The sequence below is a fragment of the Eutrema salsugineum genome, unplaced genomic scaffold, assembly GCF_000478725.1.
Source record: "Eutrema salsugineum unplaced genomic scaffold, Eutsalg1_0 scaffold_15, whole genome shotgun sequence".
In the NCBI taxonomy this organism is placed as follows: Eukaryota; Viridiplantae; Streptophyta; class Magnoliopsida; order Brassicales; family Brassicaceae; genus Eutrema; species Eutrema salsugineum.
In genome coordinates, this window is record NW_006256867.1 from 3,481,021 (window position 1) to 3,553,109 (window position 72,089).

The 72,089-nt window shown below is 34.4% G+C and overlaps 4 protein-coding genes across 4 annotated transcripts; 1 reads left to right on the forward strand and 3 right to left on the reverse strand.

Annotated features, from left to right (window-relative positions):
• Window positions 1-7,921: 7,921 nt before the first annotated feature.
• Window positions 7,922-9,600, reverse strand: LOC112088028 (ATP-dependent DNA helicase PIF1-like). Its single transcript, XM_024158177.1, has 6 exons — window positions 9,423-9,600; window positions 9,247-9,362; window positions 8,972-9,046; window positions 8,634-8,691; window positions 8,502-8,554; window positions 7,922-8,365 (listed from the first exon to the last, which is right to left on the reverse strand). The coding sequence occupies exons 1-6, from the start codon at window positions 9,598-9,600 to the stop codon at window positions 7,922-7,924; spliced, it is 924 nt and encodes a 307-aa protein (XP_024013945.1).
• Window positions 9,601-35,093: 25,493 nt separating this feature from the next.
• Window positions 35,094-36,288, reverse strand: LOC112088029 (ATP-dependent DNA helicase PIF1-like). Its single transcript, XM_024158178.1, has 3 exons — window positions 36,138-36,288; window positions 35,808-36,041; window positions 35,094-35,728 (listed from the first exon to the last, which is right to left on the reverse strand). The coding sequence occupies exons 1-3, from the start codon at window positions 36,286-36,288 to the stop codon at window positions 35,094-35,096; spliced, it is 1,020 nt and encodes a 339-aa protein (XP_024013946.1).
• Window positions 36,289-57,200: 20,912 nt separating this feature from the next.
• On the forward strand, window positions 57,201-57,788 carry LOC112088030. The gene has a single exon (XM_024158179.1). The coding sequence runs from the start codon at window positions 57,201-57,203 to the stop codon at window positions 57,786-57,788; it is 588 nt and encodes a 195-aa protein (XP_024013947.1).
• Window positions 57,789-65,899: 8,111 nt separating this feature from the next.
• On the reverse strand, window positions 65,900-67,735 carry LOC112088031 (uncharacterized protein At3g43530-like). Its single transcript, XM_024158180.1, has 3 exons — window positions 67,553-67,735; window positions 66,185-66,820; window positions 65,900-66,127 (listed from the first exon to the last, which is right to left on the reverse strand). Exons 1-3 carry the CDS (start codon window positions 67,733-67,735, stop codon window positions 65,900-65,902), a joined length of 1,047 nt encoding a protein of 348 aa, XP_024013948.1.
• Window positions 67,736-72,089: the final 4,354 nt, after the last annotated feature.

Genomic DNA, 72,089 nt, shown 5'->3' on the forward strand with positions numbered 1-72,089 from the left:
AAAAATCAGCTGCAGGTGTAGTGGGTATTTAATTGTGAAACCGAGAAAAGGAGTGAAACAGCAGTAATGTTAAAAAATTGGGAAAAGGAAGAAGACAAAGAAGAAGAAAGACTGGGCTGAGAGGTTTTAAGTGCGCTTCGTCCATTTTCCAGCCTACGCGGGTTTACAATTTAGTCTTCTTCAGTTATAAGTTATAACAATGAGATCCACATTACAATTTTATCCATGTTATTAAAAAGTCTTCTTAAGTTATATGTGGTGCTGACATGGTAGTTTTTTAGAGAAGTTTTTTTTGGCTGAAGTGGACAGGGTGAAGAACCTCAAATAGCTACTTTTATTAGAGTAGATTTTATATATTCTTCAGTGAACGCTCCTAAACCAAAATTTAACATTGGTGAGAACACGAAAAGAGTGGTGGCTTATTAATCTCACCTCCAAAGGTGTACAACTTGAAGCTGTCTCTGTTATCCATCCTCCATTGGGATTAAAAATGTCCCAGGAATCAGAGAAAGTAGAGGCTAAGGCCAGCACTAACACCTCCTTTAATGTAAAACCGGATGTTCCAAGTCACGCTGTCGCTGATGACCACCCTGAGTTGGAATTAAAAATGCCCAGGAATCAGACGAGGCGAGAGATTCGGAAGAGAAGGAAGCTGATGATGTTGACGATGACGCACACGGCTCTGATGATGATTATGATCCGGATTATGATTTTGACTGGTGGAATGATTACGTTCTAGCAGATGGAAAGGGTTTCCATTCTAAACCTGGATTTGATGAGGATAAGGATGACTCTGGTAGTTCAGGCGGTTGTGGAAGTACTCGCGGAAGTGAGCCGAGTGATTCAAACCATATGGACAATTTCATTGTCTTAACGGAGAGTCATATTCATTTTCCTGGAAGAAAGAGGACTGTATATGAGAATGTTCTGGCTCCCCATGGAGATGATGATGATTTTGTGCAGACTCCGACAGGTGATGTCAGTTGGGGGCGTAAGAATGGCAGTGCAGAGCTGAAGAAAGCAATTAAACGTACAAAACTATATGGATTTCCGGATGTGGCACCAGTCTCTGATGAAATGGGAGGGGATTTCGATGAACTTGATTTGTCAAATGAAGATGGAGAGATATGGGTTGGGAAAAAGTTCAGGAACAAGGAACACTTTAAAATCACGTTGGCCATCAATGCGCTGAAGAATATAGTGACGTTCGAATTCAAAAAGCATGCGAAGAAGTACACAGTCGCCGAATGTCCATCAAAGATATGTGATTGGAGAGTGTTGGGGTGTCAAGTTGGCGAGTCGGCGTTGTATGAGGTGAGGAAGGCGTGTTTGACGCATACATGCCACCCGGATACAAGAAAGAAATTTTCAAAACATGCTACTTCTAAAGTCATGGCGGCTCTGCTGAAGTCTAAGTATGAGAATGCAATAGTTGGGCCACGTGCGAGTCAGCTACCTGCGATTGTTCTCTCCGAATATAATATTACAGCATCGTACTGGAAATGCTGGAAAGTTAAGGAGGTGGGTATATACTCTGCTCACGGAACAGAGGAGACTTCTTTCAAATTATTACCGATTTACCTCCATGTGCTCAAGTATGCTAACCCCGGCACCATAACGCATTTGATAACCGAGAGCGAGAGAGATGAAAAAGAAGGAAAATGTATTACCAGGTTTAAGTCCGTATTTATGGCATTGGCTGCGTGTATATCTGGATGGAAACATTTGAAACAAGTAGTTGTTGTTGATGGGACTCACCTCACTGGTAAGTATAAGGGTTGTCTATTAACGGCCAGTGGACAAGATGCTAATTACCAGGTATTTCCAATAGAGCAGTGAACAGATTACGCTCTGACAAGACGTGGAGGTGGTTCTTTGAGAAGTTGTTAGAAATAATTTCAGATTCTCTGATCTTACTGTTATCTCGGATAGGCACGGTGGAATTGCCAAAGCTAAAAAGAAATGGTATCCACAGTCACACCACGGTGCATGTCTTGTCCATATCCAGAGAAATGTTCACGGTAAATACAAAGGTTCCGGTCAGAAAGGGTTGGTCGGAAAGGCTGGAGAAGCGTTCAAAGTTTCTAATTTCAAGAAACTATACGCAAGGCTGAAGGATGTTGATTATGGTTGTTGGGAGTACATGGAAAAAATCCCTCTTGCGCTGTGGACTAGATCACACTTTTCTGGTCAGAGGTATAATATGACCTCCAGTAACATTGCAGAGTCTCTGAACAATGCACTATTTGCTGCAAGAGACAGTCCAATCGTTGCAATGCTAGAATTTATCAGGAGAATGTTAAGTAGGTGGCTTGAATGCAGAAGAGAGAACATTCAAAAGATGGATGGTGACATTACAGAAGAGGTTGACAAGTTAATGAACCTGCAGCAGCAAAAATCTGCTGCACTATTGGTTCAAGGCATTTCTTTGTGGGAAGTTGAAGTGAGTTCTGAATTCGGTGTACGGAGGCTTGTAGATCTACTAAACAAAACATGCTCATGTCTAGAGTTTCAGACATTGAAATACCCTTGCCGACATGCAATGGCCGTGGCTAGGCTTCGTAAAGTGGAGTACAGCAGTTTGGTTGATCCAATTCTTAAGAAATCAATTTGGAGTGCAACAGTTTGTGGCAGAATCCTACCAGTGCCCGACCCTGACGACATTCGTATCCCAGCAGAGGTGCGTGACCTTAATATTATGCCACCTAAAGCAAAACGTCCATCAGGAAGGCCTACGACGAAGAGAAAACTTTCAGCAGGAGAGTATCCTCAGGTTAGTGAACACTAAACAATTATTTTTTTCCCAGGCATACTGATTACTGATTACTGATTAGTGATATACGCTGTTGCAGGTTGCGAAAAAAAGAAGCCTAACAAATGCTCGAGATGTGGAAATGCCGGCCATAACCGGGAAAAATGCAAGGAACCATTGGGTTGACCGGGTGTGGCTTTTGTATGTCTTTTGTTGTGTGTAGGAAAGAGCGAGCCACAATTTTTTGTGTCTGTCTCTTGTTGTTTTTTTTGTGGGGATCTCGCTTTGTTTTTCAGGGTTTGTTTCTAGCGTACACTATGTTTTCCTAGATTTAAACTTGGAAGGGAAACTTATATTTGTTATGAATTTTATTATCAAATTTATATGGTTTAGGTTTCTTATGTTATATTTTTTATGAAATTTATGATGTTTACTGGACAGGGTGTACACAGTTTGTGTACACCTGTGACGGTAGACACAGTTTCTGTACACTGTGATGGTGGACAACATCAATCAGTTTACATCATATGGTGTATTCGCATTATGGCTTATGTATAAGTTTACATTTATATGGTGACGCATATAAATTTAGGTGTATGCACGTTATGGGTTTAGTGGAGAATGTACACCTGTGCCGGTGGACACAGTTTGTGTACAGGGACACAGTTTGTGGATACAGTTTTTGGACAACAACAATCAGTTTACATCATATGGTGTATTCGCATCATGGCTTATGTATAAGTTTACATTTATATGGTGACGCATATAAATTTAGGTGTTTAAACGTTATGGGTTATGTTTAGGGTTTAGGGTTTAGGGCTTAGGGTTTACGATGTAGGGTTTAGGGTTTAGCTTATTAAGGGAATCAACATAATTATCAAAGACATGGTTCTGGATCAAAATAATTATCAAAGACATGGTTCTATAGGAGAGAAAGAAAACATTATCTCAAAAACGGATGATCGTGTCTTTGAATTGACATTGTAGGATAGGACAGGACGAATACACGGTTTTTTTCAAAAATCAAGTCATTACTTTTTTGAAAATCGCTATAATGAAAACTTCCAGGAATAAACGCGACCCAAAAAAAACTAAGTGGAAACGACAAAAACCTATTAAGTACCTTTTTTGAAACCCGTTGCACCGTTTGACGGACTCGTTTTCCTTGTTTACTTTTTAATGTTTTTCCTGTCGTCCTCTATAAAAACTGTCCCCTGCCTTCTTCAGTGAAACAAGTTTCCGGAGACACAAAAAGTTAATTATAGCAAAAGTTAATTACCTAGAAAATTAATAGTTTCAAAAAATGTACTCTTGCCAAAGTGATCTCAATGCAATTGAAGGAAGTGGAGAGGAAAAACAGTCCATGTTTCAATACAGGTATTTGATGGTTCATTTGAAAATAGGGGTTTAGTTTAGTTTTAGGGTTGGAGGATCGGTCTTTTACATCGTCTACCTAAATAATGTTTTGCCGATTTCATTAGGACCTGTGGGTGAGGACTTGTATCACTGGGAAGCTATCATAACGGGCCTAAAGGTTCACCCTATGAGAATGGTGTTTTCAAACTAGACATTCACTTTCCGCTTGACTACCCTTTCGCGCCACCTAGGATAAGGAATGAAGCATATCATTGGTCTCTCAAATTGCTGTATTTTAGGGTTTTGGATTTAGTCAATAAAGATTTCAATTACTAATAACACTGTTTTTTTCAGGTGATGTTCAAAACAAAAGTGTATCACCCAAACGTTACTACTTATGGGAACATTTTACTAAAGATGTTGAACCCAACTCACTTCAGGACCAACAACAGCATCAATGATGTATTTTTACTCATGAAAGAAATAAATCGTGATTGTGTTCTGGTTAATAATCTTAATTCCGTATAAATTAGGGGTTAACTGTGTTTACATGTATATGTAAACAGGTACTGACGGAAATACACCAAATGTTAACTGGCCCCCAAATAGGCGAAGGACACTTTTATGTTGAAGAAATTGCTAGGATTTACGTGGAAAACAGGGCTGCTTTTGAAACCACTGCACTTGCGTGGACGGTGGAGCACGCCGGAGGAGCATAAACTCCTGAATTGTAATATTAATTTTGTTTGTTGAATTGTGTATTTTCTTTTGCAAAAAAATAAACTTTATAATAACTTTTTTGTTAGCGTGTTTTTCTTGAGAAGTTTATGACTTTATAATAACTTATTTATATCAATTTATGCTTTTGTTAGGATTTCATGAAACAGAAGGGTTAATATTAATTCAAAGATTGTTCATTACATACTAAAAAAGAAATATATGTGTACACTGATGCGTGCTCGTGTCAACTACGTGAGGGAACAAGTTTTACCCTTGACAAAACAAATGAAAGCCGCAAGTGCACAGCTAATCAGTTGTAGTATTTAGGAATCGAATCCACAGAGATTTGTGTGCCTGGTATTCTTCTACGGTTTTTAACTTTATGTCTAGACTAAATTGGTTTTAAAGGTTGGTTGTTTTTCTTGCGAATTAAACTAAAACAAAAGAAAGCAAATAAATCTATCCTAAACCATATCATAAAATCGGAGCAGTGGAGATACAAATTGTACGACCTTATTTGAATAGGGATGATAATGGTGACAGAAGTTAACTGCAAACGATGTTTATTGATCGTTGTAAGCATTGATCCAGTTGCTTCTTTAACGTAAAAGTTGAAAATCCAAATCCACTGTCCCTTTTTGATTTCTTTCCAGTGAGTGGAAAACTTGTTTGGCATAATGGTTGCAGCGATCCGAGTACCCTAGAAAAATAACACAGCCAAAAATAATCAGTGAATAATAAATAGAAAACATAAAAGAAAAACTTCAAAAAAAGACACATACTTTGATATCAGACAGAACCATCTCGATTGTATTTTCGAAGAATGTTGAATGCTTCCAGAGCCTGACCACCTTGACAGATATTAACCACCCTGTTTTGTAAGTATCCAAACATGCAACATCGACAACATCAGACATTTTAGAAACCTATTTTTTTCTTTTTTTCGATCGAGAACTCGGATTGAGATTTATAAACTGGAAAACTAAAATTGACGAAGTATGAGAAAGTGTGTTAAAGATGAAAAGGACATACAATGCAGTTGAATAGGCATTTATTCTTTCTTATAAATTTATTTTCATTTGAATTATTAAAAAGAAAAATTTGAACAGTTACCATTTAAAGCCTCTTATTGTCAAAACCAACAACAATCCCACTAATTTATGTCAAGACATTTCCATATCGATATTGACCGATTTGTTCGTTTCACGTGTCAGAGAGAATATATTCCATGTTTTAAGTTTCACCAAGGATACACGCAACCTCAATAAGTAAATATACCATTTTACTAAATATATAATTTTGCTAAATTATAACACTTTCCATAAAATAATACGATCTCTCTCTATAGCTTATGTTATTTAGACAATTTTATGTTTCAATATTTTAGGAAATGATATATTCATACAACATCATAACAAAAATGACATTTATGTAGACTTATATGTTATAACTTTATGTATCTACATGGGCAATTTTTCTTAAAATTATTTGAAACAGGAAACCTGGAAAGTTAAGCTGCAAACATAAAGTAGCATAATCTTCCCCATAAAAAATTGAAAAATGAGAAAATTGATTATTATTGCACACCTTATAAATACTCACTTGAGGTTTTTTTTTCAAAGAACTTTAAAATATTTTATAAGTAGCCTTATCGTTTGTGAGAGCATTCATAAGAACATGGCGAACACAAATGAAAAAAAATTCGATGAAAATGGCTTGTTGATCATCAATCCCCCACCATTGGTAATGAGATTCGGTGTCGTGGAACCTAAGTCACCACTTTCACCAACAGATTCCAAGATAGAGCAAGAAGAATAATGGGAACAATTACACTTACTCACCGCATCAAATTAGAAAGCCAAACAGAATACTCCTCAGGTAATATATCCTCTTAACTAAAGGGTATTTTAATCATGTCTTACACAATGAATTGTAAAATCTGCATATTCTATTTATGGAGGATGACAAAGGCAACCCATCTAATGAGACACCCCAAGCAAGTTGCACAAAACGAAAACACGATCTGATTCTAGATCTGGAGATACGGTTGAAATGCATGCGTTGCGGTTTTTTGGAGACAGAAATACGACACATGGATACCGCGGAATGGATAAGTAATCAGAAATATATTTAGATTAATAATGAAAAATTGTCTAAAATCTATGTGACTGAGTTATGATATTTTGTTATTGATTGCTCATTGAACTCTGTTTTAGAAATAATTCATGTTTAAATATAATATTGAGTTAGTTTAAAGTTATATAATTTTACAAAAATTTAAATTGGATTGTTTGTGTTTGTGCTTGAAGGGAGAGGAGAAGAAAAGTAAAAAGAGGAGGTCTGGAGTTTTTAATTAAGAACCATATCAAATTCCATGTTTTTTTTTTCTGTTTGCAATGATCACTTTAAAGACAGTATGTACTTGGTTTAGTTTTCTAAAAACTATTAAGTTTATTTCGATGACATTGATAATTTGGTTTTGGAGCATTCTCGATATTTATAACTACGTGACAATGTTCATCACATGAAATGTCAATAGATGTCCAATAATATGCTACAATTTAAGTTTCGTTAAAATATATTGTCGAATTGAGTTTGTCATTGGAATATCAAACTACAGTTAAACGTCATAGATCAAACCATTAATAAAAGAAAACATTAAGAAAGCTGCTAAATTGTACATGGTGGAGTAATATATATATATATGAAGAAAAAACGGATCAGATTGATAAAACCGAGTAACTATACAACTTCCAATTTATATACAATATTTGGGTTCAATAAAAATAATAGGCGATACCCATATCCATTAGTAACATTGTTTTGGTGTAAACCAATCAAACATAATGTATATATGGGTTTTACAAACTCATTTACGATAATAGATAATCTAAACTTAGTACATGATATAAGAATTATTTCAGGTCTAATTTAGTGAAAATTTGAAAACGAATTACATCGGATCCAACTTAGTGAAAAATCGAAAAACACCAAATCTATTAGTAAAACCTATAAAACTGAACGTAATTATAATATAGTAAAAATAACTAATATATTTCGAGATCCATAGAGAATAGATAAAGAAAAAAAAAATCATATCTTGTCAAAAACTTCCTTGTAGACGACATTCAATGTTTTGCTTTGTGGTTTGTTGTCTTTATCGGTGATCAATATCTTCAAACCTTCTCTGTATGTAACCCTCGACACAGCGACATAGAGTTGCCCATGAGTAAATACCGGCCTTGGAAGATACAAACCAACCTTTTCGAGTGTTTGTCCTTGGCTTTTGTTTATAGTCATTGCAAAAGCTAATGTGATAGGAAACTGCTTGCGTCTCATCCTGAAAGGAAGTTTCATCTCCAAAGGAGAGAGGAATATCCTAGGAATGAGTACTTTGTCACCAACCTTGCTACCTGTTATTATCTGAGCCTGGAGAACATAATTAGCCATCTTAGTAATGATGAGTCTTATGCCATTACACAACCCATTCTTAGGGTCGATATTTATTAGAAGCATTACAGGAGTACCCTCTCTCAACTTCAGGACATAATTAAGGAAATCAGACATTGATACTATTTAAAAACTCCTCGGTATAAATCATATTGTTGGAACCACCTTTATTCTTACTGGCTACACTCTCCGATGGTACTTCAGATGCATCATTGTAATTGACAACTTCTTCAGCCGTATCAATGCTATCACAACTAAGATAGGTCCTTTCAACACCTGTTATATACAAAACAATCGTTGTATTATATAAATTTAAACAAATAAGTTAAGAGGAACTAATAAAAAATAAACATACCCGACAACTTTGAAAGCATGTAATCATTTATCGTCTCTACATCATCGTTTCTTGGACTCTAGTATGGCACGGTCTTGAAAAAATTTAGGATCAGTCTCTTTCGAAAACGAACTCCCATAAATTTCTTTGGCGATCATTTTATAGGATCTTTACAGTATTTAATCAACAGATCATCAGGAATATCAATCACGGCTTCACCACTCCCATCATCATTTATCGTTCCATCACCAATGTCTAAGATTCACTTTGTAAAGGCAGCTCGTTCAAGCATCGCACGGCTACTATCTCCAGCTATAAGTCGCATGTTCTGTGTAAGTCTCAACACTCTACATTTGTACCACATAGGTGACGAATTCAAAGTGGCCATAAGTATCTCTGTCTTCCCAGCATTTGGAATCACGGGCAATATGTGCCTGAAATCCCCTCCCAAAACAATGACCTTTTCACCAAAGGGCTTGTCAACTTCTAATATATCATGCATCATTCTATCTAGAGTCTCGAAACAGTCTTTACTCATCATCAATGCCTCATCCCATATAATGAGTTAAGCAATCCTTATCAGGTCGGCAAGATTAGACTCCTTCTTGATTGAACAGAAGGTAAACTTATTTACCACGATAGGGATTGCAAATCTTGAATGCGTAGTTCGGCCTCCTTCTAATAGCAACGCAGCAATCCCACTCGATGCAACATTAAGAACAACATCACCTTGGGAACGTAGAGCAGATCCTAATAGACTCCACAAATAAGTTTTACCAGTACCTCCAGAACCATAAACAAATAACATACCTCCCTTGTTCTTATTTACTGCTTCTAGGATCTCATCATAAACACTTCTCTGTTCGCTGGTTACAGTGGCTAACATCTGCTCGTTTCTAACTCTAAGAGTTTCGCGATTGTAATTCCTCTCATCCCTAATAAGAGGATTATCACGTGACTCCAGAGCAATATCTTCAGGAAACGGCATAGGTGTGAATTCTTTTTAAGATCTCCCACTTACACGTAAAAGAAGTTCTATTTCGACCAGAGCAAAGTCTTTAACTTGCTCCTGAGATAGACTAACAGCTACACAATTTCAAAAATTACAAAAGATAAATTAGCTATCAATATCTCAAAGATATATAATAACAACAACGTAAACGATAACTATACGACTTACTTTGATCCCTGGCAGTCTTTCTGTAATTATATATGATGTCATCTGATAATCCTGCCATGTAGCATCCCAAACTCTAGAAGGAATGGATATACTATGAGTAGTGAGCATGATCACAAAAAGACGACGGAGATAATTGGCAGAAAGCCACAATCCAGCCTCATTGATGGCCTTAATATATTCTTTGTCATCATTCAATAATCCATACGCATAGCAAGCGTCTTTGAACGAAGAATGTAGAACTTTGTTGACCGTTTTTATATCGTCAAAACTATGTGGTCCTTTGACTAAATTAAGCAGAAGCCTTAAATAATACGCTTCACCTGCCCCAATGGGTACATACGTAATTCTACCAGGAAAAATTCTCCTTGACCGTGGCGTCCATATCCTTTTTGGTCCATTCCATACAAATCTCGAAGGAAGTTGCACATAAGTTAACGTCCTCGCCAGTTCATACTCCTTGTTGCACTCTATCCAAGCAATAAATTTTGACGTACGAACTGAGAAACGATTAATAACCTCGTCACCTGGATCATCCTCGTTGTATATGACCATTTGCTGGTTCGGTAAATGAAAGGGTAGTTTAACTATAGAAACCGTGCGATGGTGAGTACGATAACCAAAATTTCTCCACGTAGACTCCGAAGGTGCTACATACCTATATAGAAAGACATTATTAAATAATGGAAGATTGGAATTTCAAAGATATAAAAGATGTGAACAAAATGTTTAAAACATACCTACAGTTGAAGTGTTTCTTAATCTCGTTTTCTTTATCATCATTCTTGATAGTTGCACGGATGTAATCAGCACCTTTATGAATATATTTGAATAGATACTTTACTGATCGCGACTGTACACACCATTCGACGTTGATATAAGCCCTATAAAGCAGTGTGAGGCTCCTATTATAAGGAACCATAAATCCATTATCACATTCAATACCCTTTTTAACGATAACTTTCTTTTCATTACGTCGCCTGTATATAGGATATCCAACATCATCTATTTTAGTGATCGGACTGAATGGTTTTGGAAAATACTTTGTACATTTTCCTTCAGCCATCCAAACACTATCCTTATTCAAAGCACCACATGGCCCATGCATCATGACATCTCCTACTATCTCATACAGCGCTGGATCAATATCCTTGTCAGGAATTTCAGCACATATTATCTTATCAATGTCATCACCTGTTGGTAGCTTGTAACCAGCCTCTAAAAAAAGAATAATGTGTGCATGAGGTAGTCCCCGTTTTTGAAACTCAATCGTGTAGATCGCTGCAACGAATAATTTTAGTTTTTAAAAAATTAGTTAGCATGATCATCTAGCAGTGGTATGGACAATATCTTGCTAAACGAAATAAGATACTTAGTTTAATAAAACATACCGATTTTTACGACACCTAACACATTTTCTTTGGTGAGTATGTGCATGAGATCATATAGTTTCATCTTGAACACTCGCGTACATATATCTGGCATATCTTCTTGCTTCAAGTTATGTCTTTTTAGGTGCCTGGTAATTTCAGGACATTTGGGATTACACATAAAGGTTATGAAAAGATCCGAAAAACCAAAATGCTGGCAAGTAGTCATCGCATCTAGATAATGTTGCACCATATACCTTGTACCACCAGTATAAGAAGAAGGTATAATAATACGTTTACCATTGTCAGAAAGATCAGTGTCACCTTCATCAACAGTTTTCTTTATCTGATCTTAATTTTCGCAATGAAGTTTAGACTGATTCATTGAAATGAAATATAGTCTATTAATCTCAATCATCGTGTACGCATCCACTAAGAACTGCTGTAATAATCTTCCAGATAAAGGGATGATTGGTGACTCGCCAACCCTCTCCTATATGCGGAAAGCAAAAAACTCTCTCATAGTAATATGCAACCTTTTCCTCCCTTCGGTATCTACAAAACCGATATCGATACCAAGTCTGAACGCGTCCTCGCCATAGGGAAACAATAATGGAAATTGCAAAGGCAAATACGCAGGATGTAGTTCACTGATCCTTTTGAGATTCCCAGTCTTTTTACACTCGATGATGATATCACGTTAATCTGTCTCAATATCGAAATCATTAGGTATCAATGCAGCAACCTCGTAAGTAATTGGTAGATTCTCAGTCCTTCCATCTCTTTTCCTGTCATGCCTTAAAATTAACCTTAACCGGCTTGTATCATCGTTAGGACCAAACCTTTCTCGCACGTTTCGTAATGCATCCACATGTTTGTTATGTTTATCTAGCATATTTTTTATTTTCTCAACCACCTTCTCTCGCAATTTATCAGTCGGTCCTGTTTTCCTAAATTTTTTTAAAATAAAGTCTTATGACAGTTAAAACCACATAACATTTAATAACAATACATATATGTTTTAAAATTGATCTCAATGATTAAATTAAATATAAACCAAAGGAATACTAATCATACCCATAAGCAGCTATTCGGTTAGATGTTTCATTTGCGGTATCATATATATACAGCTATAAAAAAGCTGGTTCTTTTCCAGGAGCTGGTAGCATATCCCCCATAGAATAGTAGTTCTCCCCACTCATCTGGAAAATGTAAGGACCTTTACCGTCGATTTCTTTATTTATTTTTCCTCCAAGAGAAGTGAAGGAAAACATCATATTATACGCCCGGATAAACTCACGAAACTGATCACGCAAATCACCATCATTGTACATCAATGCTAATAGCGAATTCGAAGGGGCTTTAAGAAGTGGAAAACGACTTTACCTTGACCACAACACATGGAGAATATATGCTTCCCACGTCGATATCGTTTACCCAACCTCTCTCCATACCACATATAAGCCTTACACTTACCACATATATATATATATATATATAGGATCACCATCATCGTAATAACATGGTTAGAAAAATATTCATTGATTAGTATTAATTACACGATATTTATATATTATGTATTAAATGAAATATATTAATCCAATGAAAACTATAACCTCCATCTTTCAGACCAGGACTAACTGATTCCAATAAATCTGTTCTAGTAACAACGGTCTCGGTTGCTTCCTCATCACAAGAATCAGAGGATTTAGCACGTTTTTTGGGTCTTCCTTTTTTTTTTTATTACCAGAAGTCGGTTTTTCCACATCCACACTTTCCAACATAGAGTTTTCATCATTATCCCTATCGGACTCAGAATCAGTAGCAATAAAGCAAGCAAACTCTCCCGTGTTGATAGAAGTAGCCAAAAAATCTGTTTGTTTTTTTTTTCATGGAAAAAATAGTAAGTATAAAATTATTAATCTACATTGTAAAAATTGATGTGTTATACCTTCCAGTCCCCCATTATAAAGTCTAACGTGCGGTCACATTCAGGAAATCTTTTAAATTTCCGTAAGACTTTCAACTTAGTCTTCCATATATGCTTGGTAGGATCAAGTTCGGAAATTCCAAACAGATTTTGATCATATTTTTTATGTATGGCGACAGATAGCCATTTAAGTTAAATGCAAACCCAGAGCCTCAAAACAATTACAACGATTGCTTCCAAAGGTGCCTTAAATAAACACAGCAGAGACAATATTTAAACCAAACCTTTGTTTCCTATTTATACAATTTAAAATAAAAGGATATATCGAATATTTTACATTTTTGAGATACCTTAATGTTTATTTTACATTTTTACGATAACATATTACTTTGATAGAAAATTTCATCTCTTGATATATTCTTTTCAGATCGGAATCGCAGGGATACATTTTCCGATTTGTATTAGGAATCTATTATATTATATTGTTATAATTATAACACTTTTACCAGATTTGTATTAGGAATCTATCGGAGGTGGGACATTTGCATTGTTATATATAAGAACGATGTATTAGCATTACCGAGTTATATCTGACGAATACTTTATAGGTTTTATAGGCACTACATCATGTCGATCGCTGCTTGTCTTTTAGCAATGAAAAACATGACTTTCATCAATTTGTCTGATATAACTCCATCAAACCAACTACGCCGTATTCGTGTGAAAATACTACGTATTTTCGAGCAAATCGTTGAACCTGACAACACTCTAGATTTGGTGTTGGTTGATAAAAAGGTATTCCGGTGACTCTATATGTTCCGTGCATATCACTTCTCTGATATACATATTTTTGTTTTTATAGGGTGATAAAATACATGGATCAATATCAAAAGGGTTTATAGACATTTTTACATCGAAAGTGAAGCAGGGAGATTCAATGATTCTGTATCGTTTTGGTGTAGTCCCTGTCATCGGAGACTTGAGACCGACGTTGCACAATTATAAAATAATATGGAATTCTCAAACTTGTTTTTCAAAGATCTCTTTCTATGATAACAATAACTACCTAAGTATTGTTGAATTTGGTAACATACACAACAATCTCAGAGACCCATTGTTTTTTGTTGGTATGACTTAAGATAAATTAATAAATAATAACATGAAATATTTCTTATTTTATATTTACAAACTTTCTCAATGACTAACTAATCTTTTTATTAGATATAATTGGACACATCGCAGTGATTGGAACATTTATTCACAAATCCTCTAAGAGTCAAAGAAAGTGGGGTGGTGTTTACGTGGAGCTCCGTAACGAATCGTAAGTTTATCAAATATGTTTCTCAATTGCAATCACTGTAATTATCAATTTTTACTATATTATGTGATTATTATATGCCCAACAGGGATGCTAGATTGCAAGTGTTATTACGGAACGACTACGCACTGGACCTGATGACTGCTTTATCACGGAAAGAACAAAAAGTTAACATTTTTGTTATACGATTCGTCAAACTGTTCAAATTCGCACATGGTTGGGCAGCGATAACCGCATACGATTGTACCAAAATTTTATTAAACCCTAACCTACCCGAAGTCGAGAGAATGCAGACTACAATCACATAATCAAACCACGGTGTGATATTAAGTTTTTGATTAATATTTTTTTTTCGTGTGTTTTGTTTTCGTTTTTATTTATGTTTTCATCATTTGACTCAATAAACGACGGTACTATATCAAAACTTTGCTTATAGTAATATTATTCTTTTCGTATACCTTATTTTCTTCCATTTTTTAAATATATTTTTTTATTATATATATACATATTTATGTTCCTAGTAAAATATTGTAATACTTTTAAATCAACAACGATATCAATGGACTATGAACACAATTTTGCATTGAAAACATAAAGTGACACTCTTTGTAAATAAAAAAAATACGCTAAAATGAGATTCTTTGCGAAACAGATGAAGTTTATAGATATTTAATAATTTATTTATTACAATAAAAATAAACAACAGCTATGTTGTCCAACTACACAACTTATAGAAAACGAAATAAAAAATTAATATCTCCTACGGCTACTGATCTTCATATCCATCATCAAAATGGGTAAAATCAACTGAAGTTTCAAGCCTGAAACAATATGAAAATATTATAAAATCATAAAAATAGATGTCAATATAATACATATACAGGATACAATATCAAAGATGGAATTTACATACCTCATCTTTGCTATTGCCACTTCTGGAGTAGGAGGATCCTCGAGAATATCAGATATGAATCTTTCCGATTCAACTATCCACTCATCTAATTACATACACATATTCAGTACGCATGTGGAAACAATATATATGTTAAACTTCTGATTAATTACTGTATTGAATAGATATTAATAGTTAATATTTACGTATCTCTCCACCTATTGAAAGAGAAAAATCTCAATACAATAATATGCCTTGAAGACCTATCACGATTCGTCCAAAGTTCTTCAAATTTTATTGCCAAGTTATCCCAAGCAATACATTTCAAGGAATTTCCACTGTATATATTTACAACATCATAGAAGATAATTAACATAGTTTAATATATCAAGAAACCCAAGTCTGACACCAGTTATTTTGAGGATAAGTTGTACTTACCCGAAATCTTCAAGTATAAAACGAATAAGTGCATCCTTGAAGGTAGGATACACGATACCAGCAACAGTCCTAATATCCTCATAAGAACATGGGCCCTTTATGACACCCAACAAAATCCTGAGATAATAAGCCTCGCCAGATCCCTCCGAACAATCTGCTATAACGCTGACTCTCGGGTCACCAATGACACGTCGTCTCCATAACTTTTTCTTACGATCCCAAACAAATTTACTTGGAATTTCTGAGTACAAAAGCATCCTAGCTTCCGGACATTCTTTGTTGCAGTTCATCCAAGCCGTGAATTTATAAATTCCATTAGAACCAAGATTTTCGCCTTCATCAGTCATCACAATCTCCGATTCAGGAAGATGGAAATGCAACACGTTTGGACTAACACTTCTACGTGTATTTGCACCTACGAAACATAATTAGACCTAAGTTACCAACCACTATAACTAAGAAAGCAGAACTTAATAAACACAAAACGATATCAAATTGGATATATAGTATACATCGTACCTGATGAGTTCTTTATAGAGGTATAAAGAAAAAGTTCGCAGCACAGAATGGAGTAAACCACGATATGACACTACATGTATATATAACCAAGAATTCTAGGTTTTATTAGAAATTTGACATTTTTTTATTAGAAATTTGACATTTTTGTTTTATTTTATAAATATACGCACACGTAAATATAACAGAATAAATTTTCTCTAGAATATTCGAGAATCATTAAAAGTGAATATATAATTCATTTGCTACAAATACTGGATACTTATTCGTACAAATATTACGATCATAATAAATATATCACGATATTTATTTAACTATATCGTGATATATGTACATTTTATTGATTTTGATACTTATAACAAAAAACACGAACATAGTTTAGATTTGTATGAATCGGGCCGCAATAAAATCAATTTTCAGAGTCACGACAGTTTACAGAACGTTAGGTAGACGTGTTCAAGGATAAACCAAAATTCCAAAACAACGCTTTAAAAGGTCTATTGATTATATCCCTAGTATCATATCTAAGATTACAATAAACGAATTATCGGTATCATAGACAAACGTCATAACAAATTAACTATCGACATAATACCAAACATGATAATCATTACTAAAACAAATGGGATAAAAAAATGATCCACATACGGTATGTGAATATGCGATACATGCGACGGTTCTAAACATAAAACTGAATATAAATAAATCATTTAAAAAAAAGAAAGAACAACTATTTATGACGAAATATTAAACTCTTTCAAAATAAATAAAAAATTAAGTAAGCATAAATTCTAAATCATCAATATTCCGAATAGAAAAAAGTTCTAACAAAACTCTAATCATAAAACTGTATAAGATAATATAATAGCGATCTCATTATCGCTAAACATCCTATGACAGAGAATTCTTCTTCCTTTTAGATGCAGATGTTTTGACAGGAGTAGCAATGACATCAGGATCCTCACGATCTCTTTTAGAAGTCACAGGAGCTGTCTTCTCGATAGAAACATCTGTATTTAGTTTAGCAATGACATCAGGAGCATCACAGTCACTTTTAGTAGATGCAGGTACAATCTTCTCGATAGAAGCTTCTGCATTTACATTAGCAATGACATCAGGATCATCATAATCACTTTTAGAACAGGTAGGCAGAGTCTTTTCGATATGTGCTTCTGTATCTTCACCAACAAAGGATTTCAAAAGCGGAGGCTTAAAAAAAAATTCATAACAAATAAACAATCTGTTATGTATAGTTACATATCTAAATATTCAGACAAAATAAGAATCGAAAGCAAACCTCAGAATAGACCTGACTACAGAACGTCTGAATCATATAGTCATCGGATGTAAACCGGTCAACCGAAAATGAAGTCTTAACCTTTTTGACATTATCTTCCGTTACCACAACCTTGAAAAGGAACTCTTTTCCTATTAGATCACGCAGGGATTGAGGCAGTCCAGACGAATTATCCTACGCAATATTTTGAGAGTAATTTAAATGAATTATATAATCATAATGCTTATCAAATAAAACGATAAGTGTACCCCAACAGATTCTTCGAAACTTTCCTAGGCAGTCTTCTTAAAAAAATTTTGAGCAATTTTGTCGAACATGACAAAGACTGCCATCCCTCCAAACCCATCGTCCACATTCAACAACAGAAAAAAACTGTAAAAGAATAATTAGACAATTAGTTTTACAAATATAAATAAATGTACGACATAATGATTATAAAGGTGTGTAGACGCCAAATTCAAAGAATAGAGACTTGACTACCTAGCAACAACTTGAGACTCAGAAACATTGCAATTGCAATTAATGCATTTCCAAGACGGCGGCGAAGGAGCATGTTCTCTCTCGGGGATAGGATGAACCTTTTTTCACACTTTTTGCATGCTATGTAATACCACGAATTATTATTGGCAACCGAGCGTATGGTCGCCAATGTCACATACTTACCAACCTGCTCATTCGAAACAATCAATGACAACCACCGATACAAATTTTTTTTATAAACAAAAATGATAGAGTATCGCATATTCACATACCGTATCGATCGAATGTATAGAACTTAACTTCCTCCTAATATTAGTTCCCAAAAATTCATTGTTTAATAAATCTTTAGAATCTACACCCAAATCATCTTTGTTAGGAAAAAATGAAAAAACTAATTATAGTAGAACTAACATATGTACAAATATAAATACAATATAAATGAGAAATATAACCAAACTGTAATTTCATTGAATAGATTCTTACACAGATCAGAATTTCGCCACCAGATGACACACTGGATCAAACAAAATCTGAGTTGTATTAAAAGCATTTGAGACGCTCATCTCACCTAAAATGTTTAAATAAACCGGTGTTTAAGAAATACATATAATTTATGTCAAAATTGTTCATAATCTTTGCTAAAATCGAATCAGAATAAGTCATTAAATAATATACCTCGATAGTTTTTGATCAACCAAGCCTTATAACAACCACAACGACGGATGTGCAATTACGTTTAACGTAAGCATCAACTTCTTTTGCATAATCAGCCCAAAGAGTACACGGTAATTGTAGATCGCTATTATAATTAACAGACGATCATGAGTTCAATTATATAAGTAAAATAACACAAAATAAAATAAAATATTAAATTAAAACTTAGTATGTTACCTCTCATCTCTAAGATAAATCTTAAGCCTAGAACGACGTTTTCCTTGAGCCATAACGTCCTCAACATGACCAACTCTACGATTTGTCCGACCACGTCTTAGCGTTTGTAATAAAGTAACACGAAACAAAAGAACCAAAACAATTAGCCAACAAATATCTAATGCAGAAAGTGTTTAATACCGTGTCATAAAAAACGTTAAATAAACTCTGCGTCTCAGTTTAGATATGGTACCGATCATATAGCCATTGTCCAAATCAGTTGATAAAATATCTGGGAAACTTTTCATATATTTCTCGGGAATTTCCTGAGGGAAATCCAAGCATCCTGAGACAGTCGTAGTTGCATAGAACACTATCTTGATAGGTGTTCGTGTAGTTCGATACTCAGAATTATACTCAACAACCTTAAAAGTATTGATAAGCACCGATCTCCCCTCGATCAAATCTTTACAAAAAGATTTAGCGAAATCTCTTTCAACGGTTGCTTGTATCCTATCACCCTGAGTTCCAAAGTACAAAAAAAAAAAACCTTAACCAACAACTAATTGACTGACCGGGATATTCATAAATTATAGTACTAACCTCTTGATCAACCAAGACCATCTCAAGTGAACACCCCCCTCTGCCTTTGAATCCATCCCAAACCTTGAGGATATTAACCTTGATAACATAGTTATCAGAGCCAGGACGTAAACCCCTAACGAAAACATTCGATGCTAATTTTCTTTTAAAAATCGACATAGCTTAGACCACACGATATTGTAACAAAGAAGAAAAATTGGGAGAAACCAAGACGAAGAACGGTTCTGTATATATAGAGTAGAAGACATGATATATATATATATATATATACATATTAAATATATATATATATAATATGTAAATTAGACTTAATTCGGATATGATTTACTAAAAATTACTTTTTAGAATATACATATATCGCAGCAAAAGTTAAAGACGATAAAATCTTCTAATTTTCTTTATTTTAAAAATGTTAAAAACGATAGAATCTTCTAATTCTCTGTATAAAGTAAAACATTAATACTCAGATAATATCAATTTATATACACTTTAACGGAAAATTAACATAATGAAGTTAATAACAACTTTAAAAAGGACAAACATTACAGGAACTGCATATACAAAGTAGAAACTATATTTCATAAATAAGTTTTTAGCGATTTAGGTAAACAATTTAAGAAATTCTTCTTAAATGATGGGTTTAAGCTACCAAAAACGTTAATACATACCAATAATTAAGCGTACCAATAAATTAGATAAAATGAGATCAATCAAAATAGCTTTGCAATTTATCCTTTGTATAATTTATCCTCCATATATTATATTTACAATTCTTAAATAATATATTGCAGAAAAGAATAATTATTAGTTTAACTATAAAATGGAATATTTCTATAATATATTGTAACAATCGCGCACATACGCAGAGATTAATAACATAATTCATTTGAGAAGAAAATGCCAATAAAAAACTAAAAGACTACAATGTAGTTTTACACGATATAAAAAAATGTATGGGCTTGTATTCCAAGATTAATGTATTCGTGAAACGGAAATCACTATTGATCGGCTGACACCAATGCCTCTCGCAGACATACCACTTCAGGAATAGCTGGTGCCAACATTATCCGCATGTAATTAAGAGCTACCACAGCCATCCAATTACCTTATGATCACAAAAAAAACAATTAAAAGAATTAATAACTTAACAAACACTTTTAATTTTTGTCGAGTTATATCTATATTCGAAAAAGTACCATGCATATCAACCTTAGAATACCTCGGATGATATCAACTTTTTCAGACAGAATGATACATATTATCATATCGTCCTCACAATGCGTCAAACCATCAAGAAAATCTCGACCAAAATTGCCAACCAAATGATATGGTCGACGACATCCTTTAATAATTATAAAATAAAGCAATCAGCGGAAAATTGGTTGTAAGTAAGTAGCTTTGAATTATAAACTGTATGATAGTACACAATACCTTTGATTCTACAATTTGATATATATCTCATTCATCATGTAGCTTTCAAAAGGATTTTGTGGATCAACGTAGTTTCCAACAGTCATAACACGTCCAATTCGATCTTATCGCAAAAAACATAAAAAGGCAAGTCAACACTATAGCGATTTACACCTTACAAAACATATACTGTGTCATATCACAAGAACATACATAATACACACAGCTTACTGACACAACTGTTAACATCGCAGGATCCATCTATGATATATTCGAACTCGGTAAAAGAGAAGCAACGATCTGAGTTATCCATCACAAATACACCGACAGACGTTTACAGTTTACAAAATATCAAAAGAATGAGAAACAACTCTATATATACGCTGAACCATATCTCAAAATATGTATTTATTTTATTTTATTTTTATAAAATTTAAGCAACGATAAGATTACGGCAAAACAAAATAATATTGTGTTATAATTAAACCTTTATTATTATAACAAATTTGATATATGTAATTATTCTAATATCATTTATTATATATTGCTTTTTATTAAAATAAGAAATAAGTATGCTCCAATAAAGAAACTAAAAAGAAAATATGATAAATAACTACTATCTCGTGATCATCAACCAACAAACCCTAATGCATGGTATGCACTTCTAAACGAAGGATACACGACTCCACCAACAGTCCTAATATCATCAAAACTACGTGGACCCCTAACTATGTCCAATAAGAGCCTCAGATAATACTCTTCTCCGTACTCTGTCGGCGATTTGTCCACAACACACGCACCAGAATTTCCCTTTAGTCTTGGCCTCCATGTCTTATTTTTTACGATCTCATACAAACATAGAAGGAATCTCCGAGTATAAAAGATTCCTCGCCTTTGGATAAAACTGATTACACCTAAACCAAGCAAGGAATTTAGGTTTTCTTGTAGGAACACATCTATCTAAATTATTAGAAAACGAAACATTTTCCCTGGGGAGATGAAACGGCATAACTTGCCAATTAACACGTGGTCGCCTGTGAACACCTAGACATGGATAATACAAAAACAATCATATATACAATAACAACAATCAATCGAATACCGTAAAGAAAACTAACAGTTATTGACGTCTCTAAAAATATAATACAAAACTCATTTACCAAACGCTTCCATCGAAGAACCCGAATGCAAAAAAATCTAACTATGCAGACTGGTAACTCGCAAAACCGCGATAGATTCATATATATACCTATGCCGCAATATATGCATATATATAGAGATATAAAAATTATGTGGTTTATGCTTGTTTATTTTTTCTAGAGTTTCTTAGATTTTTTTTCTTTAATAACATTTTTTACATTTTAACGAATAGACTTTTTCATAGAACTTTTTATCTATTAACTACTAAGTTTTTCCTTTTTAACAAATAATTAAATAATGAATTTTGTATCTTGTGTCTGATAAAAGAAACACCATGATTTTCATAGTTGCTAGATGAAAAAATTAAAAGTTATGATATGATCACAGATATCTTCGAATCCTCTAAAATATTTATAGATTTGAGGTACTTGGAGTCCTATAAGTCAATAAAAACATACGTTATTTATTTGTATATATAATTTATATTAATTTCTCCGATATTCACATTTCAATATCAAACAACAATAATAATGACATTAAACAATATATTTTATTGATTAAAATACAAAAGTCTGAACAATAAAGGAAATTTAAACTATAATTTATAAACATGGTAAATAGATTTAAAAATGATATATGCATATCTGAATAAGATGCATCATAACACTATTCAATGTAGACGTCCCACACTATCACGCCTGCAAAGCCTCTTACGCGGATATCTGCATTTTTATAAAAAAGATTGGAGAGAGAGAAGGCGACCACGGGTTAATACAAAAAAGCCAAATACAATCATTAAGTATTAGAAAAATAAAGTTAAAAAAAAACTCACTGTTCCAAAAACTCATCTAACTCTCGAATACGAAGATTGAGTTCGAACTTAGTAGAAGAAGTGGACGATATAGTGATCTTGCCTACGTTTATAAAACACATATAGAATCAAAACAATAAAGCAGGAAGAATATAGAGACTATAAATTAGTATACTAAAAATACCTCCAAAATAATCAATGACCGCCCATCTAAGCACACACACAATGATATCCTGATCACAGTGTCTCCAAAATGCATAAAAACTTTTAGCCATCTCACCGGATAATTCACAACTCAAATCAACACCACTAAATTAAAACAAGTCACACATAATCAGCTAGATAGAACAAATAAAACGACAATATACAGTTTAAAAACATTCAGCAGACAGTACCGTTTATCCCTCAGACAGAATGTTACGGTTGAATATGCACCTCATATTTTGGAATCACATACATCCTTACATGGACTGCCATATGAAGGAACATGATGCTCTCTAGACAGTAAACCACACCACGTCCCAGATCGACTTACATTTAAGACCCGACCTATCAAATCTTTATAAACAATAAAAACTAAACCATATTAACATCAGCAGCATAATGATAACAAAATTCAATAACTAAATCGAAAATAATCATACCAACTAAATAATCATCATCATGGGCACGGTCCAATATCCTTTGAAAATCAACGAAGTCAAAATAAGCGTTTTCACATCTACGTGAAGTCTTGTCAATGATAGTTGATGGTAGGAACAATACTTTGTATCTATGAGAATTCGGTCTACAACTATCCTCACAATCGATAACAGAAAAACGAGTGATAATAATCCAACTACCAACATCTATGCGAGACGAAGCGACACCAATCTCACCATCTCTAACAGTTGTCTGAATTTTAACACCCTGTGAATAAAACAGTCAATTAGACACCAACAAAATTTTATAATATTTTTTTTATCATAATACAATAAATACCTGTTCATCCGATAATATGAGCTCCATGGAAGAACTTTTCGAAATTATCATATGCATCCAAGTCTGTAAAACCTTAACAAAGATAGTACAACCATCTTTGGAAGGACTCAAACGGGACACACACCTTCCAAAACACATTGAACCAAGAGAAACTGTATAAGTACACACCGAATTCTGGTGTCCCGATATACTAATATTCTTTTCGATGAGTATATCACTTGGTTCGACGTTTTGCTGATCCTCATTATCATCGTCAATCTCAGTTTCATCATCCAACATAACATCTTCATCATCATCTTCATCATCATCAGTAGAATCAGCATCGTCATCATCTTCATCTTCATCTGCTATCACCTTCCGAGTTATCACTTGAACCATCAGATCCTTCACAAGACTCACCGTCGTCAATAAATCATCTTCAGAATCGTATTCATCTGTTTGGTCCATATCATCAGTATCATCGCGCGACTCTGGATCAGACCCCATATAATCCTCAAAACCGTAATCATCATCAGTACCACGACCAGATAACACCTCGGTATCATCAGAGGCACTATCTTCTGCATAGATAAATATATTAACAAACAACGTAGTTAGAATTCAAAAATACATATAAAAAAAAACGGTGCTCAAAATAAAAAACAAAGAATTGAAACCATTAGATTCTTTATTTATAACCCAAGCATTCCTCGCAAAATCCCATAAAAAGGTCTTGTGAGCATGATCGCTCGTATTAACACGATCAGAACCTAAATGCACAAAACAAACATCAAAACAAACATAAATACATATAAAAAAATTAATATACATCATTAACAAAAATGTATTACAGGAAGAACAGAAATACCTCCTATGATAAAAAAAACTTGTGATCAAGAATAGATATATAATACGCAGAATCAATATCTACATAAAAAATGAATACGTTCGTAGATTAATATATAGTAAAGGTACGAATTTGAAAGACTAAGATATAGCACTACAAAAGGTACAAAACTGTAAGATTAATAGACAGTACTATGTCCGCAAGGTCCATTTGTCGATAGCAGGATCCATAAGTAACTTGCATGGATAACCTAAAAAAACAAAATAACTACTAATAAGTATTATAACTTGCATGAATAACCTAAAGAGGCACAACAACCTTTTTTTGTGATATCGATGAAAATGTATGGAGTTACGTAACGATAATCAGTTGTCTCTTTGTGATCCATATTCTGACGATCTTAACCTGCGAGCATAAGCCTGGTTATCAAAACCTATGGTCGAAAAAATCTTTAGAATCGTTAAAAAAGTAGAGAGCATATATTTTATTATTAATTTGAGGATAGCTAGATATATACCCGAAGCAGTAGACGGAACTTCCCAAGTGATGATGACTTTAGATGGATGATCAAAGCTGTACTTAGACGAACAAATAGTTAGGTTTGCATGCAAATAGACAAACATAATGAATCTTTTCTAAAGAGATCCAAAAAGTTAATACTATTATAAAAACTCTAGCAAAATAAACACAGAACTCTAACAGAAAAACTAAACTGTAAATTATGAGACGATTGTTGAAAATACTCATATTTATACGTCTAAACAACCTAGGGTTTATTTTCTTGTGAAAAATACTAAAATGTAATTCTTGTTTTATATACGATATTATCTTCTCATGAATTTCGTAGTTATTAATTATAAAAAAAGGAAAATCGCATTTTTAACCTTCAAAGTTAGAGAAGTTAGCACTTTAAACCTTAAGGGAATTACACTCACAGTTTAAACCTTCAAGTTAATTATATTTACACATAAAACCCTAAAATTAGGTTTACAGTTTGCCTCCTCAAAAAAAATGACCTGAATTGTTATATATCCGGTAAATTATTGATGACGTATAGGTAAATTTGTTTTTTTTTTTATTTTAAAATTATTTTGACCCAAAAATTAATTAATTATAATTTATTTGTTTGATTTAATTAATAAGATTAAAAAAAAAAACTCTTCTGGACGGCTTCTTCTCCAACCAATACTCATCTTTCACTCGAACCAGCATCACAAAGTTTTGATTTTCATTGGATTCTATAGAGAAAAAAATTACAAAGCAGCATTTGTTGAGAGATTTCAAGGCAGTGAAACATCCCAATCGCAGTTCTTCTCCGATTTACAATCCTTGTGTATCACCAATATTGAAGCTATTTTTTTGGGTTTTAAATGGATTAACAGCCGCCATTGATGGATGAGCGATAGATTCAGAGGATGGATGAGCGATAGATTCAGAGGATGTAAAGATTCCATTCTAAATAATAACAAAGGAAATTATGACATATTTTTTTTGCAAAATATTTAACAAATAAAAATTATTTCCAAACATGGAATTGTATAAAAAATCTAAAAATTAAATAAAAAAAAAACTAAAACCACAGGATTCGGACCCGTGAGCATTCGTTAAATAGACAAAGCACCTAACCAACACAGCTACCATCTCATTCAGCATAAACAACATATTGGAAAGTATGTATAATGTTTCTGTATTTAAAAATTTAGATGTTGGGCCACGTTATTCGGCAGTTAGAAGTATGGTCCATGTTTCATTTTTTTAAAAATATGCTTAACATTTAATATATGGTTTAATAAGCATTTAATTTATGGTTTAAATGATAAAAAATAGTTGATCAATCAATCAAATTATAATATGAGATGACCAATCAGAATCAATGATTTTTATTAATCAAAACGACACAAAAATATGTGCGTTAAACCACAGCACGATTCACTTCTTAAATACTATAATAGATATGTCTATGGAACTTTTCATTACTAACAAAGTTTCTTATTATTTATTTTTTTTTTTTACAAGTATGTTTCTTGTTTGCTTGTGTTAGCTCATACCCTCGTATTTAGAAGATGCGTGTGTAAATAAATATGTGATGCAAAAATTTTTTGTTTTGGGCATCCATTGCTAACTTCCTTATTTTGTTTCCTCCATCTTTTTTAGTCTCCACCCTTTTTCTCTATTTTTTTCAGCTCCTTAAGTTTGAAGAAATTAACTAGAAATTGTAAAATTTTATTGTTTCCCCTAAAATATGAGTAAGTTCATAATTTTTTTTTTTGCTGTGTTTTTATCCTGGCATGTTCGTTTATTATAAGCAAATATGCTCACGTTCCTTGAAATGAGGCTTTATGACGATCAACATAGTAATAGTATCATTAAACGTATCCATTTTTCATACATATCGTGCTCTTTTAAGTAAAACTTCTATTTTTATTTGTTTTTTAAATTTTATTTTGTTAATGTTCCTTATGACAAAAAGTAAAACTTACAAATTTCACCAAATTGTATACATTAATGCAAACTTTTAACTTTATGTTCACGATACATGCGTACTATAAATATATTAAAATCTTAACACGAGAACCCACAATAAAAAAAAAGTAAGAAAGAACAAAATTTTGGTGTGTGCGGTGAAGACAATATGGAGCTTGGCACCGCAATAATCATAGGCGTCGTAATAGGCGTTATCATTTTTTCGGTCATAGTTGTCTTGCTTTATGTATTTTATTGCTATGGATCTCACCCATCCTGGTTTGACTCAGAGTCTAATGCGTAACTAGCTATTTCTCTTTCTATTATCATATGTATCGGTAATTTTATGTTTTTATTTTATGATGAGTTTAGAATAAGCAGGTTATCTGCACTAATTATCAGTGTTTTTTTACTTGGTTTAACAAGATGTAGTTTATTTAATTATTATAATTAATTATACTCTTTCTTATGAAGTAGATCAATCTTTGGTTTATATTTCTTATTACTGTACATGTTTTGTCGATTTTATTCCAAGATGAAACTGAGTCCAACGACAAACTAGATTATTGTAAACAAAAAATTGATGATCCACTCTAATCTATGAAGAGTTACAAATGCACAATCATACGCAACAATCCCACACAATCATACGCAAATCTTTTTTTTTTTTTTTGCGCTAGTGATATATATACTGTCTGGTTTTAATGAAACAATCTTTGCTTATTCCTCTTTTAATTATATTCTTTATCGAATACACCTCCTCTTTACATTTATCATTGATCGCTATCATCAGCTTTGCTGGTTACAAGTTCATTTTGCGCCCAAAGTAGGAATGACCTGACTTTAAAGTTGACCCACACCAAAATTATTTTTGAGATCTTCGCTCTCTCTCACTTTTTCTTCAAGTGATTCCGATTTGTGTTTTCACTACTTCTTCTTTAGTTCCTGAATTCTTGTGATCTGTGATGTGTCTCTGATCTCTCATCGGTTGAATCTGAATTGGATCCAGAAATTTATTTTGCTTGTTCTTGGCTTCAAAAGTTTTTGAATTAAAGATGATTTATAATCTTTGATTTAATCCTCAAAAGTTTTTGGATTAATTTCGCTGGAAGAATAAAAGAAATTGAATTAGGTGTTACTTTGATTTGAACAGGTAATTGAACGATGTAGCGTGTGTTAAAAGAAAATGCGACGCTAGAAAAAAAAAAGAAAAAAAATGTTAAAAAACTTATAAAACACTAATTTTATTGTATTGTCTTTTATATATATATATATATATACCATTTTCCTACCACTTTTCCTATTAAATTCTAATCTTTATATCCTAATTAGGGTTTCCATACCAGGTGAAAAAAAAACCTAAAACACAAGCATAAGTACCATAATAGTTTAGAGCAATTGTATCAAGAAAATTTACATCATGCATAGGACAAATCATGCATATGAAAAATCCTGAAATTTTTGTTTATTGTTCAATAATATGGATCCACACTAATGTTAAACACTGACCTATGCTTTGAGCAATAATGAGTTCAACTTTTTTTTTTTAGATAAGATTAATATTAACTACTATGTTAGATACGGTGAACAAGACATGAAGATTAAACTCCATTAACCCTAATTTCCTTGAAAGCCCAAAATGTTACTTCAACTCCGTGAAAAAATTACCTAGCCAAATAAAGAAAAAAGCTTAGTGAATTTTGTCACCTAGTCCTTTGCAATAGATTTGACCATTAATAACAATCGAAAGTATTAGGTTAGATTTTGAGCTTTCTTCATTCATATTTGTTACAGAAACATATCATTGTTCGATTCTGTCAATGATCATTTCCAGATCCTCCGAAGATTGTATAGTAAAAGTTTGTCAATACCTCTTTCCCTTCTCTAAATTCAAGTTCTTTCAACTCATTCTGCAACAACAACATTTCAGAAGTCTTACTTTCAACATTGCTGGCCAAGAGATCCTCTACAGCTTTTGGCACTGTCGTTTCGACAAAACTAATAGGAGTTGCACCTTGCATCTCCCCCTTATTCTTATCTCCCCCAGCAGCTTTTCCAGCTTTCCTGCCCCTCCTTTTCTTTTGATGCTCTTTAGTGATGTCAAGCACGCCTTCATTTTCCACAAGTTCCACTTTTCTTCCAACTTCAACTTAAACACAAGGGAGATAAGTGTTTCCTCCTGGCCATTCAGATTCCTTAAACTCATGTTCTTTCAGCACCAACTTCTACAGTTTCCTCATCCCAATCAAAATCCATGTTGCCGACGCCTACTTCACCCAACTGTGTGTACTCAACCTTCAACTGCCCAATACAAGAATCTATTAGAGAATAAGAACTGTCAAATATAGTGTACACAAATGTAATGTACTAGCGACTACACAGTGTACACTTCCAAATAAAGTGTTCAACACTTTTGTAATTACACTATTATATTGTTAGTTTATGGGCCTCAGTCATTTAGTATCTGGCCCAAATCCTATGTTTGTTGTTTATTGTAGATGAGCCAAAGCTGTGTACAAAATCATATTATTTATAAAACATAGTGTTTAGTAGAACATGATAAAATCAACAACCAAAAAACAAAAAAAAAACGATAACAAAGATAATAATAAAAATATAAATTATAGCTAATACATATCTAAAACAAATAACTGTTTCCATGCACTTCGTTCCGTATCTTCACCCAAGTCCTGAAATTAATATTTAAGAATATATGTAAACAATATAGTACTACAAAAACTGTATTAAGGGAGTAGGGTTAATGTCACAATAATTATCTTGCCCGAAATTCAGAAACTTCATCCATTGCAGGAGCAGTCATGAAACGCGAAAGACCTTCTTCTTTGTGATTTTGGATAGTTAATTCTTCTAATAAAAAAAGAATCAATACGCATGATGATACCTATAAATTCAAATTATTTAGAGTTATATCAAATTGAAGGGTATACCTCCAGTTCTCGTAACACACCAATCGGTTAAAACGCAGACGTCAAATGGACCATCATATCCTATGCATTGTTCCTTTATGTCAGATGCTAATGAGCCATGTGCGATACATTCCAATGTATTATCCCTTCAAATTACATAAGAGTTATTGTAAAACTAAATTATCATAACCATAGACAATAGAAAAGAAAAGAATGCGCTTACTCATTGTCTTTAAGACGAAAACGAAGTGTCAGAACAATTTTTCCATCTGTCAGCACAACTGGTATGAGATCTCTTACAATGTCAAGTACATCAATCAAATCTGAAAAAACACACATATCAGTAACACTACAGCGAATTTTTCAAAAATATAAAAAAAACAAAAACCAATATATAATTATACTAACCAATAGGGTATTCATGAGCGGAAAGATTATTGATAATCTGAGAAAATTGTACGAAGCTGGCGAATGCCTTATTAGATAATGGTATTATACGTGAAACCTTTGTGTCGTCAGTCAGAGTAATCATAAAACCGTGTCTAGTTATCTTGTCGCGATCATACCTGAGCAATCAGTTGAGACTAGACCGAGATAACATAATCCAGTGACCTTCATGGCAAACTCGTTCGAAATACTCGAACATCTGATTGTGAACAACTGCCTGAATTCGGCATCCCTACAATATAAGAAAAAAATATAGAAATTATAGAACCAATAAAGAAATATACAGAATCAGAGACTTATTACTACAAAGTTTAGTTTATAATAAAACTAACGTTCTCGTCGGTCATAATGAAGCCAAGACCTGGTAATCCCTGTGGATCGTTAACTCTCCACTTTTTCAAAACTTTAACCACAATCCTCCAGACATCTCTCCATCCATTCATTTCATGAACCAAATCATAACTACCCATGGTTGTCAGAAGTTTAGAGAGAATAAAATATCAGAAAGTAGTTATGTTCTGTTGCATCGAGTCTTTATCAGATCATCTATATATATACGTAACATTTTTAAAATATGATTACGCTTAATGATGATGATTCATTAGAAACCGTTTACTTGAACCGAGTCTTTAAAAACAATTTTCATTATCCGTTATATATATACATATATATTCAATATAAATACAATATGATCGCAACCACTAAAAACAAATGATCTATAACTTTATAATTTTTTAAAAATATAACAAAACAAAATCTATATATGTATATCTTCTTTTTATATAATTTAAAATTTTTCTTTTTAATTCGAAGACAAAACATATGTGTATATATATGTTTTCATACTGATAAATCATTATTAAATAAAGGAATTCATGATTGTATTAGTTTTTTTATTATTATTTTGATATCTGAATATAAATTGGTTATTCATGTATCTAAAAATATAGATATACTGGACATAATTAATCATGACTTAATATTATTGATATAGGTATACCGGATATTATTAAGCAAATAAACATCTAAACATTAAACGAATCTAAATCCTACAAAAATATTACTGATTTCGATTTTCGTAAACAACCACAAAGACTAAACACGATTGGGTCCATATCGTAGAATATATTTACTATCACAATCATTAAAGTTTTTATGAGCTCTTGGAAAAGATAATTATAGTTCGAGGTCTATTGAAAATTTATGACGACAGTCAGTAAGTTTTTCCTGTGACAAATACTCGAAGTATATATATGTTTCCTAATATGTTTACCTTAGGCAATTATCCTGATTTCTAGTATGTTAACTTTAGGCAATTACTCTGACTATACCAAAAATAATCAAAATATTTTTCATAACAGAAGCCACAAAAATCTTATAAAAATGACATAGTTTGACATCGAACCTAACAATATAAGCTAATAAAAAACACATATAGTACATAAAATATAGTTTGATAATACATCACAAAATTAATATATAAACAATAAGAAAGTATTAAATAAAATCACTGATCTTAGTTTTAAAAGTAGGCATAAAATTATTAAGTAATGAGTTCGAGAATACAAAGAAGAAACAGTGAAAATAGAGAGACAGAATAGAGGAGGTCTACAAATAACATCAAACAGTCGATGCTCTCATCCGTACTTGGTTCCGCCTACGAAAGTGATAAAAAGTCATTACCAAAACGTTTTAATAAACACTGACACAACAATATATAGAATCCAAAATTTTAAATACTCACGTCGTTCTAAATGCATCAACTTCTGCATCGACAGGATTGTACAAAAAATCTGAGCATAGATGATTAGATCGGAGAACCACAGACTTCTTATTGATACCTAAAACACAATAGACAAAATTTTTATTCAACATTCAGATTTTAAGACATATATGAGAAAATATGTATATATCTTGGCCATTTTTCATCTTCCAGAACCTTAACACCCAGACAACCGATTCACATGTGTTTCTCTGATATACATCATGTAGATTTATTGCTAGAGAATCACGGGCGTAACATGTAAACCGGCCTTCTTTTCTGCCAGAAGAAAAAACAATATGAAAAATGAAATATTTGGTAAAGACTTTATATGTTAACAGTCCTTTACATATAAAACAATGGACATGATTCATAACAGTGAGTGGGAAACTCGTTTGGCATAATGGTTGCAGCGATCCGAGTACCCTAGAAAAATAACACAGCCAAAAATAATCAGTGAATAATAAATAGAAAAAATAAAAGAAAAACTTCAAAAAAAGACACATACTTTGATATCAGACAGAACCATCTCGATAGTATTTTCGAAGTGTTGAATGCTTCCAGAGCCTGACCACCTTGACAGATATTAACCACCATGTTTTATAAGTATCCAAACATGCAACATCGACAACATCAGACATTTTAGAAACCTATTTTTTTATTTTTTTCGATCGAGAACTCGGAATGATATTTATAAAGAGGAAAACTAAAAGTGACGAAGTATGTGAAAGTGTGTTAAAGATGAAAAGGACAGACAATGCAGTTGAATAAGCAGTTATTCTTTCTTATAAATTTATTTTCATTTGAATTATTAAAAAAAAAATTTGAACAGTTACCATTTAAAGCCTCTTATTGTCAAAACCAACAACAATCCCACTAATTTATGTCAAGACATTTCCATATCGATATTGACCGATTTGTTCGTTTCACGTGTCAGAGAGAATATATTCCATGTTTTAAGTTTCACCAAGGATACACGCAACCTCAATAAGTAAATATACCATTTTACTAAATATATAATTTTGCTAAATTATAACACTTTCCATAAAATAATACGATCACTCTCTATAGCTTATGTTATTTAGCCAATTTTATGTTTCAATATTTTAGGAAATCATATATTCAAACAACATCATAACAAAAATGACTTTTATGTAGACTTATATGTTATAACTTTATGTATCTACTTGGGCAATTTTTCTTAAAATTATATGAAACAGGAAACCTGGAAAGTTAAACGGTTAGGTGCAAACATAAAGTAGCATAATCTTCCCCATAAAAAAATTGAAAAATGAGAAAATTGCTTATTATTGCACACCTTATAAATACTAACTTGAGGTTTTCTTTTCAAAGAACTTTAAAATATTTTATAAGTAGCCTTATCGTTTGTGAGAGCATTCATAAGAACATGGCGAACACAAATGAAAAAAAAAACGATGAAAATGGCTTGTTGATCATCAATCCCCCACCATTGGTAATGAGATTCGGTGTCGTGGAACCTAAGTCACCACCTTCACCAACAGATTCCAAGATAGAGTAAGAAGAATTATGGGAACAATTACACTTACTCACCACATCAAATCAGAAAGCCAAACAGAATACTCCTCAGGTAATATATCCTCTTAACTAAAGGGTATTTTAATCATGTCTTACACAATGAATTGTAAAATCTGCATATTCTATTTATGGAGGATGACAAAGGCAACCCATCTAATGAGACATCCCAAGCAAGTTGCACAAAACGAAAACATGATCTGATTCTAGATCTGGAGATACGGTTGAAGTGCATGCGTTGCGGTTTTTTGGAGACAGAAATTTAACACATAGATACCGCCGAATGGATAAGTAATCAGAAATATATTTAGATTAATAATGAAAAATTGTCTTAAATCTATGTGACTGAGTTATGATATTTTGTTATTGATTGCTCATTGAACTCTCTGTTTTAGAAATAATTCATGTTTAAATATAATATTGAGTTAGTTTAAAGTTATATAATTTTACAAAAATTTAAATTGGATTGTTTGTGTTTGTGCTTGAAGGGAGAGGAGAAGAAAAGTAAACAGAGGAGGTCTAGAGTTTTTAATTAAGAACCATATCAAATTCCATGTTTTTTTTTTCTGTTTGCAATGATCACTTTAAAGACAATATGTACTTGGTTTAGTTTTCTAAAAACTATTAAGTTTATTTCGATGACATTGATAATTTGGTTTTGGAGCATTCTCAATATTTATAACTAGGTGACAATGTTCATCACTTGAAATGTCAATAGATGTCCAATAATATGCTACAATTTAAGTTTCATTAAAATATATTATCGAATTGAGTTTGTCATTGGAATATCAAACTACAGTTAAACGTCAGAGATCAAACCATTACTAAAAGAAAACATTAAGAAAGCTGCTAAATTGTATATGGTGGGGTAATATATATATGAAGAAAAAACGGATCAGATTGATAAAACCGAGTAACTATACAACTTCCAATTTATATACAATATTTGGGTTCAATAAAAATAATAGGTGATACCCATATCCATTAGTAACATTCTTTTGGTGTAAACCAATCAAACATAATGTAATATATGGGTTTTACAAACTCATTTACGATAATAGATAATCTAAACTTAGTACATGATATAAGAATTATTTCAGGTCTAATTTAGTGAAATTTTGAAAACGAATTACATCGGATCCAACTTAGTGATAAATCAAAAAACATCAAATCTATTAGTAAAACCTATAAAACTGAACGTAATTATAATATAGTAAAAGTAACTAACATATTTCGAGATCCATAGAGAATAGATAAACAAAAAAAAAATCATATCTTGTCAAAAACTTCCTTGTAGACGACATTCAATGTTTTGCTTTGTGGTTTGTTGTCTTTATCGGTGATCAATATCTTCAAACCTTCTCTAGATGTAACCCTCGACACAGCGACATAGAGTTGCCCATGAGTAAATACCGGCCTTGGAAGATACAAGCCAACCTTTTCGAGTGTTTGTCCTTGGCTTTTGTTTATAGTCATTGCAAAAGCTAATGTGATAGGAAACTGCTTGCGTCTCATCCTGAAAGGAAGTTTCATCTCCGAAGGAGAGAGGAATATCCTAGGAATGAGTACTTTGTCACCAACCTTGCTACCTGTTATTATCTGAGCCTGGAGAACATAATTAACCATCTTAGTAATGATGAGTCTTGTGCCTTTACACAACCCATTCTTAGGGTCGATATTTCTTAGAAGCATTACCGGAGTACCCTTTCTCAACTTCAAGACATGATTAGGGAAACCAGACATCTTGATACTATTTAAAAACTCCTCGGTATAGATCATATTGTTGGAACCACCTTTATTCATACTGGCTACACTATCCGATGGTACTTCAGATGCATCATTGTAATTGACAACTTCTTCAGCCGTATCAATGCTATCACAACTAAGATAGGTCCTTTCAACACCTGTTATATACAAAACATTCGTTGTATTATATAAATTTAAACAAATAAGTTAAGAGGAACTAATAAAAAATAAACATACCCGACAACTTTGAAAGCATGTAATCATTTATCGTCTCTACATCATCGTTTCTTAGACTCAGTATGGCACGGTCTTGAAAAAATTTAGGATCAGTCTCTTTCGAAAACAAACTCCCATAAATTTCTTTGACGATCATTTTTATAGGATCTTTACAGTCTTTAACCAACAGATCATCAGGAATATCAATCACGGCTTCACCACTCCCATCATCATTTATCGTTCCATCACCAATGTCTAGGATTCACTTTGTAAAGGCAGCTCGTTCAAGCATCGCACGGCTACTATCTCCAGCTATAAGTCGCATGTTCTGTGTAAGTCTCAACACTCTACATTTGTACCACATAGGTGACGAATTCAAAGTGGCCATAAGTATCTCTGTCTTCCCAGCATTTGGAATCACTGGCAATATGTGCCTGAAATCCCCTCCCAAAACAATGACCCTTTCACCAAAGGGCTTGTCAACTTCTAATATATCACGCATCGTTCTATCTAGAGTCTCGAAACAGTCTTTACTCATCATCAACGCTTCATCCCATATAATGAGTTTAGCAATCCTTATCAGGTCGACAAGATTCGACTCCTTCTTGATTGAACAGAAGGTAAACTTATTAACCACGATAGGGATTGCAAATCTTGAATGCGTAGTTCAGCCTCCTTCTAATAGCAACGCAGCAATCCCACTCGATGCAACATTAAGAACAACATCACCTTGGGAACGTAGAGCATATCCTAATAGACTCCACAAATAAGTTTTACCAGTACCTCTAGAACCATAAACAAAGAACATACCTCCCTTGTTCTTATTTACTGCTTCTAGGATCTCATCATACATATTTCTCTGTTCGCTGGTTACAGTAGCTAACATCTGCTCGTTTCTAACTCCAAGAGTTTTGCGATTGTAATTCCTCTCATCCCTAATAAGAGGATTATCACGTGACTCCAGAGCAATATCTTCAGGAAACGGTATAGGTGTGAATTCTTTTTAAGATCTCCCACTTACACGTAAAAGAAGTTCTATTTCGACCAGAGCAAAGTCTTTAACTTGCTCCTGAGATAGACTAACAGCTAATTTCAAAAATTTACAAAAGATAAATTAGCTATCAATATCTTAAAGATATATAATAACAACAACGTAAATGATAACTATACGACTTACTTTGATCCCTGGCAGTCTTTCTGTAATTATATATGATGTCATCTGATAATACCTGCCATGTAGCATCCCAAACTCTAGAAGGAATGAATATACTATGAGTAGTGAGCATGATCACAAAAAGACGACGGAGATAATTGGCAGAAAGCCACAATCCGGCCTCATTGATGGCCTTAATATATTCTTTGTCATCATTCAATAATCCATACGCATAGCAAGCGTCTTTGAACGAAGAATGTAGAACTTTGTTGACTGTTTTTATATCGTCAAAACTACGTGGTCCTTTGACTAAATTAAGCAGAAGCCTTAAATAATACGCTTCACCTGCCCCAATGGGTACATACGTAATTCTACCACGAGAAATTCTCCTTGACCGTGGCGTCCATATCCTTTTTGGTCCATTCCATACAAATCTCGAAGGAAGTTGCGCATAAGTTAACGTCCTCGCCAGTTCTTACTCCTTGTTGCACTCCATCCAAGCAATAAATTTTGACGTACGAACTGAGAAATGATTGATAACCTTGTCACCTGGATCATCCTCGTTGTATATGACCATTTGCTGGTTCGGTAAATGAAAGGGTAGTTTAACTATAGAAACCGTGCGATGGTGAGTACGATTACCAAAAATTCTCCACGTAGACTCCGAAGGTGCTACATACCTATATAGAAAGACATTATTAAATAATGGAAGATTGGAATTTCAAAGATATAAAAGATGTGAACAAAATGTTTAAAACATACCTACAGTTGAAGTGTTTCTTAATCTCGTTTTCTTTATCATCATTCTTGATAGTTGCACGGATGTAATCAGCACCTTTATGAATATATTTGAATAGATACTTTACTGATCGCGACTGTACACACCATTCGACGTTGATATGAGCCCTATAAAGCAGTGTGAGGCTCCTATTATAAGTAACCATAAATCCATTATCACATTCAATACCCTTTTTAACGATAACTTTCTTATCATTACGTCGCCTGTATATAGGATATCCAACATCATCTATTTTAGTGATCGGACTGAATGGTTTTGGAAAATAATTTGTACATTTTCCTTCAGCCATGCAAACACTATCCTTATTCAAAGCACCACATGGCCCATGCATCATGACATCTCCTACTATCTCATACAGCGCTGGATCAATATCCTTGTCAGGAATTTTGGCACATATTATCTTATCAATGTCATCACCTGTTGGTAGCTTGTAACCAGCCTCTAAAAAAAGAACGATGTGTGCATGAGGTAGTCCCCGTTTTTGAAACTCAATCGTGTAGATCGCTGCAATGAATAATTTTTAGTTTCTAAAAAATTAGTTAGCATGATCATCTAGCAGTGGTATGGACAATATCTTGCTAAACGAAATAAGATACTTAGTTTAATAAAACATATCGGTTTTTACGACACCTAACACATTTTCTTTGGTGAGTCTGTGCATGAGATCATCTAGTTTCATCTTGAACACTCGCGTACATATATCTGGCCTATCCTCTTGCTTCAAGTTATGTCTTTTTAGGTGCCTGGTAATTTCAGGCCATTTGGGATTACACGTAAAGGTTATGAAAAGATCCGGAAAACCAAAATGCTGGCAAGTAGTCATCGCATCTAGATAATGTTGCACCATATACCTTGTACCACCAGTATAAGAAGAAGGTATAATAATACGTTTACCATTGTCAGAAAGATCAGTGTCACCTTCATCAACAGTTTTCTTTATCTGATCATAATTTTCGCAATGAAGTTTAGACTGATTCATTGAAATGAAATATAGTCTATTGATCTCAATCATCGTGTACGCATCCACTAAGAACTGCTGGAATAATCTTCCAGATAAAGGGATGATTGGTGACTCGCCAACCCTCTCCTGTATGCGGAAAGCAAAAAACTCTCTCATAGTAATATGCAACCTTTTCCTCCCTTCGGTATCTACAAAACCGATATCGATACCAAGTCTGAACCCGTCCTCGCCATAGGGAAACAATAATGGAAATTGCAAAGGCAAATACGCAAGATGTAGTTCACTGATCCTTTTGAGATTCCCAGTCTTTTTACACTCGATGATGATATCACGTGAATCTGTCTCAATATCAAAATCATTAGGTATCAATGCAGCAACCTCGTAAGTAGTTGGTAGATTCTCAGTCCTTCCATCACTTTTCCTGTCATGCCTTAAAATTAACCTTAATCGGCTTGTATCATCGTTAGGACCAAACCTTTCTCGCACGTTTCATAATGCATCCACATGTTTGTTATGTTTATCTAGCATATTTTTTATTTTCTCAACCAGCTTCTCTCGCAATTTATCAGTCGGTCCCGTTTTTCTAAATTTTTGTAAAAATAAAGTCTTATGACAGTTAGAACCACATAACATTTAAAAACAAAACATATATGTTTTAAAATTGATCTCAATGATTAAATTAAATATAAACCAAAGGAATAATAATCATACCCATAAGCAGCTATTCGGTTAGATGTTTCATTTGCGGTATCATATATATACAGCTATAAAAAGGCTGGTTCTTTTCCAGGAGCTGGTAGCATATCCCCTATAGAATGGTAGTTCTCCCCACTCATCTGGAAAATGTAAGGACCTTTTCCGTCGTTGATTTCTTTATTTATTTTTCCTCCAGGAGAAGTGAAGGAAAACATCATATTATACGCCCGGATAAACTCACAAAAGTGATCACGCAAATCACCATCATTGTACATCAATGCTAATAGCGAATTCAGAGGGGCTTTAAGAAGTGGAAGAACGACTTTACCCTGACCACAACACATGGAGAATATATGCTTCCCACGTCGATATCGTTTACCCAACCTCTCTCCATACCACATATAAGCCTTACACTTACCACATATATATATAGGATCACCATCATCGTAATAACCTGGTTAGAAAAATATTCATTTATTAGTATTAATTACACGATATTTATATATTATGTATTAAATGAAATATATTAGTCCAATGAAAACTATAACCTCCATCTTTCAGACCAGGACTAACTGATTCCAATAAATATGTTCTAGTAACAACAGTCGCGGTTGCTTCCTCATCACAAAAATCAGAGGATTTAGCACGTTTTTTGGGTCTTCCTTTTTTTTATTACCAGAAGTCAGTTTTTCCACATCCTCACTTTCCGACATAGAGTCTTTATCATTATCCCTATCGGACTCAGAATCAGTAGCAATAAAGCAAGCAAACTCTTCCGAGTTGATAGAAATAGCCAAAAAATCTGTTTGTTTTTTTCATGGAAAAAATAGTAAGTATAAAATTATTAATCTACATTGTAATTATTAAAAAAGAAGATCAAACCAATAGCTTCTTCTTCTTTTCTCCTCTCACGCATGATATGCATTCTTCTCTGTTGTGCATTACGAATTCCCTGGGGTGTTAGATCAGGAACTTCATCGATATTGTAACGAAACAACCCTCCAAGTTGGTCAATATCGGTTGCACTGGTAGGAGCATATCGTGCGTTCTTAGCATTACCACCTACAAATTCCAGTTAATAATAAGCAGATTTACAACACGTGAATGTTTTCAAAATGTAATTTAGTTGAAATCTCACCTTTATTTGGAGCAATTGACGAAGATGAACTTTTTTCCAAGGACGCCCAAGCTTACATTTCATAGTTTCTGATGAATAGTACGAAAACAAAAAAAATGTGTGATCTAAATACACAATCATTAACAAATTATATATATAATATTATATTGCACGATAATGCAAAATATACATTTTAGCTTCTCATAATAAAATGAGATTTTGGTAGTAAAAAGAATTTCGAAATAGAAAACCTCACGATAATGTTAACATTACTTATTCTTCGCGATAATATGCCTATATTCTCATGCACCATAATACTCTAATATCAAAAAATTACATTTTTCGTGATAATGTTAAAATAATATTGAGATAATTCTACATTACAATAACGCGGACTTATAAATAATTATTTATTATTCCAAATATATAGAGCTAATTCTAAAAATATACCTCTACATTACAACAAATATATTCTCCTAATATTTTTACGAAAACCGAAAAGTTTATCGTTATATTTCTTAGAACTTGAATATTTTCCCAAAAAAATATGGTTATTTAACATATCATCTCAATAAATTATATCACATTTTTTTCGTGGACAATTATATTATACTTTGTTACGCAAACGTTTTGAGGATAGCTATGAATATCGAAATTCATACATGAAAATAATAATTAAAAAATATCGTGAGAGTTTCCAATGTTGACAACATTACCGATTATCTGTTTGTTTGTTTTTTTTAAATACCAATTAGTCAATATAGTAATTGAATGACAAATCAGTAATGAAAAATACACCGAATACTCACCCACACAGAAGTTAAAAACAATAGTCCCATTCATGATATCTTCGAAAACGACGAACGAAAAATAACCATTGATATCTGAAGTATAAGAGCTTGCACATGTTGTATCACTGGTAAGCTGGATCATATAAGGATGTGTACTTGGCTTGAATTCACCAGTAAGAGGCAATAGATTAAAATTTATTAGAAGAACCCAATCTCCCTCGTTACATATCCTTGAATACTTATAATTAAATTCAATCGGTGCAGTTACATATATTCTTCTATCCCTGAAAAGTAACAAAACAAACATTCAAACATTTATCATTACAAAAAATAAAATATAATCATGAAATTGATGTGTTATACCTTCCAATCCCCCATTATAAAGTCTAACGTGCGGTCACATTCAGGAAATCTTTTAAATTTCCATAAGACTTTCAACTTAGTCTTCCATATATGCTTGGTAGGATCAAGTTCGGAAATTACAAACAGATTTTGATCATATTTTTTATGTACGGCGACAGATAGGAAATAAGCCATTTAAGTTAAATGCAAACCCAGAGCCTCAAAACAATTACAACAATTGCTTCCAAAGGTGCCTTAAATAAACACAGCAGGGACAATATTTAAACCAAACCTTTGTTTCCTATTTATACAATTTAAAATAAAAGGATATATCGAATATTTTACATTTTTGAGATACCTTAATGTTTATTTTACATTTTTACGATAACATATTACTTTGATAGAAAATTTCATCTCTTGATATATTCTTTTCAGATCGGAATCGCAGGGATACATTTTTTAATTTGTATTAGGAATCTATTATATTATATTGTTATAATTATAACAATTTTCCGATTTGTATTAGGAATCTATCGGAGGTGGGACATTTGCATCGTTATATATAAGAACGATGTATTAGCATTACCGAGTTATATCTGACGAATACTTTATAGGTTTTATAGGCACTACATCATGTCGATCGCTGCTTGTCTTTTAGCAATGAAAAACATGACTTTCACCAATGTGTCTGATATAACTCCATCAAACCAACTACGCCGTATTCGTGTGAAAATACTACGTATTTTCGAGTACATCGGTGAACCTGACAACACTCTAGATTTGGTGTTAGTTGATAAAAAGGTATTCCAGTGACTCTATATGTTCCGTGCATATCACTTCTCTGATATACATATTTTTGTTTTTATAGGGTGATAAAATACATGGATCAATATCAAAAGGGTTTATAGACATTTTTACATCAGAAGTGAAGCAGGGAGATTCAATTATTCTGTATCGTTTTGGTGTAGTCCCTGTCATGGAGATTTGAGACCGACGTTGCACAATTATAAAATAATATTGAATTCTCAAACTTATTTTTCAAAGATCTCTTTCTATGATAACCACAACTACCTAAGTATTGTTGAATTTGGTAACATACACAACAATCTCCGAGACCCATTGTTTTTCGTTGGTATGACTTAAGATAAATTAATAAATAATAACATGAAATATTTGTTATTTTATATTTACAAACTTTCTCAGTGACTAACTAATCTTTTTATTAGATATAATTGGACACGTCGCAGTGATTGGAACATTTATTCACAAATCCTCCAAGAGTCAAAGAAAGTAGGGTGGTGTTTACGTGGAGCTCCGTAACGAATCGTAAGTTTATCAAATATGTTTCTCAATTGCAATCACTGTAATTATCAATTTTTACTATATTATGTGATTATTATATGCCCAACAGGGATGCTAGATTGCAAGTGTTATTACAGAACGACTACGCACTGGACCTGATGACTGCATTATCACGGAAAGAACAAAAAATTAACATTTGTGTTATACGATTCGTCAAATTGTTCAAATTCGCACATGGTTGGGTAGCGATAACTGCATACGATTGTACCAAAATTTTATTAAACCCTAACCTACCCGAAGTCGAGAGAATGCGGACTACAATCACAGAATCAAACCACGGTGTGATATTAAGTTTTTGATAAGTATTTTTTTTCGTGTGTTTTGTTTTCGTTTTTATTTATGTTTTCATCATTTGACTCAATAAACGACGGTACAATATCAAAACTCTGCTTATAGTAACATTATTATTTTCGTATACCTTATTTTCTTCCATTTTTTAAATATATTTTTATTATATATATACATATTTATGTTCCTAGTAAAATATTGTAATACTTTTAAATTAACAACGGTATCAATGGACTATGAACACAATTTTGCATTGAAAACATAAAGTGACACTCTTTGTAAATCAAAAACAATACGCTAAAATGAGATTCTTTGCAAAACAGAGGAAGTTTATACAAATTGAATAATTTATTTATTACAATAAAAATAAACAACAACTATGTTGTTCAAGTACACAACTTATAAAAAACGAAATAAAAAATTAATATCTCCTACGGCTACTGATCTTCATATCCATCATCCAAATAGGTAAAATCAACTCAAGTTTCAGGCCTGAAACAAGATGACAATATTATAAAATCATAAAAATAGATGTCAATAGAATACATATACAGGATACAATATCAAAGATGGAATTTACATACCTCATCTTTGCTATTGCCACTTCTGGAGTAGGAGGATCCTTGAGAATATCAGATATGAATCTTTCCGATTCAACTATCCACTCATCTAATTACATACACATATTCAGTACGCATGTAGAAACAATATATATATATATGTTAAACTTCTGATTAATTACTATATTGAATAGATATTAATAGTTAATATTTACGTACCTCTCCACCTATTGAAAGAGAAAAATTGCAATACAATAATATGCCTTGAAGACCTATCACGATTCGTCCAAAGTTCTTCAAATTTTATTGCCAAGTTATCCCAAGCAATACATTTCACGGAATTTCCACTGTATATATTTACACCATCATAGAAGATAATTAACATAGTTTAATATATCAAGAAACCCAAGTCTGACACCAGTTATTTTGAGGATAAGTTGTACTTACCCGAAATCTTCAAGTATAAAACGAATAAGTGCATCCTTGAAGGTAGGATACACGATACCAGCAACAGTCCTAATATCCTCATAAGAACATGGGCCCTTTATGACACCCAACAAAATCCTGAGATAATAAGCCTCGCCAGATCCCTCTGAACAATCTGCTATAACGCTGACTCCCGGGTCACCAATAACACATCGTCTCCTTAACTTTTCCTTACGATCCCAAACAAATTTACTTGGAATTTCTGAGTACAAAAGTATCCTAGCTTCCGGACATTCTTTGTTGCAGTTCATCCAAGCCTTGAATTTAGATATTCTATTAGAACCAAGATTTTCGCATTCATCAGTCATCACAATCTCCGATTCAGGAAGATGGAAAGGCAACACGTTTGGACTAACACTTCTACGTGTATTTGCACCTACGAAACATAATTAGACCTAAGTTACCAACCACTATAACTAAGAAAGCAGAACTTAATAAACACAAAACGATATCAAATTGGATATATAGTATACATCGTACCTGATGAGTTCATTATAGAGGTATAAAGAAAAAGTTCGTAGCATAGAATGGAGTAAACCACGACATGACACTACATGTATATATAACCAAGAATTCTAGGTTTTATTAGAAATTTGACATTTTTTATTAGAAATTTGACATTTTTGTTTTATTTTATAAATATACGCACACGTAAATATAACAGAATAAATTTTCTCTAGAATTTTCAAGAATCATTAAAAGTGAATATATAATTCATTTGCTACAAATACTGGATACTTATTCGTACAAATATTACGATCATAATAAATATATCACAATATTTATTTAACTATATCGTGATATATGTACATTTTATTAATTTTGATACTTATAACAAAAAACACGAACAGAGTTTAGATTTGTATGAATCGGGCCACAATAAAATCAATTTTCAGAGTCACGACAGTTTCCAGAACGTTATGTAGATGTGTTCAAGGATAAACCAAAATTCCAAAACAACGCTTTAAAAGGCCTATTGATTATACCCCTAGTATCATATCTAAGATTACAATAAACGAATTATCGGTATCATAGACAAACGTCATAACAAATTAATTATCGACATAATACCAAACATGATAACCATTACTAAAATAAATGGGATAAAAAAATGATCCACAGACGGTATGTGAATATGCGATACACGCGACGGTTGTATACATAAAACTGAATATAAATAAATCATTTTAAAAAAAGAAAGAACAACTATTTATGACGAAATATTAAACTCTTTCAAATTAAACAAAAAATGAAGTAAGCATAAAATCTAAATCATCAATATTCCGAATAGAAAAAGGTTCTAACAAAACTCTAATCATAAAACTGTATAAGATAATATAATAGCGACCTCATTATCGCTAAACATCCTATGACAGAGAATTCTTCTTCCTTTTAGATGCAGATGTTTTGACGGGACTAGCAATGACATCAGGATCCTCACGATCTCTTTTAGAAGTCACAGGAGCTGTCTTCTCGATAGAAACATCTGTATTTGGTTTAGCAATGACATCAGGAGCATCACAGTCACTTTTAGTAGATGCAGGTACAATCTTCTCTATAGAAGCTTCTGCATTTACATTAGCAATGACATCAGGATCATCATAATCACTTTAAGAACAGGTAGGCAGAGTCTTCTCGATATGTGCTTCTGTATCTTCACCAACAAAAGATTCCAAAATCGGAGGCTTAAGAAAAAAAATCATAACAAATAAACAATCCGTTATGTATAGTTACATATCTAAATATTCAGACAAAATAAGAATCGAAAGCAAACCTCAAAATAGACCTGACTACAGAACTTCTGAATCATATAGTCATCAGATGTAAACCTGTCAACCGAAAACGAAGTCTTAACCTTTTTGACATTATCTTCCGTTACCACAACCTTGAAAAGGAACTCTTTTCCTTTTAGATCACGCAGGGATTGAGGCAGTCCAGACGAATTATCCTACGCAATATTTTGAGAGTAATTTAGATGAATTATATAATCATAATGCTTATCAAATAAAACTATAAGTGTACCCCAACAGATTCTTCGAAAACTTCCTCGGCAGTCTTCTTAAAAAAATTTTGAGCAATTTTGTCGAACATGACAAAGACTGCTATCCCTCCAAACCCATCGTCCACATTCAACAACAGAAAAAAACTGTAAAAGAATAATTAGACAATTAGTTTTACAAATATAAATAAATGTACGACATAATGATTATAAATGTGTGTAGACGCCAAATTCAAAGAATATAGATTTGACTACCTAGCAACAACTTGAGACTCAGAAACATTGCTATTGCAATTAAGGCATTTCCAATACGGCGGCAAAGGAGCATATTCTCTCTTGGGGATAGGATGAACCTTTTTTCACACTTTTTGCATGCTATGTAATACCACGAATTATTATTTGCAACCGAGCGTATGGTCGCCAATGTCACATACTTACCAACCTGCTCATTCGAAACAATCAATGACAACCACCGATACAGAAATTTTTTATAAACAAAAATGATAGAGTATCGCATATTCACATACCGTATCGATCAAATGTATAGAACTTAACTTCCTCCTAATATTAGTTCCCAAAAATTCATTGTTTAATGAATCTTTAGAATCTACACCCGAATCATCTTCGTTAGGAATGAGAATATACTTATCTTGAGGCAACCTTAACGGAAAAAATGAAAAAACTAATTATAGTAGAACTAACATATGTACAAATATAAATACAACATAAATGAGAAATAAAACCAAACTGTAATTTCATTGAATAGATTCTTACAAAGATCAGAATTTCGCCACCAGATGACACATTGGCTCTAAAAAAATCTGAGTTGTATTAAAAGCATTTGAGACGATCATCTCACTTAAAATGTTTAAATAAACCGGTGTTTAAGAAATACATATAATTTATGTCAAAATTATTCATAATCTTTGCTAAAATCGAATCAGAATAAATCATTAAATAATATATCTCGATAGTTTTTGATCAAGCAAGCCTTATAACAACCACAACGACGGATGTGCAATTACGTTTCACGTAAGCATCAACTTCTTTTGCATAATCAGCCCAAAGAGTACACGGTAATTGTAGGTCACTATTATAATTAACAGACGATCATGAGTTCAATTATATAAGTAAAAATAACGCAAAATAAAATAAAATATTAAATTAAAACTTAGTATGTTACCTCTCATCTCTAAGATAAATCTTAAGCCTAGAACAACGTATTCCTTGAGCCATGACGTCCTCAACATGAACAACTCTTACGATTTTTCCGACCACGTCTTAGCGTTTGTAATAAAGTAACACGAAACAAAAGAACCAAAACAATTAGCCAAAAAATATCTAATGCAGAAAGTGTTTAATATCGTGTCATAAAAAACGTTGAATAAACTCTGTGTCTCAGTTTAGATATGGTACCGATCAAATAGCCACTGTCCAAATCAGTTGATAAAATATCTGGAAAACTTTTCATATATTTCTTGGGAATTTCCTGAGGGAAATCCAAGCATCCTGAGACAGTCGTAGTTGCATAGAACACTATCTTGATAGGTGTTCGTGTAGTTCGATACTCAGAATTATACTCAACAACCTTAAAAGTATTGATAAGCACCGATCTCCCCTCAATCAAATCTTTACGAAAAGATTTAGCGAAATCTCTTTCAACGGTTGCTTGTATCCTATCACCCTGAGTTCCAAAGTACAAAAAAAAAATTAACCAACAACTAATTGACTAACCGGATATTCATAAATTATAGCACTAACCTCTTGATCAACCAAGGTCATCTCAAGTGAACACCCCCCCCCCTTCTGCCTTTGAATCCATCCCAAACCTTGAGAATATTAACCTTGATAACATAGTTATCAGAGCCAAGACGTAAATCCCTAACGAAAACATTAGATACTGATTTTCTTTTAAAAATCGACATAGCTTAGACCACACGATATTGTAACAAAGAATAAAAATTGGGAGAAACCAAGGCGAAGAACGGGTCTGTATATATATATATATATATATAATATGTAAATTAGACTTAATTCGGATATGATTTACTAAAAACTACTTTTTAGAATATACATATATCGCAACAAAAGTTAAAGATGATAAAATCTTCTAATTTTCTTTATTTTAAAAATATTAAAAACGATAAAATCTTCTAATTCTCTGTATAAAGTAAAACATTAATACTCAGATAATATCAATTTATATACACTTTAACGGAAAATTAACATAATGAAGTTAATAACAACTTTAAAAAGGACAAACATTACAGGAACTGCATATACAAAGTAGAAACTATATTTCATAAATAAGCTTTTAGCGATTTAGGTAAACAATTTAAGGAATTCTTCCTAAATGATGGGTTTAAGCTACCAAAAACGTTAATACATACCAATAATTAAGGGTACCAATAAATTAGATAAAATGAGATCAATCAAAATATCTTTACAGTTTATCCTTTGTATAATTTATCCTCCATATATTATATTTACGATTCTGAAATAATATATTGCATAAAAGAATAATTGTTAGTTTAACTATAAAATGGAAAATTTCTATAATATATTGTAACAATCGCGCACATACGCAGAGATTAATAAGATAATTCATTTGAGAAGAAAATGCCAATAAAAAACTAAAAAACTACAATGTAGTTTTACACGATATAAAAATGTATAGGCTCGTATTCCAAGATTAATGTATTCGTGAAACGGAAATCACTATTGATCGGCTGACACCAATGCCTCTTGTAGACGTACCACTTCAGGAATAGCTGGTGCCAACATTATCCGCGTGTAATTAAGAGCGGCCACAGTAATCCAATTACCTTATGATCACAAAAAAACAATTAAAAGAATTAATAACTTAACAAACACTTTTAATTTTTGTCGAGTTATATCTATATTCGAAAAAATACCATGCATTTTAACCTTAGAATACCTCGGATGATATCAACTTTTTCAAACAGAACGATACATATTATCATATCGTCCTCACAATGCGTTAAACCATCGAGAAAATCTCGACCAAAATTGCCAACCAAACGACATGGTAGACGACATCCTCTAATAATTATAAAATAAAGCAATCAGCGGAAAATTGGTTGTAAGTAAGTAGCTTTGAATTATAAACTGTATGATAGTACACAATACCTTTGATTCTCCAATTCGATATATATCTCATTCATCATGTAGCTTTCAAAAGGATTTTGTGGATCAACGTAGTTTCCAACAGTCATAACACGTCCAATTAGATCTTATCGCAAAAAAAAAATAAAAAGGCAAGTCAACACTATAGAGATTTACACCTTACAAAACATATAATGTGTCATATCACAAGAACATGCATAATACACACAGCTTACTGACACAACTGTTAACGTCGCAGGATCCATCTATGATATATTCGAACTCGGTAAAAGAGAAGTAATGATCTGAGTTATCCATCACAAATACACCGACAGACGTTTACAGTTTACAAAATATCAAAAGAATGAGAAACAACTCTATATATACGCCGAACCATATCTCAAAATATGTATTTATTTTATTTTATTTTTATAAAATTTAAGCAACGATAAGATTACGGCAAAACAAAATAATATTGTGTTATAATTAAACCTTTATTATTATAACAAATTTGATATATATAATTATTCTAATATCATTTATTATATATTGTTTTTTATTAAAATAAGAAATAAGTATGTCCCAATAAAGAAACTAAAAAGAAAATATGATAAATAACTACTGTCTCGTGATCATCAACCAACGAACCCAAATGCATGGTATGCACTTCTAAACGAAGGATACACGACTCCACCAACAGTCATAATATCATCAAAACTACGTGGACCCCTAACTATGTCCAATAAGAGCCTCAGATAATACTCTTCTCCGTACTCTGTCGGCGATTCGTCCACAATACACGCACAAGAATTTCCCTTTAGTCTTGGCCTCCATGTCTTATTTTTACGATCTCATACAAACATAGAAGGAATCTCCGAGTATAAAAGATTCCTCGCTCTGGATAAAACTGATTACACCTAAACCAAGAAAGGAATTTAGGTTTTCTAGCAGGAACACGTCTATCTAAATTATTAGAAAATGAAATATTTTCCCCGGGGAGATGAAACGGCATAACTTGCCAATTAACATGTGGTTGCCTGTGAGCACCTAGACATGGATAATACAAAAACAATCATATATACAATAACAACAATCAATCGAATACCGTAAAGAAAACTAACAGTTATTGACGTCTCTAAAAACATAATACAAAACTCATTTACCAAACGCTTCCATCAAAGAACCCGAATGCAAACAAATCTAACTATGCAGACTGGTAACTCGCAAAGCCGCGATAGATGCATATATATATCTATGTCGTAATATATGCATATATATAGAAATATAAAAATTATGTGGTTTACGCGTTGTTTATTTTTTTCTAGGGTTTCTTAGAATTTTTTCCTTTAATAACATTTTTTACATTTTAACGAATAGACTTTTTCACAGAACTTTTTATTTTTTAACTACTAAGTTTTTCCTTTTTAACAAATAATTAAATAATGAATTTTATATCTTGGGTCTGATAAAAGAAACACCATGATTTTCATTGTTGCTAGATGGAAAAAAATAAAAGTTATGATATGATCACAGATATCTTCGAATCCTCTAAAATATTTAAAGATTTGAGCTACTTGGAGTCCTATAAGTCAATAAAAACATACGTTATTTATGTGTATATATAATTTATATTAATTTCTCCGATATTCACATTTCAATATCAAACAACAATAATAATGACATTAAACAATATATTTTATTGATTAAAATACAAAAGTCTGAACAATAAAGAATATTTAAACTATAATTTATATACATGGTAAATAGTTTTAAAAATGATATATGCATATCTGAATAAGATGCATCATAACACTATTCAATGTAGACGTCCCATACTATCATGCATGCATGGCCTCTTATGCGGATATCTGCATTTTTATAAAAAAGATTGGAGAGAGAGAAGGCGACCACGGGTTAATACAAAAAAAGCCAAATACAATCATTAAGTATTAGAAAAATAAAGTTAAAAAAAAACTCACTGTTCCAAAAACTCATCTAACTCTCGAATACGAGGATTGAGTTCGAACTTAGTAGAAGAAGTGGACGATATAGTGATCTTGCCTACGTTTATAAAACACATATAGAATCAAAACAATAAAGCAGGAAGAATATAGAGACTATAAATTAGTATACTAAAAATACCTCCAAAATAATCAATGACCGCCCATCTAAGCACGCACACAATGATATCCTGATCACAGTGTCTCCAAGATGCATAAAAGCTTTTAGCCATCTCACCGGATAATTTACAACTCAAATCAACACCACTAAATTAAAACAAGTCACACATAATCAGCTAGATAGAACAAATATAAACGACAATATACAGTTTAAAAACATTCAGCAGACAGTACCGTTTATCCCTCAGACATAATGTTATGGTTAAATATGCACCCCATATTTCGGAATCACATACATCCTTACATGGACTGCCATATGAAGGAACATGATGCTCTCCAGACAGTAAACCACACCACGTCCCAGATCGACTTACATTTAAGACCCGACCTATCAAATCTTCATAAACAATAAAAACTAAACCATATTAACATCAGCAGCAAAATAATAACAAAATTCAATAACTAAACCGAAAATAAACATACCAACTAAATAATCATCATCATGGGCACGGTCCAATATCCTTTGAAAATCAACGAAGTCAAAATAAGCGTTTTCACATCTACGTGAAGTCTTGTCAATGATAGTTGATGGTAGGAACAATACTTTGTATCTATGAGAAGTCGGTCTACAACTATCCTCACAATCGATAACAGAAAAACGAGTGATAATAATCCGACTACCAACATCTATGCGAGACGATGCGACACCGATCTCACCATCTCTAACAGTGACCTGAATTTTAACACCCTGTGAATAAAACAGTCAATTAGTCACCAACAAAATTTTATAATATTTTTTTATCATAATACAATAAATACCTGTTCATCCGATAATATGAGCTCCATGGAAGAACTTTTCGAAATTATCATATGCATCCACGTCTGTAAAACCTTAACAAAGATAGTACAACCATCTTTGGAAGGACTCAAACGGGACACACACCTTCCAAAACACATTGAACCAAGAGAAACTGTATAAGTACACACCGAATTCTGGTGTCCCGATATACTAATATTCTTTTCGATGAGTACGTATATCACTCAGTTCGACGTTTTTCTGATCCTCACTATCATCGTCAATCTCTGTCTCATCATCCAACATAACATCTTCATCATCATCTTCATCATCATCAGTAGAATCAGCATCGTCATCATCTTCATCTTCGTCATCACCGCTATCACCTTCCGAGTTATCACTTGAACCATCAGATCCTTCACAAGACTCACCGTCGTCAATAAATCATCTTCAGAATCGTATTCATCTGTTTGGTCCATATAATCAGTATCATTGCACGACTCTGGATCAGACCCCATATAATACTCAAAACCATAATCATCATCAGTACCACGACCAGATAACACCTTGGTATCATCAGAGGCACTATCTTCTGCATAGATAAATATATGAAAAAAACAGCGTAGTTAGAATTCAAAAATACATATCAAAAAAAAAAACGGTGCTCAAAACAAAAAACAAAGAATTGAAACCATTAAATTCTTTATTTATAACCCAAGCCTTCCTCGCAAAATCCCATATAAAGGTCTTGTGAGCATGATCACTCGTATTAACACGATCAGAACCTAAATGCACAAAACAAACATCAGAACAAACATAAATACATATAAAAAATTTAATATACATCATTAACAAAAATATATTACAGGAAGAGCAGAAATACCTCATTTGATAAAAAAACTTGTGATCAAGAATAGATATATAATACGCAGAATCAATATCTACATAAAAAATGAATACGTTCGTAGATTAATATATAGTAAAGGTACAAATTTGAAAGACTAAGATATAGCACTACAAAAGGTACAAAACTGTAAGATTAATAGACAGTACTACGAACCTTCGATAGCAAGATTATATGTCCGCAAGGTCCATTCGTCGATAGCAGGATCCATAAGTAACTTGCATGGATAACCTAAAACTACAAAACAACTACTAATAAGTATTATAACTTGCATGAATAACCTAAAGAGGGACAACAACCTTTTTTTTGTGATATCGACGAAAATGTATGGAGTTACATAACGATAATCAGTTATCTCTTTGTGATCCATATTCTGACGATCCAAATTCAACACAGATCTTAACCCGCGAGCATAAGCCTGGTTATCAAAACCTATGGTCGAAAAAATCTTTAGAATCGTTAAAAAAGTAGAGAGCATATATATTATTATTAATTTGAGGATAGCTAGATATATACCCGAAGCAGTAGACAGAACTTCCCAAGTGATGATGACTTTATGGATGATCAAAGTTGTACTTAGACGAACACATAGTTAGGTTTGCATGCAAATAGACAAACATGATGAATCTTTTCTAAAGAGATCCAAAAAGTTAATGCTATTATAAAAACCATAGCAAAATAAACACGGAACTCTAACAGAAAAACTAAACTGTAAATTATGAGACGATTGGTTGAAAACACTCATATTTATACGTCTAAACAACCTAGGGTTTATTTTCTTGTGAAAAATACTAAAAGGTAATTCTTGTTTTATATATGATATTATCTTCCCATGAATTTCGTAGTTATTAATTATAAAAAATGTAAAGATTCCATTCTAGATAATAACAAAGGAAATTATGACATATTTTCTTTTGCAAAATATTTAACAAATAAAAATTATTTCCAAACATGGAATTGTATCAAAAATCTAAAAAATTTAAAAAAAAAAACTAACCACAGGATTTGAAACCATGAGCATTCACTAAATGGACAAAGCACCTAACCAACACAGCTACCATCTCATTCAGCATAAACAACATATTGGAAAGTATGTATAATGTTTCTGTATTTAAAATTTTGGATGTTGGGCCACGTTATTCGGCAGTTATAAGTACGGTCCATGTTTCATTTTTTAAAAATATGCTTAGCATTTAATATATGGTTTAATAGCATTTAATTTATGGTTTAAATGATAAAAAGTAGTTGATCAACCAATCAAATTATAATGTGAGATGACCAATCAGAATCCATGATTTTCATTAATCAAAACGACACAAAAATATGTGCGTTAAACCACAGCACGATTCACTTCTTAAATACTATAATAGATATGTCTATGGAACTTTTCATTACTAACAAAGTTTCTTATTTTGTTTTTGATTTTTACAAATATGTTTCTTGTTTGCTTGTGTTAGCTCATACCCTCGTATTTAGAAGATGCGGAGAGATGACCTGAAACACTCCTCTAAGAGATTATTTATTCTCTCGTCTCAGCCTTTATTCTAGCGTCTCCCTCGCGGGTCTCTCACCTTTTAATGAGCTTGGAAATCTCCAATTTGTCCTTATAAATTTGGCAGAAGTAAATTATAAGAGAAAATTGAAAAATCGGCCAATCATAAATAAGCAGAGATAAACCAATCAAGAGCGGCGAAACAAAAATTTGTCCAATGAGATATAAGCATGAGTAGCCAATCAGAAGTGAGCTTCTCAAATTTTAAAGGAGCGTGTCGACATTTTTTAGGCGCCAAAAGTTTAGCCAATCAGAACAGGCTTTGTCTTCTCTGTCGGGGACCGAGTTGAAAGATAAACCATTTTTGACCAGCTCGCTCGCTTCACCCCAGCGATCGCTAGAGAACAAATTCTCAGAACTCGAATCCTTCTTGACATTTTGCTGCACTCATTCCTCATTGAAGCTTAGTCAAGGTAATTGACATTTCGTTGGATTTTCTTCTTCATTTCGTTATTGGAAAGTCGTTGCCCTAGAACACACGATTGAGATTAACTTCGATTATTGAATAGGCAATGGTATACTATGGAAATTGTAATTGGTTGCTAATCGACTGGGTATTTATTGGATTGGATTTTTATATGCTGTAAATCGAGTTATATTAGAGTTTCTCCACGAGTTGACAATTAGATCTAATTAAATGAGAGAGATAGAGTAACAATTGGTATACCTGTGTTTCTGGAAACAACTGGAAACATTTCTTATGCGGTTGAGTATGGTCTATGTGTTATTTTGTCAGGTGATAATGATAACGAACCTATTTTTTGATTACGGGGGATATTATTCAACTTCGGAGGAGAAATGGATTTCAGCCCCAGCGTCTATGTATGGTATAATGTTTAAGTCATCAAGTTTGGAGGAGATTACTTATTCTGATTTAGTGGAAAAGATATGCACGAAGGTTGGGATTGTTGAATCTTCGAGTAAGTTGATACTGAGTTACATTCTGGTACTAGTGCAAACTCAGAAACAGTTTTACATTTTGAATGATGACGATCTAGCCGTGTTCCTGACCTCACTGGATAAAGAGGGACGCAGAAGTATTATTAATGTAGAGGTCATCAAAGGTGTTGAAGTTGGAGAGGGAATTTCCAGAGTTGAGAGGGTAAGTTCAGTTGGTATAAATTATGGGGGGTTGCGTTTAGGTAATGGTGGATCAAATAATGGTGTACTTGCTATTTACACAGGCAACTGTTCAGCAGGACAACAACATCACGAGAATGTCCTATTGATAGAGAAAGCTGACGGTGATGAGGGAAAAGATAGTGATGATGTTACACGTGATGGAGAAGATGGTGATGATGTTACATGTGACAATGGAAAAGATGGTGATGATGTTTCTCGTGAAAATGCTGATGTAGTAGATGATGATGCTAAAGCCAAGTTTGATAACGAAGAGGAGGAATACAGAGGGTTTGATTTTGATAATGGTCCCCCTCCTGAAGTTGTAGAAACACAACATTTTGAATGGGAAGATGGTATGAATCTGAGAGTGGGGCAACAATTTGCATGTAAACAAGATTTGATAGATTTAGTGTATAGAGCTTCACATCAGTATTGTTTTGGTCTGACTATAAAGAATTCAGATAAGAGGCGATATGTCGTGAAATGCGGTGAAACAGGTTGTAATTGGTATTTACGAGCTTGGAAGGATGTGAATACACCCTGTTTTTCTATAACAGTATACCGGAAGATTCATACTTGTTCTCGGGCCAGTGCGAGTACAAACAGCAAACAAAGGAAAGGAACACCAGGATTAGTTGCATCTGTTGTTAAGGAGTTGTATCTTGGTCGATTAGATACACCAACTCTTCACGCTGTCATACACCAGCTATAGAGATCTGTACTCGTATTTGTATGCTACAGAAGGTGAATCCAGGTACAAAACACAAAGTGTTACTGGACGAACAAGGAAGATTCAAATACTTATTTGTCGCTTTGGGAGCTTGTGTTGAGGGGTTTGTAGCTATGAGAAAAATGGTAGTTGTTGATGCAACTTTTTTGAAAGCCGGGATGGGTTGTCAGCTAGTCTTACCTGCTTGTCAGGATGGTAATCGTCACCATTATCCGATTGCTTTTGGAGTTATTGATTCAGGAAAAAAATGACAGTTGGGAGTGGTTTTTCAGGCAGTTAAAAACGGTTATACCCGATAGTCCTGAGTTGGTCATTGTTTTGGACAGAAATTTAGGCCTTATTAACGCAGTAGCTGAGGTGTACACGGAAGCTAAACATGGGTATTGCACCTGGCATCTTTCACAGAATGTGAAAATGCAAGTTTCAAGGGATAGAGAAATAGTTGCATATACATTCATGGAGTGCGCAAGGCAGTAGACAGAGGCCGAGTTCCTTGATCATTATTCGAGGATGGCATTAAAGTATCCTGCTGTGACCGATTATCTAGAAAGGCGTGTAGAAGTATCGAAATGGGCCAAGTGCTATTTTCCAGCAGAGAGGTACAATCTAGAAACTAGTAACGTTGTGGAGTCCTTGAATAGTGTGTTTAAAGATGCAAAGAAACTGCCATTATTACCTATGCTAGATGCGATTGTTGACAAGTTGTGTAAATGGTTTAACAAGCATAGGAACGAGGCTTCAACGCCACCAGAACGCAAACTGGTGGCCTTTGTGGAAAATATTTTTCACAGTAGATGTGCTGAATCTAAGAAGCTAGGTGTCACGGAGTTAAACATCATTCAGATTGAATACAGTGTGCTTGGATTAGATGGGATTAATTACACGGTGAGCTTGAAAAATAAAACTTGCTCGTGCAAGCTTTTTGATATAGACAAGTATCCATGTGTACATGCATTAGCCGCATTAGAAGCTTACATGAAGCGGCCAGACAGAGAAGTGGATATTAACATAGAGGACTTGTGTTCGATGTATTATTTAACCGAGCAGTGGGCTTTTGCTTATAACAGAACCATCTATCCTGTTCCACATAAGTCATAGAGGGTTGTCCCCAGTGATGTTAAGCAATTGAGCGCTTTGCCCCCGGTTTACGAGCCTAAAAGGGGGGCAAAACAGCAGAAAATGCATCCATCCGTTGGAGAGCGTCGACCGAAGTCGAAGAGGACGAAGACGAGTAATAAGCGTCAGCCGGAATCTTACAAAATTTATAGCTATTTTACTGGAGGTGAAAACGCTGGAAGTGAAAAAGCTGGAGGAGGTGTCTCGGGTCATAACGTGGTTTAGTTTGGAAAATGAAGAGATATGTTGGGATTGGTATCAACTCGGAAATACTTAGTACAACCATCTTTGGATTTAGGTTTTATGTTGTGATTGTATTACTCGGAAATACTTAGTACAACCATATTTGTATTTAGGGTTTATGTTGTGGTTGTATTACTCGGAAATACTTGATGCGGTCAATATCTTCAAACGACGTCTCGTTTGAGTTAATGCGGTCAATATCTTTAAACGACGTCTCGTTTCCCCCAAACGTGATAAAGCGGATTGTTATTTAACGTAGACCCAAAGAGTTTCTGAAACACAATCCCATTCATTCATCTAATATGGCTAGGCAAAGCGGGTTTTCTGATTTGCCCATAGAGATGAAAACCGAAATACTAAAGAAGGTAGTCAGTTCTAGCACTCGCGATTACTGTAGGGCTTTAGTGGCAAGTAGGGATTTTTACCAGATCTCCAAGGATCCAATCTTCCTTCGGACCGTTGATTTGCTAAGCGTGCCCACACGTTAGTTCTTTGATATGGCATGGATGAGAATGTTCAAGGACAGATGTTTCGCATAAGGTAATCCTACGACTCTATTTGAAAGAGGTCTTTCAATTTTTTCTATGACCATGATATAGCGGTAGGGATGGCAATGCTTAAGGCGTCATCGGAAGCGGGATTCTCGTTGGCAAAATATTACCACCAAATGCTTGTCCTCATCATGTCCGGATGCGACATGAGCTTAACATATGTCCCTGTTTTTACACGGGCGGAATCAGAAGAAATGCGATTACGAATTGAAAGAACAAGCCCTAGAGGACCCATGTATGTCACTCCAGCACAGTTTGGAGAGAGGATTACATTGGTGGTGGAAAAAATTAATAACTTGCCTTGTGAAAGTGGAGACATTCACCCATTAATAATTATGATGGGATATGCAGACGTGCCCCCCGATTGGTGCGATTCTTGCCACTGGATAATGGAGGCGGAAAAATTCCAGTTGGATATTAGAAATCGCTTCGTGAAAGAGTGGCCAACTTGATCCATCAGAGTGAAAATTTTGTTTTTGTTTTATTTAAGTATTACTCGTAACTTTGTAAAACAACGTATTGTTTTCTCTCCTTAGTCTTTTGTTCAAAGTTCTCTTTCTCGTTAAAAGTTCAAAGTTCTCTTTCTCGTGTATGTAAAGAGTAAAAGTACCTCGTATCAAGAGGATATAATATGAGTTATTCTCAAAAAGTCAGAGAATGTTCGTCGGGAAAGGGAAATAGTAAAAACTATGTAAAAGGGAGATAAAGAAGAAAAAACTAAGGACAGATAGTGGGCCCGTTCAACAAACCCAGTTAATATAAACGCTCTAGTTTTGGTCAGGAAAACCTGGTATAACTACGCTCTAGTTATACTCATTTGTTGTTCTGTCGACCACAAATAATTGTGAACTGGGGAGGAGAAGCAAGAGAAGAAGCAAGAGCGAAAAAGTTGTGAAAAAGAAAAGTGAAAGTAGTACTTTTAGGGCAGAGAATGTCGTGTAAAAGTTAAAAACACGATGGAATGTTCGTCGGAAGAAGAGAAAGGTGATCATGTGTCAGGTAGAATATTATTATAATAATAGGAAATATGATTAAAAGAGACCTGTTTCTAGGTGACGTCGTTTTGAAGAAGTTAACCAACCCTTAACCACCAATAGACCAATTTAGACCGATTTCATAATTTGGAGATGGCAAAATACGACCACGATAATAATCTGTATTTTAAAATATGATCGTTTTCATGCTAACACTTATCAGGGACTAGTAAACAGTGGTTTAAACAACTAAAAATAATGAAGAAACAATACGAATCTCACCACACCCGACACTTAAGTGTCAATCTCCTTCTATAGTCACATTGTCAAGCTTAGGCCATCAATGATGGAAAGAATACGTATCATACTTTTCCTCGAATTTTGTTTGATGAACAAGTTGATAATTTGCTGTTATAACCAATTATGAAACGTATTACCGGAATATAGTCTTCAAATTTCAGTATTACTGCGAATACAGTATATCCACCAAAAGTAACACTATGTGGACGATGTGGACGATGTGTATAACTGGAAAACAAGGCACAACTACATTTTAAATTCTCAGTTACAATAAACGACATGTGTTCATATTAAAATAAATTATGTCAGCCACACGTGAGCTACGACAGGTGTTATTTAGCTAAACACGTGTCTATGTGTCAAGTAGAATATTATTATAATAATAAGAAATAGGATTAAAAGAGACCCGTTTCCAGGTGACGTCGTTTTGAAGAAGTTAACCAACCCTTTACCACCAATAGACCAATTTAAACCGATTTCATAATTTGGAGATGGCAAAATACGACCACGATAATAATCTGTATTTTAAAATATGATCGTTTTCATGCTAACACTTATCAGGAACTAGTAAACAGTGGTTTAAACAACTAAAAATAATGAAGAAATAATACGAATCTCACCACACCCGACACTTAAGTGTCAATCTCCTTCTATAGTCACATTGTCAAGCTTAGGCCATCAATGATGAAAAGAATACGTATCATACTTTTCCTTGAATTTTGTTTGATGAACAAGTTGATAAGTTGATAACCAATTATGAAACGTATTACCGGAATATAGTCTTCAAATTTCAGTATTACTGTGAATACGGTATATCCACCAAAAGTAACACTATGTGGACGATGTGTATAACTGGAAAACAAGGCACAACTACATTTTCAATTCCCAGTTACAATAAACGACATGTGTTTTCACTTGAACACGTGTCTTATTGGGTGGAACAAATAGACCCCACTACAATTACTTATTATTTTCCGGGTTTATATATTTTCTGCCCAAAACATACATTTCCAATTTTGAGTTTCCCCCCAAAACAGATGTTTCCAAATTTGAGTTTCCTCCAACATCAAAACTCATTAAAATATATGGGTTTATGCACAAATCACCAACCAAAACACAAAACACTCAGTTGTTTGCAAAAAAACAATTTCTTGCAAGAATGCCAAGTCTCGGCTCGTCGTCTGACTCGGAGATTTCAAGCAGGAGCCCTCAACCCGAATTGTACGAAGATTCTCGAATCCCGCGATTCTGTTATTGTCATCGTAAACCAATCATCCAAACTTCCCACACCGTTTTGGATCCGAGACGAAGATTCTTCACTTGCAATAAGGAATACATAAGTTCAGCTGTTGATTTTAATTTCGTATCAAAAATATTTATACGGTTTGTGTCTTGTAGAACCCCAGATGTCATCTCTTCAAGTGGTGTGATGAGGCGATGCTAGAAGAGATTGCAGATGTTCGCCATGATTTGACCGAGATGCAAGGCCGGAGTGGTTGGACTAGAACCATGAACCGGATTCACTCGACGGAGATTTCCCCACTACAGGAATCGGTAAACAACCTCAAGGAGGAAATGGTTGAGGCAAGGAGGTCTCATGCTCTCCTTTATGAGATGGTGTGTGACTTGGTTTTCAAAGAAATGGATAGGGAATTGGAACAGACGCGACGAACTAAGATATTTAAGGAAGTTAAGGACATGGTTGTTCTATCTGTTCCTGTTGTGGCCTCGGTTTCTTTAACTATCTACCTGTTCAAGTTGTTACGATTCATGGTTGTACTCAAGACTTACTCAATTTTCCGAAAAAAACATGTGGTTACACCAAATGATACTGAGTATTACATATTTCGATTTTCGGAAATACATGTGGTTACACCAATTGTTACCGAGTATTACATATTTCGATTTTCGGAAATACATGTGGTTAGACCAAATGATACCGAGTATTACATATTTTGATTTTCGAAAATACATGTGGTTATACCAAATGATACTGAGTATTACATATTTTGATTTTTGGAAATACTTGTGGTTACACCAATTGTTACCGAATATTACATATTTCGATTTTCGGAAATACATGTGGTTACACCAATTGTTACCGATTATTACATATTTCGATTTTCAGAAATACATGTGGTTACACCAATTGTTACCGAGTATTACATATTTCGATTTTCGGAAATACATGTGGTTACACCAAATGATACCGAGTATTACATATTTTGATTTTCGGAATTACATGTGGTTACACCAATTGTTACCGAGTATTAGGGTTTCCTTATTAGGGATTCCTATGTATTGACTGAGATAATATTATGGATAGAATAACACAGGAAATTTTACTAATATTTTTTTGTAAATAAAATATTATTTTACTGTCATAATTTTTAATTAATAAAATATTTTACAACGAAAAATAGTAACACCAGGAATTAATTCATGGCGTGTGTCTCGGTCATCAGGCGGGCCTCCTTCTTGAACCGCTCTGGTTCCAAGACGCACATGCGTGCGACGTCTGCGAGGTAGTTGTCATCTTCCTCGACCTTAGGGTGAAGCAGCATGTCATAAAGCGCTTAAAGGAGTTCCTTCACCGTCGTTCCAAACTTCCAGGTAGCGGTGACGAGTAGCGGATGGAAGACATGGGGTTTGTCGATGTTGGGGTGCAGAATCGGCGTCTTCCACGAAACCATTGGTGGCTTGAAGGGGTAATCCGGTGGGAAACGGATGGAGATGAAGAAGATGCCCCCTTCGTATGGACTACTAGGGGGGCCCAACAGCGTTGCTTGCCATTCTAAAATGTCTTCCGCCACCGGCCCTGCACTGAACCAACTCGCCGGAAACCGCACCAACTCCCTCAAATTAATCATGATCCACGCCTTAGGGGCCATTTTGAAGTGATAAAGAGAGAAACGATAGCACTAAATAGAGAGAAGAGGATTTAGAAGATAGATATGAGTGAGAGAGAGAGCGAGTTATATTTATGGAAAGAGAAAGGCAAAACCCTTGGGTGTGCCTCATATAATAAATACCCTTCAAAACCGTTCAGCCTTATCGTGCAGAGCAGTTAAAAGTCACATCTTTCTCTCCCCTGCTAAACCCGAAAAATATTTATTTACTTAATGTATTGAGTAAAAATCAAATACAGTGTTGGTAGTTGTACCAGTCTTACTGCAGTTAATGAAAGCATTAACAGCCGTAAGACTGGTACAACTACCAACACTAATGCAACGATTAAACACTTCGTATAGACAGTTTTTATTATATTAGTTTATTCACTTCTCCTTTTACAGAGATAAATAAACGCGTTTTCCCCTCTTTCCTCGTTTTCCATTCAACGCGTCTATACAATAAATCACGTAAGTAAATGGTGAGTAAACACTCCAAATATCATCCAGGGAACATTATCTATACACGAGATATTGTACTTAGCATTCTTCAAGTAGTCTCATCATTTCTAACAATACATAAACAAAATGGAGAAATCAGATGAAAAAAATATGATGAGAATGGTCTGATAATCATCAACCCACCACCTTTGAACATGAGATTTGGTGTGGTGGAACCTAAGTCGCCACCTTCGCCAACTGATTCTAAGATCGAGCAAGCAGAGCTGTGGGAACAATTCAAGCAAAATCTTCCAAAGGTAATATATTCTCTCTGTTTAATGGTTTATAAATATGTCCTGATCATGAGTTAAAATTTATATATATTTTTTTTTTCAGGAGAAGGAAAAAAACATCTCAGTCGATAAACCTTCCCACAAACGTTGTACAAAACCGGAACGAGAATTGATTCTGGATCTAGAGATAGGATTGAAGTGCATGCATTGCGGATTCGTGGAGAGAGAAATTCGAAACATGGACACATCCGAATGGGTAAGTAATTAGTCATTTTTTTTGTTATGACAAATCTCAAAAAAGTTGAAATGTATATGACTGGAAAATAATCAGTTGATGTTGTTTGGCTATATGATTTTTAAACTTATGTGAGATTTTCTACGTTTCTGTTCGAAGGGAGAGATGAAGAAAATAAAGAAGAAGATAAAAAAGAAGAGGTCTGGAATGTCATCGAATTACAAATAAAGCCTATTCTTTTATTTTTAAAAAAATTCATATATGTAATCTCCTATTTTTTTTTCCTCAGAACCTTGATATTTATGGTAATTTGGTAATTTATATTTGGAGAAATTATTTCTGGTTTGTTCAAAATTTTAATATTCGATAAATTAATAAACTCGATTAATTAATAAATTTCTTTGGTCCCAAATTTATGTTTTGGTTCAATTAATTTCATTATAAATTAATGAGACCTCTAAATTAATAACTCTCTCTAAAAATATAAGAGTCCCAATTATATTAATTTAGAGGATAGAGTTTATATTTTCGATAACGTATTAACGAGAGTAGCAGTTATTCCGATATTCCTCTCTCTCTCTCTCTCATACGGTCACGTTTATTTGACGTGACTACTCACTTCCTCTCACTTCGTCCATTTTCTATTATTTAAGTTCACAAAGAAGTTCCGAAATCCATTCTACTTCTTCATTACTTTCCCAAATCCATCACTTTTTCCTTTGTCCCCTCTCTTAGGGTTCCTCTCAGATTTTCCTTTTATATTACAAAATCCATCATTTTCTCTTAGGGTTTCAGAACTTTTCTCCACAAAACTCGGCCTCGACCACTTCATATATAAATCCATGGCTGAGAACTCCTACCTACTAGCCCTACCAGACGAACTACTGGAAAAGGTTCTCGCGAAGTCGGCTAACACAATTGGTGACCTTATACGGATTCGCTCGATTTGTCATAGGTTCAACGACTGCACCAGAGGCCCTGGCTTCTACGCTGAAGTTGATCCCTTTAATATGGGTCATCCAGAGGATCAAGATGTCCATCTCATCATCGATGTCTTCAGAGAGTTCTATGATGCACGAAATCCAGGCAAGATTTTCATGCGAGGTATGCAACTCTTTTTTCATCGAAAATATTTTGGAGGGATTCTACTGATCAAGAAAGTGGCGGATATGTCTACGGGATGTTCATGAAACTCGTTATGGAACATCCCGAGGGTGATGAGTACCTCAACAAACTAAGCCGGGAAACAATAAGGAAGTGCACCCGCGACCTCGTTGAAGAAGTATATCTTGGTTGGCCATTGGGATTGCCAGAGATATTCAATGAAGGCCACCGTCGCTTTTTACCGTGCCTCAATACTCTTATCCACTGTCCGTGCGGTATAGTTAACCAATGGGAGCGTTGGTGGAATGATGAGTATAAACCAGGGAACATCTGCGACTGCTGCTTCTTAACTCGCGAATGCGGAAGGTTCTTCCTATATGTGTACCGGGTAGTTAGGGTTTTTCCTGATATGGGAGACTGGTGAATGTGTCTGATGTTTTCTGTCTTATGTTTTTTGTTTTTTGTACTTTCTTATGTTCTGGATTCCGTATGTGCACATTTCGTTATGTTTAGTACTCCTTTATGTTTTGTACAAACATTATTCTAATAATTTTAAATCCAACTGTTTAGGCCTAGTATTCCACATATATAACTGGTTAAACCAAATTATACTACAATGGTTAAACCTAATAATACTAGGTTATACAATTGATATGTGGTTTTACCAATAATACCAAGTTTTCCCAATATTTGGTTTTCAATAATCCAAAATCAATAATAGAAATAGAAGAACACACCCTAATTCAGTTTAATCCAAATACAAATACATATATCAAATGTCATATGAGACTTAACGTCTCTGCTTTGTGTTTGGCCCTAGCTTCGATTGCTCTTGTTTCCGTTTACTTGCACCCACTTCTGCGTTCACAACGTCAGCACCGTCTGGTTCTACCTACACATACCAAGTAATACAACATATTGTTACCACGAAATATTAAGTACTACAACAACAATGGATATTACTCTTCAAACTTCAATACCCCTTTACTTCTAAGCAGGTACGGAGATCGGGCTACAAGCTGCTCCGCCTCTTTCAGCTCCGCCTCATTCATCTCCGGCTCTTTCTACTCCGGCTCTTTCTGCTCCGCCTCCTTCTGCTCCGCCTCCTTCTGCTCCGCTTCCTTCTGCTCCGCTTCCTTCTGCTCCGCCTCCTTCTGCTCTGATTCCTTCTGCTCCGCCTCCTTCTGCTCCGTTTCCTTCTGCTCCGCTTCCTTCTGCTCCGCTTCCTTCTGCTCCACTTCCTTCTGCTCCGGCTCCTTCTGCTTTGGCTCCTTCTGCTTCTTCTTCGGCTTCTACTTCGGCTGTTTCTTCTTCGACTGTTTCTGCTTCCTCGCTTTCTCAGTTTTCACCAGACTTTCAAGTTTCTCTCCAGCTTGATCATGTTCATGTTCTACATCATTTCGAAAAACTTCTCCTCCCTCATCTCCTGGTCCTTCCCTTTCTCTTCTTGTCTCTTTTACATATTGTTCTACAGAGCAGAGTCTTGTATCAAAGCCATCCATTCGGGCACTGATTCGGAGAAACTGAGCGTCCATACTCTTCTGCAAGCTCTGAAGCTGTTCCACAATTCCAAGAGGCACCACCTTCTCCGTCCCCACATCATTCTTAGCCGCTACAGGATGGTTTACCAACTCCTTATTATCTCGGGCATCAACATCGATCTTGCATATCTCTTTCCAGAATATCGGCTTCTTTTCCCCAACTAAACGCCTCGTCCAATTTTCAGGAACGATATCACCGATATCTTCCTCTTCATTCCTCTCCATGACTCCAGCAAGCATAATTACCTCATCCTCGGATGGTTGCAATATACTCTCGATGACCCTAGTGTTACCCAGTGTTTCATAGAGTTCCGACAAAGGGAAACCTTTTAGTGTGAATTGTTGGAACTTCTGCCTGCACATCCGGGGACAATCCCTCCCTGCTCCTCTAACATCTTCTCTGTATTTGTTCTTCAGACATGGGATGGCCTCAAAGGCTAGCAACTACACATAAACCCAAAAAATTACACTTACGCTCATAGTATTACATAGTTATAAATTCTTTATAATGCGACCCCATTGAAATGCCTCATTATGTGCTCAATCTCCTTCATATTTACATCGAATGAATACCTACCCCAAGGAAACCTTTTACAAGCCTCGAGATCATCCACAATCCTCAGGAATAAGGGGTCAACAGATGGTGCTCCCTTACCGGTTTTTGTTTTCCTACTAATTATAGAGGATAAGAAGTAGACGACACACATTTTCAACCGATCAGGATTAACTAGTCCTCGCATCGACTCTAGCTTTTACTCAACAGCAGCAAGGGAAGGGACGGTTTCCTGGAAATATCTATTTCTTAAACGAAGAATTTCCTATGCTCTCATAGTCCTCTGGGTACGGGAGACAGTTTAATCCACACAAAATGGCATGCTCTCTAAGGGAATAGCGAATTGGTACGCCATTCACTAAAAACCAAGCTTCCCTCTTCTTATTTGTGTTTGCTGTCCGAAGAAGAAGCAACCACATTCCCATCATCTTGTGTGTTGTGTCCTCATGCATGGCCCTATGCATATGCCAAAAGTGCTTGAACTATGGGTGTTCTGTAAACCATAACAGCTCATGTGGTTCAAGGTCTAGGGACTCCAATTTCGCAACAGCTTTGTGGATATAACATCTTGTTCCCAGCTTTATTGAATTATGATACTGACTGGGCTCGAAGAACATTCTCACGGGTGGCAATGGCTGATTCTCCTCCTCCTCAGCCTCAGCCTCAGTTCCCCTCCACAACACTATCTGATTATTACCCGTCTCTGATTCGGCAACTCCTTCTACCATATTCTCCTGCGACGATTCGGAATCTGAGTACAGTTCTGGTCTAGCATATCTAAACACTTTTTCGTTGCCTAAATCCATAACTCCTATTTTGTAATTGCCAACCGAATAGAGAACATATAAATCGAATTTTGGATTCTACACAAAACCGAGTTGAAATCTACAAAGCAATCTAGATAGAAATTAGAAATCAGAGGACGAAGACGAACGAACCTGATATAGCGAGGCGTTGATTTAAGACAGACAGCAGAAAATCACTCGTAGTTGTCCCAGAGAATACTAGGCGAAGACGACGACGAGAGAACGATTTCGAAATTTGAAAAAAACATTTCTCACACTTACCACAATTTTGTCTCCAATTTTTAATCCTAAACCCGATTTCTTCGGATTCAACCCGATATGACAGACTCGATGTGGATCTTCGTGGTTGGGTTAGTAAATATGAACTTTAGTAAGGACCTGCCAGTATTTGACCGCTTTTCTCCCTTTTCCTTGCTTTGAAATAAATCGAAAACAAATTAAATATTATAAGGAGGAGATCTGAAAATTTCTATAATGCGGAAGGAGTACGCGAGATTATTCTTCGAAGATGCGTGTGTAAATAAATATGTGATGCAAAAATTTTCTGTTTTGGGCATCCATTGCTAACTTCCTTATTTTATTTCCTCCATCTTTTTTAGTCTCCACCCTTTTTCTCTATTTTTTTCAGCTCCTTAAGTTTGAAGAAATTAACTAGAAATTGTAAAATTTTATTGTTTCCCCTATATGAGTAAGTTCATAATTTTTTTTTTTGCTGTGTTTTTATCCTGGCATGTTCGTTTATTATAAGCAAATATGCTCACGTTCCTTGAAATGAGGCTTTATGACGATCAACATTGTGGGAGTTAGTCTGAATACTTGCAGGTGTATCAAGGTCAACGAAGAAGAGCTGTGGTCAAAGACTTGGAACGAGAAAGAGTCTTCTTCAACAGAAAAAGCCTCAGTCTGAGAAAGAGTCTTCGAACGGTCTTGAAATCAAAAGGAATAAGCAGAGTCCATTCTCTGATTCCGAGGCAAGAAAAAGACTTCCCACCTAACTCGTACGAACTCAAGCAAGCAGAGGGAACACAAGCGTGCTTTCTGATACCGGAGGAGCAGAGCCTGCAGCAGCGCCTTCGTATCTGTGCACAAGGATTGCAAAGAGACAAAGTTTTGTATCTAGAATAATCTCTTTGAGGATATAAATAAGGTGAAGAGGGAATGTCTCTGTAAGAGTGTGATAGAGAGCTTGTGTAAAGTTGCAGAGAGAATATGGTTGTAGAAAGCTCGGTGTAGAGCTAAAGGATTTAGTGGATTCATCCGGAGAACCTCTCCGGGGAGACATAGCGACCCACATTGGGCGTGAACTCCTTAAATCGCCTGTGCCATTTTCTTTTCTGCATCCGTTTTCATACTTCTTCATACACACGAGTGAACTTGTTTTTCCGAGTGAGAGAGAGAGAGTTCAAGACACTAAAAGGTTTCTACTTTAGTGTTAAACAGAGCATAAATCTCAACAAATTGGTATCAGAGCTCCAGGTTCGGAGGTTTCTTATCTCAAGGTCTGAAGAAAGATGTCTTCCGCAAGAACGGAGGTAGAAAAGTTCGATGGAAAGGGAGACTACATGCTCTGGAAGGAAAAGCTGCTAGCTCATATCGAGATCTTGGGATTAGCAGAAGGTTTGGTAGAAGATGAAGCTCAAGAATCAGAAGATTCGTCTGCAGAAACACTCGAAGCAACAGTTAAAAGCAAAGACGAGGTTACTGCAGAGAAGTCTCTTTCTGAGAAGATGAAGAAGGTCAGATCTACCATTATCTTAAGCGTAGGAGACAATGTCCTCAGGAAAATCATCAAAGAAAAAACAGCTGCGGCCATGTTAAAGGTACTAGATCAGCTCTACATGGCTCTTCCTAATCGTATCTATCTGAAGCAAAGACTATATGGGTATAGTATGACTGATAGTATGACGATTGAGGAGAATATAAATGATTTTCTGAAGCTAATAACGGATCTAGAACACGTTAAAGTTTCTGTATCTGATGAGGATCAGGCTATCATTCTGCTTATGGCTCTTCCAAAGCCTTTTGAGCAACTAAAGGATACTCTGAAGTATGGAAAGACGTCTCTTTCCTTGGAAGAGATCATTGGAGCCGTTAGATCCAAGGAGCTCGAGTTGGGGGCAAGTGGTAAACTCTCAAGAGGTAGGTCAGAGGCGTTGTTCGTTCAAGACAGAGGAAGATCTGAGAAAAGGGAAAAACCGAATGACAAAGGCAAGCAGAAGCATCGGTCAAAGTCTAAAGGGAAAAAGACTTGTTGGATCTGCGGTAAAGACGGTCACTACAAGAAGCAGTGTTTCGTTTGGAAAGAAAGAAACAAACAAAGAGATGCTGGTGAATCGTCAAATGTCATAGGACAGGTTCAAGATGCTGCAGCGTTGATGGTTTCAGAGGTTTTGTTGTCGCTTGGAGATGAACTGAAGGAGAAATGGATCATGGATACTGGTTGTTCTTTCCACATGACTCCGAGAAGAGACTGGTTTGTAGAGCTCAACGAAGTAAACTCTGGAAAGGTCAGAATGGCAAATGACACTTACTCTGCAGTCAAAGGTATCGGAAGCATAAGGATCAAGAATGAAGACAATACAACAGTTCTTCTGACCAATGTAAGATACGTACCTGAAATGTCCAAGAATCTGATATCTCTTGGGACTTTAGAGGATCAGGGATGTTGGTTTCAGTCTAGAGAGGGAGTCATGAAGATCAACAAAGGATGCAGGACACTTATCAAAGGAAAGAAGACAGATACGCTTTACATTCTCAGCGGGTCTGTTCTCACAGGAGAAGCAAGTGTCTCAGTTGGCCCTAAAGACGAACCTCAACTATGGCATCGAAGGCTCGGACATATGAGTCAAAAGGGGATGAAAGTCCTACTAAAGAAAGGATATTTGGACAAAACCAGGGTCAAGGATATGACATTCTGTCAGGATTGTGTGTATGGAAAGACACACCGAGTCAGTTTTGGAACAGGGAAGCATGTAACAAAGGAGAAGCTGGATTACATTCATTCCAATCTATGGGGATCACCCAATGTTCCATTATCACTAGGGAAGTGTCAATACTTCATTTCATTTATAGATGATTACTCAAGAAAGACCTGGATCTATTTTCTTAAGAAGAAAGATGAAGCCTATGGAAGCTTTGTAGATTGGAAGAAGATGGTGGAGAATCAACTCGGTAGAAAGATCAAGACCCTCAGAACCGACAATGGACTTGAGTTCTGCAACAGAGAATTCGATGAGTATTGCAGAGATGAAGGAATTGTAAGACACAAAACATGTGCTTACACTCCACAGCAAAACGGAATTGCTGAAAGAATGAATCGAACCATTCTAGACAAAGTGAGAAGTGTTCTGAGTGAGTCTGGTCTACCTAAAAGCTTCTGGGCTGAAGCCGTTCAAATCAACAGGTCACCATCGTCTGCAGTTGATTTAGAGATTCCAGATGAAATCTGGACAGGAACGAAGCCAAGATACGATGAGATGAGAGTCTTTGGATCAGTGGCTTACATTCATAGTGATCAGGGAAAGCTAAATCCAAGGGCCAAGAAAGGAGTTTTCATCGGTTATCCTAGTGGAGTGAAAGGATACAAATTCTGGTTAGTTGAAGACAAGAAGTGCATCATATCTAGAGACGCTGTATTCCAAGAAGACAAGATGTACAAGCACTTAAATCAACAATCAGAGTCTGGAACAGAAACACAAAGCTCAAGGATACCCTTGATCTACGAAGTCAACAGTGGAGACTTCAAGGATCTAGGTGGAGCTGATAAGAGTCTAGAAGAAGATCAAGAAGTAGAACCTCACTCAAGTGCAGAAAGAAATGAGCAGGAAGACGAGAGCTCAGAAGAAGAAGAAAGTTCTCAGCTCAGCAGTGATCTCAGAACCTATCAGTTGGCAAGGGACCGAGAAAGAAGAGTGACCAGAAGACCTGAAAAGTTCAACGATTCAAACTTAGTAGAACTAGAAGAAGATCTAGTATCTGGCTTTGCTCTAATGGTGACAGAAGATGGAGGTTATCCTGAGCCATGCTGTTATGAAGAAGCCATGAGAGATATAGACTGGGATCAGTGGAAAGAAGCTATGGACGATGAAATGCATTCACAACAGAAGAATCAGACGTTCACCTTGATTAAGAGACCAAAGAACTGCAAAGTTATAGGCTGCAAATGGGTCTATAAGAGAAAAACAGGTGCAGAAGGATCCGATAAACCGAGATTCAAAGCCAGGCTAGTGGCAAAAGGGTACCTGCAGAAAGAAGGGGTCGACTATCAAGAGATCTTCTCACCTGTAGTGAAGCACGTCTCCATCAGGCTCATCCTGTCATATGTGGTTAACCTTGATCTAGAGTTGGAACAACT

What these genes read in the sequence shown, in the direction of transcription:
- LOC112088028 (XM_024158177.1), bottom strand. Translation starts at nt 9,600, where the DNA reads ATGCCGTTTCCTGAAGATATTGCTCTGGAGTCACGTGATAATCCTCTT. An exon ending in GATTTGCAATCCCTATCGTG is followed by an intron (nt 9,047 to 9,246) that starts GTAAATAAGTTT and finishes AGGGGATTTCAG; the next exon opens with GCACATATTGCCCGTGATTC. An exon ending in CATGCTTTCAAAGTTGTCGG is followed by an intron (nt 8,555 to 8,633) that starts GTATGTTTATTT and finishes TGTATATAACAG; the next exon opens with GTGTTGAAAGGACCTATCTT.
- LOC112088029 (XM_024158178.1), bottom strand. Translation starts at nt 36,288, where the DNA reads ATGCGTGATATATTAGAAGTTGACAAGCCCTTTGGTGAAAGGGTCATT. An exon ending in GTCACCTATGTGGTACAAAT is followed by an intron (nt 36,042 to 36,137) that starts GTAGAGTGTTGA and finishes AGTGAATCCTAG; the next exon opens with ACATTGGTGATGGAACGATA. An exon ending in CATGCTTTCAAAGTTGTCGG is followed by an intron (nt 35,729 to 35,807) that starts GTATGTTTATTT and finishes TGTATATAACAG; the next exon opens with GTGTTGAAAGGACCTATCTT.
- LOC112088030 (XM_024158179.1), top strand. Translation starts at nt 57,201, where the DNA reads ATGGCATTAAAGTATCCTGCTGTGACCGATTATCTAGAAAGGCGTGTA.
- LOC112088031 (XM_024158180.1), bottom strand. Translation starts at nt 67,735, where the DNA reads ATGGATTTAGGCAACGAAAAAGTGTTTAGATATGCTAGACCAGAACTG. An exon ending in AGAATCAGCCATTGCCACCC is followed by an intron (nt 66,821 to 67,552) that starts GTGAGAATGTTC and finishes GTTTATGTGTAG; the next exon opens with TTGCTAGCCTTTGAGGCCAT. An exon ending in GAGAGAAACTTGAAAGTCTG is followed by an intron (nt 66,128 to 66,184) that starts GTGAAAACTGAG and finishes CAGCCGAAGTAG; the next exon opens with AAGCCGAAGAAGAAGCAGAA.